Consider the following 51518-nt stretch of genomic DNA (forward strand, 5'->3'; position numbering starts at 1 on the left):
AAATTTATTAAATCATAAATTTAAGTGTATAAACAATTTGCATAACAATAACTTAACCTTAAAAAGTAAGATAACATTAATCTCATTTGAGATTAGAAGCCACATTCAAGAAGAAATCATGTTTAAGGCAAAAGGTTAGTATTAATAAATAAATAAAAAATTCTTTTGAATAGCGTTATTTTAAACAATTAAAATTGGTAAATAAAGTAGAAAAAAATACATTATTCCAATGATCATTGTAGACGGCAAAAATCTATGATTATGGAACAGACTGATCCTATGAGGTTGAGGCTACTAACGATCTGTTGAACCTGCACACATAAAGAAACAAGCATGAAGCTTATGTAGAACGCCAGTGTGGTGTCTATTGTAGACACTCCGACACTAAAGTTAGCAAGGCTGAAAGAGGCTATTTAGTGAGGGATAAGGGGAGGAAGAGAGTGTTAGTAAATCGATAAGCAGAGGCAGCCAAAAAATAAAAAATTTGTCCATTGATTTCTCTGATATCGCCAAGATTAGGGTTTGATACACACACACACACACACACACACACACACACACACACACACACACACACATACTTAAATTGAAATAGTAAAGATCCATACAAGGATTAGACTATACCAGCGTTTGGAGGCTCCATCACTATCTCCGAATGTGATTTGCTACCGATTCGAGAATAGAATCAAACTCACGTTGTCCATATGAAGACAGTACAACAATGACCAAGAATTAATTTTGCTAGAATTAATTCTTGGCTTTAAGGAATCAAGAAACTTGTAAGAAAGCGTAGAGAAAAGAAAGAGAGAAATTTCTCTTCAAAGACCTCCCACAGGCCACACAATGAAATTGTGTATAAAACCTAAGTTTGCTTTATTTATATAATGAGGCAAATTTCCATTCCACCCCCAAAGTTTAGCAACAACTGAAACTTACATAGAATCACATATTAGTCCCTATTTAATTATTTGGTTAAATATAAATATTAACTTCAATAATTAAATTTGTAATTTTGCTAAATTACTCCAATAATAAAATTGGACACAGTCTACAACCTCAGTAAATTTAATTACACAGCAAAATTACTAATATGCATATTTGTCTAAAAGACAAATATGCCTTTCTAAAATTTACCATCCTTAAACTGTCTTAAAGACAAATATGCCTTTCTAAAATTTACTATCCTTAAATTGTCTTCTAAGCGTGTGACTCATAGGCTCCTCATCATATCGACAGTGAGTAGTATTGCGATATGATGAGGAGCCTAAGGGTCACATACCTAGACCAAAATTGGCCCTTAGCAAGGCATTATGGTCATCCGATAGATTTGAATTTAGTGAAATAGTTACCTATCAACAATATGGTTACTGTGTAATCAAATCTTTTCATCATTTGTTATTTCATCGAGACTGAGGTACAGAAATATTGTCAACCTTAGTTACTCTCGATACCTTTGTATTCAGTTATTGGACTAATGACTGGAATAATAAATTGGATTGGGCAACAACTCAATCCCACTGTAGCCACAACTTTAGTGTCATTGTCATATACTGAATCGAGCCGTGAGATAACTTCTCTTGTACTTGGAAGCGATGAATCCTCTATCAATCTACCATAGTCTTGTTACACTCCTCGATGTAGTCAATCACTACCATATTAGAGCTGGGCATTTGGGACAGGGCCCAAAAGCCCAGCTCTAAAACCCAGTCCTAGGACCGATCCTTGAGAGGACCGGTCCTAGGAGGTTTGGGACCAGGCCTAAGGAGGAGGGCCCGAGCCCTCCACTGGGCCCTCCTCCAAGGCCCGGGCCCAAAAAAATTTGTATTTTTTCAATGTAGTCCCCTGCCAAATTACATAAAACCTCCTGTTAATTTTAAATAAATATAAATTACGAGGGCTAAAATAAAATTTTAAAAAATTTATAAAAAAAAAATCTTCCAGGTCTACAAAATTTATAAAATTTATAAATTTTACCCCTAAAAAAATACTAAAAACCCCCTATAAAATTTTGTTTTGCCCCCAAAATATAAAATAATTGAGGGGGAAAATAAAATTATCCAAGGCCCATGGGACCGGTCTTAGGACCGGTCTTGGGCCCATGGGACCAGTCCCGACCAGGCCTAAGGCTTGGTCCGGGTCTTGGTTTTTCTCATGGGCCTGGGACCGGTCCTAGGCCCATGAGTGACTGGTCCCAAACGAGCCCAGGCCTGGGCCCGCAAGGGACCGGTCCCTTGCCCACCTCTATACCATATTGATAGCTCTAAATAGAACTACGTTAGGCTAGTGTCAAACTATGTCAATCGGTGCACAAGGCGCTCTGGTGATCTCAAGTCTAAGGATCACATGCACCACCATTTGTTAAAGGATTTATTTCATAGACACTGGGGTTACCATCTACACTGAATCCTCTGGTGAGTCAATATAATGAACTTGCCTACAACAAGCACCCATGTGTTACACCAGATTATCGGGAAACAACCTTGAAAAGTGAGATCAGTCATTGCCTTTCGACAAGGTCGTTCAACACTATGATAGCCTTACCGTATTATCTGTGTCCTTGGTCAGAATAATATTAGGGCTACGGACATTTCTAGAATGGCCACCATTTGTGATCATAGGGTTCTCACTATCAAGATTTGAAACACTTGATACTCTTGTCACAATTCTATTATCCTAAGAACATATATCAATACATACCAATATGATTTACACGATATAAAATAAAATGTCTTTTATTGATTAATAAACATTATTACAAAGAGTAAATTCTACAATAATTGATTGGCTCTAGGGCAACTACTCTAACAGAGAAGAAGGGTTACCGGAATCTAATTGGAGATTAAAGCTATGGTGAAGGTGCTAGTTTTAGGAGCAAGAACTTTATGAGCTAATAAATGATATTGAATAATGGATGCTTAATGAGAGGCAAGACCTCTGCTTATACAGTAGACATAAGATCTTCGAATCCTAGTAGAACTTTAAGTCCATAATGGTAGAATTCCAGTAAATAAAAAATACTTGTTTTTCTTGCCTTCGTAGGAGTAAAAGTCCTAATTCATGCAAGATTCAAGATTCAAGATCTTAGATGAATTAGGATGTGGATAAAAATAGGGTTTAAGTAGAACTTTGGGTTCTTGGAGTGATCTTGGGTCGATGGGCCTATGTGCAAGAGGACTAGTGATAAGGCCCAATTGGAGGCAAGGCCTTAGTGTTTGGAGAATCCAACTAGTTAATTGTCTAGTTGGTGCAATGAGCTGAACCCTAATATGGATCTTGGCATAGGCCCAACAGGAATTGGGCCATAGCCTTGGGCCACATAATAGGTGTTTCATGTTTAGGCCTAATGGGGCCCAAGACGATTTTTTACCCATACAATCATTAATCTTTTTTACCATTATAACAATAGGATTGGCAATAATTTTTATTATTATAACAATAGCATAGACAATACAGGAGGAGCGAAATCATGAATCAATTTTAAGCACGCTAAAAAAAATATCAAGTATTCATAAAATATATGAATCTTTCTAATATGAGAAAATTATGTTAGTAAAAATATGCATACTTAATATAATGTTTTTTATTTTCAAAATGAAGGTGTTATGCCTAAAATAAAGGCTGACCTATGCTGACGTCATCAAGCCCCAATCAGTATTGATAGAAGCTTCTCACTATCCAGAACCTGCCACATCTCCAAAGGCAGAAGGAATAAAATTGTCAACAACCCAGCCGACTCAAATATTTGTCTATGAATGAATTTGGTTCGCACACCTATCCAAGCCCCATTTAATTTAAGGATATTCTTTGAGTTTTTAATGAATAGGAAGATGGGAGAGATTTGCATGGCAACAGGCCACTTGCAAAAGTGTAGTCATTACCTTGAGCACAACGGGTATATATAGGCAGCTATCCCTCACAAAATCAGGATCAAACACTTCTAAATTCAACAAAGAAAATAGCAAAGACACACTACTACAAAGAGACTGGCTTGACATTCTCTACGAACACTTAGAACACCAAGCACTTGTAATACCAGATCGTAGTTCGTGACCTCTTGTAATCTTGGCTAACGACTAGAAACATACTCATATAAAAGAATACAGTGGATGTAGGATTCGCTTTAAGTATCCGAACCACTATAAAAACCTTGCTGTCTCATTTACTATTTAGGTCTTTGCATACTACTATGAAAATAGTACCTTACCTATTTACTACAATCATCTCACATGTGACTTCTTAGCATTTTGCACATGTGAAGTCGTTGGTGTTAAAATCACGCGTCAACAGTTTGATGCTAGAAGGAGGAACGAGCTTGGAATGCTGAGCATCTACAATCTTATTATCAGTAAATTCCAAGTTCTTTTATAATTTTTACGATGTCTTGTACTTGTAAATTTTATCAATAAGATTATTCTTATTCTTCTTTAATAATTACTTGTGTCATTATATCAAGTCTTTATAATCTTGTTATTTACAATATTGTATAAGTTATGCGATCAGAGGAATTGTACTCATTTAGTGAAGTGCTTAAACTATAAAAGTGCTATCACAAATGATGAAAAAGTTTGTATATATATTAAAAAATATGTACATGAAGGAAGTTTAGAGACCTACAAAAAGTAAAGAGAAAAAAGTTTCTCTAGAGCGAGCAAAAGGGAGGACGATCACTTCTCTTGATCTTCGGGAACTCTGGCTTCTATCGCTCTAACCTCAGGATCGGTAGCTCGACCTTCAAGGTTCTCTTGTTCTCGATGATCCCCCACCTTGCGAAGTTCTTGGTCTTCTCTTTCTTCTTTAGCTTGAGCAAACTGCATCAACAAAAAAGCTTCTTGATACTCTTCAAGAAGAGAAGAGAGGTTCTATCTAAGTTGTCCTCCCGCAGTTTGTTTATAACCTGTAGCGACCATTCCCTAGCCTTCTTCTCTACCTCAATGTTGACTTGCTGCAATTGCTCAATCAATGAGGAGACTTGATCGCGAATGACCTTGAGCTCTTGGTCTTTCTCTCTAATCTTTTTCTCTATGGTCGCCCACATTTTGGCCCGAGATGCTTCAATCTCCTTCTCGTGGCTTATGCTCTCTTGTAGTTCCTTTTGTCTCTCTTGAAGATTTGTTTCTCTTGAGCTCAAATCCCTAGTGAGCCTCGCCATAGTCAACTTAAGCTCTTTGATAAAGTCTTCCTTTTTTTGAAGCTTTTGCTTATGAAATTCCACTGTTTTTAGAGCAGCTTCTCTTTATTCCAAGCGTGTATCTACCAAACGTTGAGTCTCCCTTGCAAATACATTTATTTCTGTAAAGGCCTGCCTCAACTTGATGAACTCCTCTTTCATTTCGTAAGTTTTCTCTCTGGAGGAGATTTTCGTCTTGTTATGGGCAATGTTTAAGGCAAGAATGGCATGCCAAAGAGAATGAATAAGAGTTAGTCATAAAAAGGAAAATTTTGATCAAGCTTATTGGAGATCACAAAGAGAGAAATGCTTTACCTGATTTTGTATCTAAAGTGTTGTGACCAAAAGATAAGAAGGCTTGGACTTCATGTACCTCTCGAAGGTCGTTTCTAGCCGACACTCTAACATAATGAAAAGTAGAAGTCGCAGGTGATTGGGGAACTTCCTGAAGAGGTCTAAGATGGACTCGTTGTGACCCTTCAGCTCGGAAGTATCATTGGCCTTGCCTTAAGCGGCCTCTCCATCTTTTTCTTAAGTTGCCTCTAGCACGTCCTTCGGAGGGGCCTTCGAAGTAGGGGCAGTTGTGGTAGGCACTAACTCAAGGTCGTCTGAAGAAGATTCAGACCTCTCTGCTATTATCTTCTTCCTCTTCTTCAAGGTCGTAGTCTTCTTCTTCATTGGGTGTTCTACCCTGGGTTGAGGAGCTTCAGCAATTTGCTTCTCTTTTGGGTGCTTTTCAGCACTAGTCTGAGTCCTTGCTACAAGGACATCAATCGAGGTCACTTCAACTCAAGACTCCTTGAACATTCTGGGGAAACTGATCCTCGCTGTTCTTTTAAATTTCTTTGGCTGCATGGCTGCATCATCAAAAAGCAAGTACAATCAGCGAACAACATTAAAAAAAGAGAACAAACAAAAGACTATGTCTTTGGCAAAAATGAAGCTTACAAGTTGAAGCGTCCAAGTATGCATCAACAGGAAAGAAACCGTGCTTCTTGAGATTCTCAGTCGTAACAAGCAACTTCAAGTCGTGACTATTCTCCTGAAGGCGACCAAAAGCTTAAATATGACTATGATCCTCTAACAGCCGTAAATTAGTCACTTTGTTTTTTGCACAAGAAAAGAGCTCGTTAGTCTACATTCAGATAAAAGAACAAGGAAAAAGACAAGGGACCTGAAAACAAAAAGGAAAACCGGTTCCTGAAATTTACAAAACCTGTCGTACTTAAAGAAAAAATATTTGGTTTCATAAGCTCTCGCGTTACTAGGATAACCAAATAATCCTCCCTCGATCGTTGATCGTTTGGAGAGGTAGTACGAGTCTTTATCTTTGCTCTTCTTTAGTGTGTAAGCATGCGAGCCCCAGCGCTATTGGATCTCCAAGGTCGTTTTCGTAGAACGAGATATACATTGCTACTGCCATGATATATCCGTTCAACATCAACTGGAAGGGTATGATCATGAATTGATCGAGTATCTACCTGATGAAGGGGTGGAATGGAATTAAAATCCCACACTTGAAGATCGCTTCAAAGATCATAGCCATCCCCTAAGGAGGATTCTAAGCCGTAAACTCTCTTTTTCTATATAAGTCCACTAAGATCGCATATTGGTTTGCGATCCTCTGCATTGTTTTTGCTGAGATCGTGGACCTAGCAAACTTCGGGTTTCCAAGTCCCTTGGAGGAGGTACCAAATTGGTATGTGCTTTCTCCACCAGACTTCCCCATTTCGGCTCTTAGTGTCTACTCACTCCGGTAACCACTTGGAAACTCCATTGATTCTATTGTCTATAAAGAGACGACAACCAAAGGGGATTCAAACCCCTAAAAATCTATCTCGAAGGACGACTCAGAAGAAGAAGAAGAAAGCTCAATGGTTTTTGCCATGGCCGACTTGCTACTAATCGTAAAAACTCCTAAAAAAGGCCTACCAGGACTGTTTACCCTAAGCTTCTAAGCCTTCAGGTGACTTTCTCGAGCACAAACTCAGAAATGCAACCCACCCTACCAAATACCCACAAACTGCCATGACTGTAAAAATAATTAAAAAAAATGATAAAATGAGTAAAAGAAAAGAAATTTCTGTACCTTAAAAGTTGCCAGAGATAGGTATTCTAAGGTAGGTTGAGTTCACATCAACTGGGTGAGAAGGTAGAGTTTTTGAGAGCAAGAAAATGAAGTTTTCTCTCTGGAAAAATTCAAAGTTCTCAGAAAATTAGGGTAGAATTAGGGTTTAAGGTGAAGAAGGTGACGATACAGTTACCTTTTATAAGCAAGGTTTGGGCGGGAGTTAATTCTTAACCGTAGATCACGGCCACGTATCATCGATCCACAGGAAGATTAACTCCCACGTCTTATCAGAAACCAATCGATGATAGCCTTTATCGAAAATTGCAATCGCCAGTGTAATTATCTCAACTACATTTAATGCGTCCAAAAGAATGTCGTTTTAGCATGGCTAGCATTTAATGTTTATGGCTGACATTTAATGCGCACAGTGACACCTTTGTTAGATAAAGAATACTTTATTGTTGTACCAGTTGTCAAATGCAAAAATAACATCTAAGTCATTCAAAAGAGGCATCTGTTTACAATGCCAAATGCGAACACCAAACAAGATCAATAAAAAAACTCCAGCCATGGGAAAATCTAAGTTTTCCCAGTCATGAATAATAACCAAAGTTCAAAACATTCCCCTATGTCTCGAGGCATGATCAAGCTTAGATAAACAAATCTTAATAAATGGTCACCTCATGTCGCATGCACAACTCTTAGGTCACAATTTATGGTCGACCGCCAGTTCACAAATCAAGATAAAGCCTCAAAGGTTGCATGAGGCGACCAATTTCAGTTCTCAGCAACTAGCATTAGGTCGTTTACAACAATGTGATTGCCCCTAACTCTCAGATCGGGTACATGTCTCCGAAATCAGCCAAGTCAATCACGACATAATCATGAAGTTCTCAAGATCCAACTCTTTGAATCTCAAAAACAAGGAAGCTTTTTATGCCTAAAATAAGGGCTAACCTATGTTAACATCATCAAGCACCAATCAGAATTTAGAAAGGCTTCTCACCGTCTAAAACAAGCCACCTCCAAAGGCAAAAGGAATATAGTTGTCAACAACCCAGTCGACTCAAATATTTGTCTATTAATGAATTTGGTTCGCACACTTACCAAGCCCCATTTAATTTAAGGACATTCTTTGATTTCTCAACGAATGGGAAGACAGTAGAGATTTGCATGGCACCAGGCCACTTGCAAAAGTGTAATCATTACCTTGAGCACAACGGGTATAAATAGGCAACTCTCCCTCACAAAATTGGAATTAGACACTCTTGAATTCAACAAAGAAAATAGCAAAGACACACTACTAGAAAGAGACTGGTTTGACATTCTCTAAGAATACTTAGAACACCAAGCACTTGTAATACCATATCGCAATTCGTGACCTCTTGTAATCTTGACTGACGACCAAGAACGTACTCATGTAAAAGAATACAGTGGATGTAGGATTCACTTTAAGTATCTGAACCATTATAAAAACCTTAATGTCTCCTTTACTATTTACGTTTTTGCATGCCACTGTGAAATCAATACCTTACCTATTTACTACAATTATCTCACGTGTGACTTCTTAGCATTTTGCATGTATGAAGTTTTTGGTGTAAAAATCACGCATCAACAGAAGGGAACACGTATGATGTATTGAATTTATTATAATCTTGTTGAGATGTGAAACAAATTTATTTTTAATTTTAAGAATTTAGAAAATAAAAAAGAAGATGTGATTAAAAAAAAAAAAAAGAGAGAAAAGATATAGAATGAATTATAACGAAAGGGAAATTTTTTTTTATAATATTTGAAAAAGGAAAAGTCAAGTCAACACCATAGGATAAGTAATTTGTGGGAAACAATAGCTTGTGAAAAAAAAGTTTGAAAAAGTTTTTTATGGAATTTGGAAGACAGCTCCTATTTGTAGGGGAAACTATGGACCCCTTCAACTTTAAAAAATTATCAATAGAACCCCATATTTAAAATAAATTAAGGGCTAAAATATGTTTACTATTTAAATTAAAGGAATTATATGGGATTTGAAAAAAATATAAAAAAAAAATTGTAAGTTTTCGTTTTAATTCATAAACATGTAAAATAAAATAAAGGGTTAAATTAGATGTTTTATAGGAAATTGTTGCTCAACACACAACAATATACTTCTAATGTCGAATTAGGATCAATTTGGACAAAAATAAAGCATTTGATCGAACTCTTTTTTAGCGTCTAGGTAATAGCTATGAATAGTTATCAACTCCCCAAAAAGGACAAAAGAATGAGACCTATTATAGGATATACAATGCATGACAAACGTATAATTATTATGTTTCAACCGGGTTATTCTATTCCGCCTCTTAGGAAAAAAAAAAAAAAATTTAAGAACTTAAATCAAAATATCTATATGGTAAGGCGATACATTTATAATATAGTATGTCGAAGTGGGGCTATTTGCACTTAGTAAAGCACACTTTACACTTATTTTCTTACTAAATAGATTCTTAACATTTTTAAAATTAAATTCTTCTTCCACAATTCTTATAATCTTAATTGATAATCAAAAGATGATGTATAATGGAATGAAAAATAAAATTGATTAAAAAAAATTATTTTTAGAATTGTATTAATATGTGTATAGACAAACATTATTTTGGGTGATTATAAGACCAGCTCATAGATTGAGGCAGATTTGCATTTGTGGTGTAGCTGATAATGTTTAACAGTTTTGGGCATTGAATAATAACTAAAACTTTAGTGGTTTCCATTAAGGAAAATAATACAGCCACCGACGGTAGTGCACCGAATTTGTGCACCGAATGACGTGACAAAATCCTGACCATTGATTAATTTTAACTTAATATCAATCAACGGTCATGATTTTACCATGTCATTCGGTGCACAAATTCGGTGCACTACCGTCGGTGGCTATAGCATTACTCTTCCATTAATATCTCATTTCCTTTGTATGAGAATTGAGAATGAGATTGTAAGGCTGTGTTTGTTTCACTATTATGAACACTACCCTACCCAATCCTACCAAAAATACATATTTGTTTCAATATTTTTAAAATTCAATCATATTGTATTCAACTCGAAACATTTAGATTTTTTCAACCACTTAGGTTTATTAATTTACCTAAACACCCTCAACAATAAAAGTTTATAAATTGACAAAAACACCAACCCCACCCACATATTCTTAGCAGTCAACCACCACAGCCAGAAGGTGGCTGGAATATGTCGGAATAGTGCACAACCAGTTGGATGTGGCCGGTTTACACCGATCTAGCTCGAAAAGCTAGATCTACAACCAAATATCTAGTCGTTAACAGCCAAATCTAGTCAGATCTGGTTATCAACGATGACCAAGATATGGTCGTTATCAACGACTAGATCTGGCCGTTTTCAACCAAATCCATGGTAGATCTGGTTAGAAAATACTAGATTGGAACACTACCGGCCAAATCCAGCCAATAGTGCACCATTCTGGCGACTTCCGACCACTGTCCAATGGTGGTGGTTGGCTATCGACATTTAATGGGTAGGTGGGAGTGTTTTTGTTAATTTTAAAATTTTTACTATAAAGGGTATTTAGCTAAATTAACAAATATAGGGGATTAAAAAAATAATCTAAATATTTTTAGAAAATGTTTTCCAAAAATTTACCAAACATATTTTCAAATTCAAATCTTATTCTTGTAATAACAATACAACTCAACTTTTTCAAAAATAATATTCTAAATACTTTAGCAAACACAACTGCATTTTCTTCGGTTCACAACACATAAGACCTTTTACTTTCTTTGACTGATCGGTTCAGAGTTCATCTTCAGAATTGCAAAGCTATAAGTTCTTCAATATTCTTGATTTCATTAAATCATGCTTTTGTTTTCTGTGTTGTTTTTTTTTTTTTTTTCTTACTGATTTTTTTAATATATTTAATTATTATCAGCATGTTTGGTTCATTATTTTTATTCCTATTCTGGATCAGATTATTAAAATAATGTTTGGTTCATTTTTTTCAAAACTCTATCCCCAAAACATGATCCTGACACAAGTTTGAATTGTCTGCATCTTCACAGCTTTCTCAGGTTTTGACCGTTTCAATTTTTTTTTTAATTCATTTTTCTGCGTTGCGTGAACCATTTTCTTCACCAATTTTCTTCACTTTTCGTGACTGCTTCACCATTTTCTGCGCTGCATCTGATTGAGAAAATTAAACAATTTTCTTCACTGCATTCTTCACCATTTTTCTTCACTTTTCGTCACTGCTTCACCATTTTCTGCACTGCATCTGACTGAGGTGTGGACCATTTTCTTCACTGCATCTTCACAGCCGTGAACCCACCTCACCTACTGCATCGCAACAATCGTGAACCCACCTTAGCTACTGCAGCTCCCCAGCTATGAACCCACCTCAGCTACTGCATCTTCACAACCGTGAACCCACCTCAGCTACTGCAGCTCCCCAGCCATCAACCCACCTCAACTACTGCATCTTCACAGCCGTGAACCCACCTCAGCTCCCCAGCCACCGTCAACCCACCTCAGCTCCCCACCGTGAACCCACCTCAGCTCCCCAACCACCGTGAACCCAGATCTGTCACTTCTCTTCTCACGTTCGCAAATCGCAAGCTGTGAAGCTGATTTCTCTCTCAATTCCATGCCATTGTTCTCCTTCTCATTCGGCTATTTTTATACAAAGTTCGTTGATTAATTTTCTTCGGCGAAAGTATTTTCCAGTTTTTTATTTCTATTTCTTTGACTTCGTGTGTAGAAATTGTTGTAATTGGTGGTATTGAACTTAATGGTCGTGGATGTTTGTGATAATAGAGTGATTAATGATGTGGTATGACGGTGCTGGTGGCGGATCGGTGGTAGTTTTGGTGGTTGTGGTGTGAATAAATTTGAATATTAGGGTTCAAATTGGGGGTTTTAAAATTTAGTCCTTCTGTCGCAATGTTTACTTGATAATGGCTCATATTTTTTACAAAATCTTTGAATTTTTTTTTTTTTTTTGGTTACTTTAATCGACTAATGTTGTTGGCAGATGATGGAAACTAAATAATCATTAAATGGTGAATGTGGTTCAATGTTAATGGGTTTGGATTTGAGATTGGGGGTTTAGTTTTGAAAATCAATGATTGATTCTGAAGATTTGTTGATTCAGGTTTTGATTCGAAGAAGAAGAATCAATCGAAGAAAGTGTGGTTGTACAAAGGAGTTGTAAACAATATAGGGTACCAACGGAACCAAACTAGTAGGTTCCTAAAAGCTTTGGTAAAGTAGTATTTTGCAAAGCTTTTTTTTGTTTTTATTCTATTCTACAGTTAATAAAGCTGAATTTTCGGACTTTGATTTTCCTAAGCTTGATGATAATTTTTGGTTTGTTCGGTAGGTTTTTAATATTTTAATTCAGATTTCACTAATTGATATATTTGTTCTGTAAATTCGACATCGTGATTTAATCGTAACAAGAAATTACGCTCATATGCACAGATGTCAGTATAATTTGTCTCGACATCGTAGGATTGATTACTACTTCCAGCAGAGGCGAAAGTTTCGACGTTTTTCCAGACTCAGAGTTCGTCATACACCCTGTTGTTCGACATTATCTTTATCTTCCCCTGCATTGACGTCTTCAAGCAGTGTCGGATCTAATTAGGTATAAGTTTATATTTGTTTAGTTGATTACATTAACATGTGAGTATTATATTTTGCAATGTGATTGGTGATTCGTATGGTGTCCCAATGTTGGTTGTCCCTGACCGTACCGTCCTTAGATGAGTGATTCTGTGGCCTGGTCCGCTGAAATGACCTACCGATTTCTGGTCCTGTTATCTGAGCAGGCCAAAACTTCACATGGTACTGCAATAAAAACAGCTGATTACCAAGAAATGTTGGGTGACATATCATCACTAGCTGGCAGGAGACTCAATGTCACACAATTAACCTCTAAGTTCTTTCAGCTGCGAAAAGTGTATCAAGCATGGTGGAAATTACTGCAACACACGGGGTTTGGGTGGGATCACGAGTCACAAAGTCCATCGTGTCCCGTTGAGGTGTGGCAAGAATATGTCAAGGTATATTTTTATATTTTTTAACTAATATTATTCAATGACACCGTAAATGTGTACATTTTTTTTAGACTGCTAAATATTAATATATTATTCTTTTAACTTACCAGCAAAACCTACTGGCGCAACAATTTTACCACAAGGGACTTCCTCACAAGGAGCTTTATGAAATAATATTTCAGAAGCAAACTGCCACTGGAAGATATGCATACACATCTACATCCCAACTGGTGGAGACCTCCAGTAATTCCAATCCCGGCGTGGTTCCCATGGATGATAGTGAGTTTGAACCTGATCCTGATCAGACGATAGGGGAAAAATGGTCAAACACATCTGGCCATGGAAGAGCTAGAAATAGGAGGCACAGACGCAGCCCAAGACAATCAATTGCGGATGCCATTTTCAGCTTGAGGGACGAGCTTGCGAAGAAGCAGACTATGGGATCGAGGGCTACCAATCGCAGTGCAGATGAGAGGGAAGAAGAGAACACCAGTGCTTCATCTGATCCTTTTTCCATGAGCAATTGTATTGACATCATGACAGCCATGCAAGTACCGACACAGTTTTACCTGCCGGTTGTCACGCACTTATATGAAAATCCAGGGTGGCGGGAGATATTCGTAAAACTCCCACTAGAGGAAAAGGCTAACTGGATTTATAACAACTTTCCCAAGAAGTAGATTACACTATATTTCATAAGTGTTTGGCAACAATTTTGTATGCGTTAGTAGGCAGTTGTCATTACAATTACAATTTATAACACTACTATATGAACATATTTATGTGATATTATATGTGTAAACACCGTTTTCAATTGTCATTACAATTAAAAATTGACTATTATATTTTGCTAAGTAGTACAACAACTGTTAATTGTTGATAAATGTTTTGCAAATGTGTAGGTATAAATGGCGTTGTCTAGCCATACATGAAGAAGACGACGTGCTACAGATGAGAGGGACGAAGAAGAAATAATGACAGATGTAGCCATTACACTTTGCGCTGCTGCCGCATTAGAAGCAAGTGGGCATCAACGACAACATACATCCGTATTAACTGGTCATCAGTACATGTTGAAAGTACTCAACGTTCATCCTGACAGGATCTATGACAAGTGCCGCATGGAGAAACACTGTTTTACATTGTTATGTGAAATTTTGTCTGATCAAGGCAAATTGCAACCAACCAGGACAACAAGTGTGGAAGAACAAGTTATGATATTTTTAACAATTGTTGGAAAAAAACGAGACAATCAGAACAATGATGGAGGATTTCCAACATTCGGGTGAGACGATCTCTAGACATGTTACCGCAGTTTGCAACGCTATATGTGATTTGAAGACAGAGTTTATCAGACCACCTGACTTCAATGATGTTTCATGGGAAATATCGGCCAACAGAAAATATTACTCTTTCTTTAAGGTACTGGTTCATTATGTTTGCTATTAGTAGATAGTTAAGTTTATTGTGTTATTAATTTTTATAGTAGGTTAATATGAGTAAAATTCAATTTTCATTATAGGACTGTATTGGAGCCATGGATGGCACACATGTATATGCTTCAGTTCCACGTGAATTTGCCGATAGGTACCAGAATCGCAAAGGATCGATGTCACAGAATGTAATGGCTGTATGCGACTTTAAGATGATGTTCACTATGTCATTACTGGATGGGAAGGATCTGCGCATGATTCAAGAGTTTTAAATTCAATTATTGATGATCCTAATTCTGGATTCCCACATCCTTCACCAGGTATAAGTATTTTCTTGACGTATTCTAGCGTATTACCTCCACTGGTGAGACCTTGTAATTCAAATAAAATGTCTGATATTATTATAGGGAAATACTATTTGGTTGATACGGGTTATCCAAATAGAGATGGGTTCCTCGCCCCTCATAGGCGAGTGGCTTACCATATTTCTGATTATCGCCGTAACCGAAGGGGGCCACAAGAGTTGTTTAACTACAGACATGCTTCACTCCGCAATGTTATCGAGAGAACCTTTGGTGTTTTGAAAAAACGGTTTCGTATTCTAAATGGAATGAACAATTACCCGTTGGACAAACAAGGGAAGATTGTTATGGCATGTTGTGTACTTCATAATTTTATCAGAATGTACAATATGGACGACCGTATCTTCGAATAAACCAATAATAGTACGGGTAATGAGCAAGTATATTGTGATCGTCAAAACGGGGCAGAATATGGGCGAAATGGAGAAGGACCGAGTCAACCGCAACAAGGTATTATAGACAACATGACGACTATACGGGATAACATAACGAATGCACTGTGGGCAGCACAGTGGACCATGTCGTAGTTGTTAATGGAGTATACGTGTAATAATGATTGTAAGGGTTGATAATTAGTACTTTTGTTATATATGTATTAATGTGATGTTTTTAAACAGTTGGATTAGTACTTGAAATTAATATTTTGTTTTTTAATATCTACGGGTGACAAAATTACCAATAAAATATTTAGTATTATTAAAATATTACTTGATAAGTTATATATATAATAATACATTATTTCAACAAAATTCAACAAAATATTATATTAATAAATCATTTATAAAAAAAAATATTAATCAAATATTCAACACAAATATCAAGGTCAAAATACTCAACCAAACACATATTCTATAAATCATATTCTCGTAATCATAATCCTATCCAACTATCCAATCCTATCCCTAAAATCATATCCAAAATAATGAACCAAACGCACCCTATATTATTCACCTTAATAAGGATTCATGGAAATTACCCTGTTGACTGATTAAAAATATCAAAAATACTTTTATACGTTTTAATTAATTTTATAAATACATAAAATTATTTTAAGAAATAGGAATATATATATATATATATATATATATATATATTAATATATTATATATATATTTTGTTTTTTTTAATTAGACAAATACGATAACATATATATATATATTTTTTTTTTTTTAATTAGACAAATACGATAACATAAACTTTCTTTGACGGATCGGATTAAAGTTCATCTTTAGGCGAAACCTGTAAGTTTTGTTGGCTTCCTTAAAATCTATAGCTTTTATTTTCTGATTTCATTTTAACTTTTAAGGGTTTGGCAAATCTAGTTGTTTTCTTTGAGAGAGAGAAAATTAGTGAAACTAATCATACAACTACATATAGGATCTTATGGAATTTAGCTCTGTTATGCCTGAAAAATATAGGGCTAACGCAAGACTTGGTCAGCACAAAAGGTTAGAGCTTGGGTAGGCCCGCAGCCAGTTAAAAGAAGCCACGTCGCGTGGTGACCTGAGCAGTCCGCTCCTGTCAGTAAAGTGGGTGTGTGCCAGACCAACCAGAAGCCATAGTAACTCCATGTGTCCGATCCCTGCACCAAATCGCATAAATCGCTCTGGAAGGTGGGCAATGTGACATAAAGAAGGATGTGCACGGATAATCCTACAAACTCACAGATTTAGTAATGATAACCTTAATCCATCCCACTATAAATTGAAAGCTCTTCTCTCATTTACGGGATTAGCTACTCTCTCTCTTAAAAATACATAAGCATTCTCCCTTGTACAATCATTTGTAAGTCAATCCGCCAACGCGACCTGACCCCTATCATTAATACAAAAATTAATGGATGTAGGATTCGCTTCCTTAGCATCCGAACCACTTTAAACACTGTTGTCCATTGCATTTACTCTCATTTTCATATTCACGTGTGTTCTCTACGTCTGCTCAGCATTTCACATGTGTATTTGGTTGGTGTCAAAATCACGCATCAACAAGCTCCAATATATTTTGATCTCTGTTTAATTTTACAGATCTACAGAAGATCAGAGTTTGGTAATACTCTTGGATGTATTTTTGTCGAAATATTTCTGGAAATTAAATTTATTTGTTATTTTTCCAAAATTTCAGTCTCTTGCTAATTAATTAAAGTCAATTGAAAGTTCATCATGAGCATCCAAAGTGTCTCTTCATATGGATCTTCTTAAAGGAAATAATGTACTAACAAAATATTTCCTACTTGAAAGAATATGTTAAGAGCAAAACCTTGAGCAAATATGTATGAAACAATAATCAAATTCACAAGAGACACAAGCAACTTTACATGGAAAAACCTCTTCGATGTGAAGAAATTAAAAAACCAGGGGATCGAATGATCCATTTAAATCCACTATAATAAAAAAGTGTTTACAACAGCCACAAATCACCAATAATATTCCACATAGAATTTAGAGCTTTATTACAACTCTAACAAAGTGAAATGCATAAAAGAGTTACGAAGCAAAGTACCCGAAATGCAGGCTGTATGACTCCAAACTCAGCCATTAAAATCGAAAACCAACCATCCAGATTGAAGAGTCAAACATCATCTGCGTTTTGACCAAAAATCAGGTTGATCAGACTAGAGATGACCTTCCGGTCGTCAGGTTGAAGAAGGACAGACGGACTGAAAATTCTGCAACTCATCTCTTTGATTTGGCTATCTTTCTAGAAGCAAAACTACACAAAAAGATGGCTATCACGAAACTGACTGTTGGATGTGAAGATCATGCCATCAACAACAACACTCTGAAATTTGGGCAAAACCGGAGCAAGATTCACCGTTAGATCGTCGCCCGAATAACCTGATGTGGCTGCTTCACTCTCACTTTGCAGATTTTTGTTGTTGTGAACCACGTTTTTTACTGTTCACCCACTCAAAAATCAACTAAAACAAGCTACACTTTTTTTTTTTTTTTTTTTTTGAAGGAAGTTTTAGCAGCGAAAGAATGTATTGACCGATTTTGATTGTTCGTAATCAGTCAGGAATTTACTTTAAGGACAGACTCTAAATATTTAAAAACATTTATGAAACTGTCTTTAAATGATGACAAAGCTAGACTAATCAGATGGCAGATTTGGTTTGCAAATTATAGAATCAAATTTGAATATATTTCTGGTAAATCTAACTTTGTTGCTGACTTTTTGTCCAGACATTTTGCAGAAGAATTGCAGGACAATGGCGGACAAGAAGGAAACTGGAAATCACTTCTCATGCTCCAAGTGTAAGCAACGAGGACACTTGAGAAGGAACTGCCCTTTGAAGGTTACTTCTACTTCAAAGGTTACTGCTAAAAAGGAGAAAACTGCGAATAAGCAGGTGACTTCTTCGTCTAAGCAGGTCACTACTGTAAAGCAGGTTGAAGGAAAGAATCGTGACTATGATTCTGATACTTCGGATAGAAGAAACCCCAAATTTTAACGATTGCAGAGTGAAACTTCTACGAAGGTAAATACTTCTGAAAAGAGGGTTACTCCTAAGAAGGAAACAACTCAGAAAAAGGCAATAGTTTGCTGGTCTTGTAAACAGGAAGGACATGAACGGGTTAATTGTCCACTGTCAAAGATCAAAAATTCTGAGGAATCATCGTCAGGCGCTACAAGCGTGGTGACACACACTCCACAAAAAAAGCGGTTAATTAACGTAGATATTTGTGAGAGGTTTAGCTTTCCAGAAGGTGTAAGATTAACTTCAACAAGTCAAACACTCTGGAAGAATCTGGAAACCCAAATTAGGATCGCAATGGCGACAGGACAAGGGGAAGTACAGCTACAAAGGTGTTTAGAAAAGCTAGCAAGAAGGTTAGCTTGGCTGGAAACTAACAAACTGTTTTATGAGGATGAGGAGTTCAAGGGAACTGCTTTACTCTACGAAGCAGGAATTCAAAAACTTGAGGTAATGAGAAAATGTCATTCGTTTGACATGTCAACACTCAAACTCGAGAATTTGAATGAATTAATAGTGAAATTGGGAAAAACTGACTTGACGGATGTGGTTCAAGGATTAGCGGTTTATCTTAATGGAGCTATAGAATTGTTCGTTCCATGGAAAATCTTTAGAAAAGGTTTCTGTAGAGATCTTTTGACTAAAGGATGGATCGATACAATACAAATTAACGTACAAGAAGCGATGGTGGATCCGAATATGTCAAATGCGGTTAAGCAAACGCTCTGTTTATTGAATCGGAAAGTTGACACATTTACTTGCATGATTACTTCCTCATTGCAAGAGAGCTATGATGTTCAACCTGTACAGATATGAGAATTTCATGTAGGAGAACCATGGTACCGAATTATGCTCGATAATAAGGTAAAAATGGGTTCTTATGCACTAGAAGAAATTCAAAAGAAAAAAGAGGAAGATTGGACCAGGTTGCATATTGCAAAATTGCTACTGGTTAAATCTAAACTGGAGGAGATTGTTAAAGCAAACGCTACTGTCCAAATCCAACATAGGATAGTGGTAGTTATACCAGACAGGTACGCAGTGATCTAGGATACTCTTTTTCAACATAATCAGGCCCAATTAAGAACGCTATGAGAAGGGTTCGATTTAGCCCATTTATCAAAGCAAACCTTGATGGAAGGAACTATTGATCTTCTAAGGTTGGTCTTAGCCCACGACCAGGAAGCCCAAGAAGATGAGACTCTAAAAGATTTTATTGATCTTATTAAAATAGATAACTTCAAATATTGATAAAAATCTAGAGGATGGAGATTTGGGCAACCGGAAACGTTCAACACGTAATACGCTGACGTGTATCCAACAAGCGGAAGCAATATATGGACAGCGAAGATTTTGCCGACGAAAATTAACGAAGCATATTTAAAGAAAATCTTGAATGTTGTGTCGTATTGTCTCATGTAACATGTGTACATTGTAATAATTTAGTTTTGTTTAAAACATAGGAAACATGTGGATCCCATGTCATTTTCCTTATTTTCTTTAAGATAAATGTTAGTTTTTTATTAGGCAAAAGTCATATCACATGTCTTTTGTGATTAACATGTTATTTTGTTTTTCTTCAGGATTCAAGTTTTTTGAAATCCGAACTTCTATATAAAGAGAAACGTTGTATATTTGTAATCAGAGAAAAATTAATAATACTTTCAGTTTGTGAAAAATTCAGTCTCTCAATCTCTTGTTTTACTTTTATTGCCTACTCGAAACAAATAAAAGGTTTACTCAAAACGATTGATACTCAGGTATGAATTAATCTATAAAACTGAATTTATGTGTTTTTCTCTCCAATTAATCAACTAGGTTAATTAGTTATTAATTATAATAATATTTGTAAGACTGGTTGTTATATATATATATATATATATATGCATCAATATTTAAATTAGACCTGTTAATGTAAGATTACTTGTTTCACACCGGTATAAACAGATGTACTTACTTCCCATCAAGCTGTGCGATTACACCCTCAAATGTGGCCCTTCTTCAAGGATCCTTTCTTGCATGCCTTCCAGCAATAGCATCATTTCATCTACAAATATAAAAGCAGGCGTCCGCCCAGATGATTCACATAAAATCATGATCACTTATTTGCAGAGTATCCTAAAACTGCAATANATGAACCGCCAGCAGTCTCTTCTTTTCAAAAGACACCTATTACATAAACATAATAACCCAATGATCAATACACTAACCAATTTTACTTCCATAAGTACCGCTGAGAAACTAATATAAGCAGGAACATACACTTTGTTCAATTTTCTGTTGCTCTTCCTCTGTGAGAAGCACACCCATACCCTCAAGCAATTGTTTATCTAAAACATCAACAATATCTTGCTGGTAGATCTTAGAATGTCCTTTCCTCACCTGCAACCATCAACCCAGACAACTCTTTCAATGATTGCTGCCAAATGCACAAATTTTACTCGAAACCGTGAGCAACACACTCACAAACTATGCTGCAAAAAGATGACAAAATTTATCTTTTAGTGTAGTCAAAACTCCAGCTGGGCTACAAATTCTTTTCAGATAAGTACATGTTTCACAGTTAAAAGCAATAAAGTTGAGGCCATAAAACACAAATGGGAGTTTAAGCAAACACAAGTGAGACATATGCCATAAAAAGATGTGTCTACACATGCACAGAGATGTGAATAAATAAGGGGATTAACTGAAAGGGAGACAACTTCTGAAATATATAAAATTTTGGTTATCCCAAAGAGTATAAAAATAAAGGACATGAAAGTAACCAAAAGATTGACTAGAGTAATAGGTGCTTTGGGACATAAAGCACCAGCGATAAATTATTTTGGACAAGATATGAACTTACCGACATTATTGCTGCTTCATTCACAAGATTTCTAATATCTGCCCCAGAAAAACCAACAGTTCGGAAGACAAGCTGTAAAGTGAAGAAAGAGGAGACAGCAATAAGCCCAAAACTGTCAGATGTATAATTCCGAGTGAAAACAACTGTAGGAGGTAAATTTATATTATTGCCTCAATGGTGACAATGGTGATGCCAACAGTGAATGTGATGATAGTCATATTTTTTTTAACAAGGCCTTAATGAGAAAAACTCAAAACCAAACGCTTCCAATATGGATAAATACTCTACTCTTGTTCTGTGCAATTGTCACAGCACTTAAAGCTCAACCATGTGGCATACATAATTGTGCCACGTGCAGCTATGCAACAGAAGATGTATGCATGTATGTATAAGTAACCACTCACCTGTTCAAAGTTAACATCTTCTGCAAATTGTTTTCCTGCACTGTGCACACCAAATATTTGCACCCGTTGTTTTGCATCAGGCAAACCAATGTATAAACGACGGTCAATACGACCAGGGCGGACAAACTCGAGGTCCAATTCATCTGGTCTATTGGTGGCACAAATGAATATCACAGCTTGTCTAAGTGAAAACCGATCAACACCAGTTTTCTCTTTCCTACATGTGATAGTGTTGAATATGAAAATCAGTTTACACAAGTGAGAAAGCACCAAAACCAATCACCTGGTACTACCAAAGAAATCATCATCAATTAGGGTTGACGTATACATTAAAAGAAAACTAAAAATCTGTTCAGTCTCCGTTATAATAGATAGAAACTGGAAGCTAACAAAGTGTTAACTTATCAGATAACAAGAAATTTGATTTTCTGATTATCGGAACCAAAATCATCCATATGGATGCAGGAACAAAATCAGGCGAAGCAAGAACACCACATAATCTAGGACCATCAAATCTAGCACATTTAATGTATTGTCGTTGACCTCAATAATCCTTTAGGTCAAAGCCACCTCATAGACCTCTTCTGGGCATCCATGAAGGTCTAGAACTAGGCTTTAATATCGCCTCTACAGTCACTACCATGAAAGCAAGCACAACTTTCCAACTTAAAGGTGAGAAGCATCAAATTCACATTTACAGGGTTGTCCAAAGGAACATGCATCAATATTTAAATTATATCTATTGTCAAGATGGTAAGATTACTGGCATTCAAACCAGTATAACTGATACACTTACTCCCCATCAAGCTGTGCAATTAGAGCCTCAAATGTGGCCCTTCTTCGAGGATCCTTTCTTGCATGCCTTCCAGCAATAGCATCAATTTCATCTACAAATATAAACGCAGGTGCCTGCACACAAAATTCATACAAAACTATGATCACTTATTTGCAGAGTTATCCTAAAACTGCAAAGTATATTTGATATAGGGAACAGTAATCAAAGAATCTAGGGTGAGCTTTCTGGTGGAGCTGACAAATCAAATATCAGCAACCTACAAACAAGAATTGCAGATTCAACATCACTTTTGACTCCATTTACTAACAAGTAGAAATATGATGATCAGAACATGACAATCCGAAAAAAGAGTTTATAATTCCTTAAACTTTTTCTCATCAAAATTTTCCTAATCCAAGTGAGTTATGATAAGAAATTATAGATAAAAGAATTTGGGTTCTTCAACTAATGACTGATGTAAATGCAATAGCTTACAAAAAACCAATTACTCTTTTGGGTTCTTCAACTAATGACTGATGTAAATGCAATAGCTTACAAAAAACCAATTACTCTTTCTCATTTAATCATAGAGAGAGTTTACACTACAACTTGCATGTCGCACAGAATAAGCAATCCAATGATTTCCGATGATTGATGTGAGCACAATAGCTCTACAAGATTATGATAACTGGTTTACAACCAACACGAACATTTAGTGAGTATCTTATCCACTCTCCAGTGATTTTTCTTTAGAAAACTGAAAAATTGAAAATGCTTACATTTCTCCTCGCTATAGAAAACATCTCATTGATCCTAGCTGCACCACTCTTTTCACTATCTGTGAACTCTGCACCAGAAGCAAAAACAAATGGCAGCCCACTTTCCTTTGCAAGTGTCCGTGCAAAAAGTGTTTTTCCTGTTCCGGGTGGTCCAGACAGAAGAACACCCTGACATAAAAAATATTAAGTATGATCATATTAGATCTCTATAATGGAACACCAAAAGAATTGCTTTTATCTTTAACAGAAATAGAAAAGATTACCCGAACAAACTGGACACCTCTTTCATAATACTCCATGGGGTTCCCCATATAAATCATCAACTCATCAAGCAGATCCCAAACATCACCCCCTAATACCACTTCTTTATACATAGATTTTGTTTCACCAACATCTCCAACTGGCTGGATGAGTACATGATGTTAGGAGAATGTGAAGACAATTATTACAGGAAGAGTAAGGAAGTTGGAGAATTAGAGCTTACCAGGATGAAATTTTCTGCATAAGCCATATCAAAAAGTTGATTATACTTTTTGTAAAGAAAACGATTAGAGGTGACATGGAGAAGCATCACAGACTCCCTTATCAGCCAGAGAATCAGCAGTCCAGGCAACAAAGCAATCAAAACTTTTAGAAAATAATGGATCTGCCGCTTCTGAAGGAGATCTACTTCAACTCCAGAACTTGAGATAATCTCAAACAAGAAAGGATCAAGGGGAATGTTAACCTACAAAAGAAATATAACATCAAGACGATATAAGGAAAGTATACTTGTGAAACTACTGTAACAAAAATGAGACGTTGAACGTACAACATATTCTAATGGAAAACCTTCTTTCATTGTTACATACAATCTTTTCAGGTCCTCTGTAAAAACAACAGCAGCAACCTGTAGAAAGAATTCATGAAACTGCATAAGGTAATTTAACCTTTATAAAATGATTTGATGATTCCAATTTTGTTCAAAAATATCAAAACTAAATAATTGAAAACCCAAAATCCATGCAATACAGAGCTGTAGGCATTTACCAACTTAGCTGCATGGGGAGAGAAAAGAAAACAAAGGGCAACAAAAAACTTTACCTCGGAGCTATCTAGCTTGTCAAGAAAATAAGTGTAAGGAAGTTTAGGACGATAGCGCCACCATCTCTTCGCTATCCATAGAGCCCTGGTTCCCTGTGTCTCTGTCACCTTCTCCACCACATCCTTGCGAAGACTTTTTTCAACCTCTTTCATATCAAATTCAACTACATATCTGGCATTTGAGGAATCTACTTCTTCAGATAACTTTTCCTTTTCCATGATCTCCTTCCATGCACGAAGTTTTTCACGCCAAGTACTTTTATTTGCTTGAACCTCACCTTCTTGACAAGTATATAACACGCACACACAAATTAATATTAGGAATCAAGAGTAATGTCTATCTTTTGGAAGGAAGATTTACAAATTGACTGACAATTTTAATATGAGCTTAATAATCATACAGTAATTTAAGTGATGTCTGCCTTTGCCGAGGGCACATTTACAATTAACTACAAATCATTCAAATTCTATGTACTGTCTCATCCAACATAAATTTTTTATCTACAAAGCCTTTTCCTGCATAGTTATCATATTTCAGATTACTTTCAAAACTGCCAGAAAATCAAAATCAGAAAGAAGTTTGTTTGAACCATAGTATTTCCAGTGCTAAATTAGCAACCAGAACCATAATACATGCATGAAATAAAAAATATAATGAGACCAGAAAAATGATTATACAACTTAATATCAAGACATAGGAAGCATAATTTTTTTACGTACATTCAGGCTGTCAAAAATAAACTAACCTGAAATGCCCAAGTCTTCAATTAACTTTTTCTTTTCTTCTGCACTCAATCTTTCATTGCTGTCAATAACCTTTTTCACTTTTTCCTGTGAAGGCTCTGGGTCATCAATCCAAGCATCTTCTCCAACATAAGATCTATCATGAATTAATGTCCCATCAGGCCCTTCAATATACTTCTTCAATTTTAGACCTTTAGGTGTTGTCTTCCTCCACATACTCTTCTTAAATCTACAACCACAGAACAGAATTTAATTCTCAAAGACTTCAATCGAGTCCCAAAACATGTCTCATCATAACATCAATTGGATGCAACTGCAATTAATGATCACTTACTTTCTGATATTAATAGGGGATGGCTCAGGAATCAATGCCTCCATGTAAGCCTCTGTTACCTCTTTTCTTTGACGATCAAGGTAAGGCGCACGAACAGCGACATATATTCTTTGACAAGAAATGATCACAACAAAAACATAGAGAATTAATGCACCAATCCTTTTAGGCTCCCAATTCTTGACATCCTGCATATAGTAAACAACTATAACAATGTCTTATAAATAGAAGTTAAAAAAAAAAGAAGAAGAAGATCATTCAAAATACTCATTTCTTTTTTTCTAATTCTACATTTTCCGCACACTATCTTAGCAACCAAACGCAAAATCAAGCAAAAGTGTCTCAATCTTAATCAACAAAATTACCAATGTTCATCTAATCAAACAAGTAGCAACTAGAAAAATTGAGAAAAAAGTTCATTTTTTCTTTAATTCTACACTTTCCCCGCTCCTTCTTATCAGCCAAACACAAATTTAGGCAAAAGGGTAGCAATCAAAATCAACAAGATTACCTTCCAACGCTCCCACCTATTCCAATCCACGAACTCAGGCACCAAAACAGTCCTGAACCGAGTGAACTCAGCCTCACCCTTCTTCACTCCGTTCTTAACTCGCCCCACCAACTCACCCACCTTCACATTAGCCTCCTCAAAGTCAAACCCGGTTTCCCTCTTGACCGACTGGCCAAAGTTGGACCAGAACCGCTCCGACCCGACCTCAATAGATCGAGCAATACTCGGCCAAGAAAACCCATCTGACCCATTCGGATTTGCAGAGGAATAAACTCTAAAGATGGGATTTTGGCGGGAAATTCTAGGCCTGTGCGTCTGGCGTTTTGGGAAAGGAACCGCTTTTGTGAGTGAATTTGAAGATGAAAGAAGTGGGTTCGGTTTGAAAGGGATTGAAATGTCCATTTTTTTATGAGAACGACAGAGAATTTTGAGAAAATGTCTCACTGTCTTAGCTGCACAAGCAGCTGCAGTTTTTTTGCTGTTGGGACTGGGGGTTTTGAGAGGTTTATCTGAATCTTAAAATGGGTCGGGTATTTTATGCACATGGGTCAACGTTTGTAACTTTTTTTTTTCTTTTTTTCAAACAAATTCAAATTCAAATTTTATATATATATATATAATCTAAGTTATAAGTTATATGATTATCATTTTAAAGAGGTAAAATTCCTTTATTTTGACACATCAATAACACTACGAACACCGAAAAAGTTGCACCGAAATTCTGTACCGGCCTACGTGTAACGCGCGTATGAATTTTTTTACAATTTTTTTCTAGTGAATGGTCGTCCATCAAATTTGGACGACCGTTCACTCACATGGACGCCCGTCCATATTATATGGACGAGCATCCATATACAAGGGACGGGCGTCCCCATTTAAAGGACACCCGTCCATAAATAAAATATAATAAAAAAATTTACGAAACATTATGGACGGCTGTTCATAGGTTGTGGACAGTCGTCCCTTAATTTTGGACGGGCGTCTGCAAATACGGGACGCCTGTCCAAACTTAATTTGTTTTAAAAAATTTGGACGCCCGTCCATAAATTGTGGACGGGCGTCCCTTAAGTTTGGACCGGCGTCCGTAACTAATGGACGCCTGTCCATTATGTATGGACGGCAGTCCACACTTAAGGGACGGCTGTCCATTATTCTTTCTCTCATATTCTATTCTAGTTCATTCTTCTTCTTCTTCTTGTTTTGTTTGAGTACAAGTTTTGGCCAAAATGAGAGCGCTAAGTAACCAAGATGATGATAAGATTACTAAGGAAAAGAAAGAAGAAGAGAAGAAGCTTAATAGAGTTTCGTTGCTAAAACTATTTACATTTGCAGATTTTTACGACAGTGTGTTAATGGCTTTGGAATCAATTGGTGCAATTATTCACGGGGTTTCAATTCCTGTTTTCTTTATATATTTCGAGAGGATGATCAATATTATTGGATTGGCTTATCTTGCCCCCAAAATAGCTTCTCACAAAATTGCGAAGGTATCCAAAATTCTTCAAGAAATTACTTCATCTTTAACTTTCTAACTTATTTTTGTTGCAGTACTCATTGGATTTTGTATATCTCAGTGTGGCAATTATGTTTTCATCATGGCTAGGTATCGACAAATTTTGTTTTCACCTCTATTTATCTTATTTAATTAAATTTTGATTGATATATTGAATGTTTATATGTCATATAGAGGTGGCTTGTTGGATGTACACCGGAGAGTGGTAGGCAGCGAAAATGAGGATTGCATATTTAAGGTCAATGTTTCTGAAACTGATAATAGGTGATGCAAGGAGAACCAAGCTCTTGCCTAATCAATTTTGATGGAATTGTACGTAGATTTTGACAGATGGTATAGTTGTAATGGTTCTAAAGTTTCATGATTTTCTGAATGGAAATGACATGAAGCAATTGCCGCCACCACTGCTGCTGCTGAAATTGGCTCTAATGAGTATACTCTCATCACCATGATAGGTATCTTAAGGGAGAATGGACTGTTTTATATGATTTCAGTTGAAGTGAAAAGTGGAGGGAGATGAGCGCGTTCCGTAAAGAATTAAGTTGCATAGTCTGAAGGCAATCGAATATCGTCTAGGTGAGAAAATCACACTAAAAGTTTGTTCATTCGCTGTTCTTTTATTTCTTCTCTTTTCTCTGCACTAACCCAACAAACTCTTAAGTGAAACTCAAAACAAAGACAACCCCAACTGGGTATTTTCCCTTTTCTATTCCATCTTTGAAAATTTAAAATTCATCCGATCTCTTCCATCTTTACTATCTTAACAACACTACTCCTTAACTCAGTCACAATGGCAACCCAAGAAGTGGAGAAGAAATCACAAGACACAATGAAGGTGAAAGTCACCGGAAAAACCCACGTCAAGGCCGGCAAGATAATAGGAAGAAGAGAATGCCAATTGATCACCTTCGATCTTCCATATCTAGCTTTTTACTACAACCAGAAGCTGCTTCTTTATAAGGGTAACGAAGAGTTCGACGCCATGGTTGAGAAACTTAAGGACGGGTTGAAGGTTGTTCTGGAATAGTTTCATCAGCTGGCTGGGAAACTTGGGAAAGATGAAGAGGGAGTTTTTAGAGTGGAGTATGACGATGAAATGGAGGGCGTTGAACTGAGTGAAGCGTGGCTGAAGAGATCGGAGTGAAAATGTCAAGAAAATTCCAGTTTCTTGACATTTTCATGAATTTTAAATTTGTTGTTTACACAAGGGACGGTCGTCCCTTAAGTGTGGACTGCCGTCCATACATAATGGACGAGCGTCCATTAGTTACGGACGCTCGTCCAAACTTAAAGGACGCCCGTCCACAATTTATGGACGGGCGTCCAAATTTTTTATTTTATTTTTTAAAACAAATTAAGTTTGGACGGCCGTCCATTCTTTACGGACGCTCGTCCAAACTTAATGGACGGGCGTCCTGTATTTGCGGACGCCCGTCCAAAATTAAGGGACTGCCGTCCACAACCTATGAACGGCCGTCCATAATGTTTTACAAAATTTTTTATTATATTTTATTTATGGACGGGCGTCCTTTAAATGGGGACGCCCGTCCATATAATATGGACGGGCGTCCTTATATGGACGGGCGTCCATGTGAGTGAACGGCCGTCCAAATTTGATGGACAGCCGTTCACTAGAAAAAAATTGTAAAAAAATTCAGACGCGCGTTACACGTAGGCCGGTACAGAATTTCGGTGCAACTTTTTCGGTGCCCGTAGTGTTATTGATGATTATATTGGTTTTTTACATTTGGCATAGATTTTTTAGGCTATTTGAATCGTAGGTAGGATTCTATAATTGTTACAAGGGCGTCTGGTTGGTGGTTAAGTGGGGTTAATGGGGTTAAGTTATCTTATATTACTTAATTACCATGTTTGGTTGTCAAGTAATATAAAATACCGGTAATCTTCAAATACCAATAGTGGTTACTATTGGTAATATTGGAGGTAATCTGATTACTTCCATTTTCTTAGGTATTCTAAGATTACTAGGGAGCGTTTGGTTTAGGGAATTTTAGATTATTGGAAAGATAGATTACCTTGAAGATTATTGGGAGTCTTTAAGAAAATGTGTTTGGTTAATTGGTGGGTATGTTATATTAATATGTTTAGTTGTGAGGAATAAATTGGTAGGTATGTTATTTAAATTACTGAATTGTCCTCTAATTAAATATTATTATATTATTATTTTTTAATATTGATTATTATTTGGATTATTGTAACCCCTCTACATTTAAAAACTTAGCAAAAACAACCTCATAATAAAAGTTTAAAAAATCAACAAAGCACCCCCACCAACCCAACCGCTGTCTACCGTCCGTCAACCGGTAACCTAACGGTGCACGGAAGGCAGGAAATGGTCTCCGTGAGCCGTATGACCATTTTCGGCCAGATCTAAAATGGCCAAACGTGACAAATTTGGCTATTAACGACCAGATCCGTTGATCTGGCAGTCAATAGCCATCGATCTGGCCGTTGACTGCTAGATCAGGCACAATCTGGCCAGAAATAGCCATATCGGTGCATGGCGGCCATTTTCGGCCTTCCGTGCACCATTCCAGTAGCGACGGCGGCTGGCTATGGCGGTGGTTGCCAACAACAGGTAGGTAGGGGTGGTGGTAGGGGTGGGCTGTAATTTGTTTTGAATTTAAGGGTAATTTTGTCCAAAATGTTAATTAATTGGGGTGAAATAGTAAAAGTCATATTCATATAAATAAATTCAAAAATAAGGGCATTATTATCCTAAAATTTTATTAATAAGGGATAGAATTGTAACAAAAAAAGATAACCCTAGTAATCTTAGAATACCTAAGAAAATTGAGGTAATCAGATTACCTCCAATATTACTAATAGTAACCACTATTGGTATTTGAAGATTACCAGTATATTACATTACTTGACAACCAAATATGGTAATAAAGTAATATAAGATGACTTAACCCTAGTAATCCTAGATAACCCCCAACCAAATGCCCCCCAAGGTTATCTTTTTTTGTTACAATTCTATCCCTTATAAATAAAATTTTAGAACAATAATGCCCTTATTTTTAAATTTATTTACATAAATATAGTTTTTACTATTTCACCCCAATTAATTAATTTTTTGGACAAAATTACCCTTAAATTCAAAACAAATTGCAGCCCACCCAAGCCACCACCCCCACTCACCTACCGCCAGCAACCATCGCCGCGGTCGTCGAAACGGCCCACTGAAGGCCGAAAATAGCCGCCGTGCATCGATATGGCCATATCTGGCCGTTAAAGACCAGATCCAACATTGACAGCCAGATCCGTTACGTCTAGCCATACGGCAAACGGAGGCCATTTCCTGCTTTCTGTGCACCGTTAGGTTGCCGACGGCCTGCGGTGGTTGCCAGCAGCGGCTGGGTTGGCGGGGGTTCTTTGTTGATTTTTCAAACTTTTATTATGAGGTTGTTTTTGCTAAGTTTTTAAATACAGGGGGGTTATATAGTCCAAATATTAAAAAATAATATAATAATAATATTTAATTAGAGGACAATTCAGTAATTTAAATAACATATCCGCCAATTTATTCTTCTCAACCAAACATATTAATATACCATACCCACTAATTAAACAAACATATTTTCCTAAAGATTCTCAGTAATCTTCACGGTGATCTAACTTTTCAGTAATCCAATATTCCCAGTAATCTAATATTCTCAATAATCTAAAATTTTATTAAGGGGTCCTCAGCTTAAGGATGTCTCGCGGCTTGATAACAATGGCTTGGAGAAATCAAACAGGTCTGCATCGCATATTTAACATTCTGTGTAAACAAAATAAAAGCAGATAATTAAGCGGCTGTAAATTTTCTGCTATGTTAAAAGTTAAATATGATACCCTTTGGCAAACAGTCTGGGTCAAAAAATTAAGCAGCAACTTGAAGATGGTCAATTTGTCGATGCCACAAATTCATGGAGTGAACTTGAAGAAGTGATTAGTGCTAGCAGCAGCTCCGTGATACTGTATTAAAAAAAAAAAAAAAATGGTTTTGTTAATGAAATAAATGACGACTGAATTGTGTTTTTATACACTGAATTGTTTTGCTTCAGGCTTTTTACAATTTTTTACTGGATTCGGGTATGGACCCGATATCACTAACAAATTTTCACACTGAAGTTTGATTTACTGCTAACTTTTGCATTTAGTAATTGCTTGTTTGGTTGATTCAATGGATATATGTAAAACCAAAGGTTTAGCATTTTTTCAAGACAGTAAAAATCTACATATTCGAGTTCTTAAACACTTTAGGCACTTTGAAAGCTATGTGTTGGAGTCATAACCTTCAGAATGCGGTTTGGGTGAGATAAATTGATTGACACTTGATTAAGTCAATCTGTAATAAATTTTAAGAAATGCAGGAAATGTAAAATGCCCCTCGAAGTACAGCAGAACACTTTTGAAGGCATAATGAATTAAGTATTTTGGAACATGGCGTCTGCCAAAACCACTGGATTGTGTTCTCTAACATTAGTGAGAATTTAGATCACATTTTCAGTGCAATTTTTTTGTTTACTTTTGCAAGTTTAGATTATTGTCAATTTTTTCTGGTAACTTAAATTTCTGGTTCCACTTTACCTTCTTTCCCTTTATTTATTTATTTTGTGGTTTGCAGAGGAGATTTTGCTAAATGACTTCGATGTTGTGACATATCGAGTTCTGGCATACTTTCTTTTGGGTTTAGTCAGGAAATACTCCAAAAAAGTTGAATATCTGTTTGATGCATGCAATGATGTATTGACTAAGATTAATGACTTTGTGGTTGGTGAAAAAAGTAAGTCACGGAAGGGAAAATTGAGTTTACCGTATTATGCTATTACTGTACCAAACAGGCTTGAACTTGATGCTTTTGATATGGAGATTCTTGCAATAAGAAGGTACTTCATCAGAAAAAATTGCAATAAGAAGGTAATCAAGATACTGCAATAAGAAGGTACTCAAGATACCTGAGTTACTTGAAATCTGCTACTACTCCTGATGGAGATGGTGATCTTGATAGCTTGATAGAATGGCGAAATTAAAAAGAAGCTCAAGATTATTCCTAAAAATGTGACATAAGTCTTCTTCTACCTCTTTTCAAATAAAAAATCGAAGTGAATGGTTTGATATTTTATTTTACTCAAGATTTTGTTTATACTTTTGACAGATGAGGAGGGCAATCGGATTACGTATTCACACAGCTTCAAGGTGATTTTACGAGACCCAGGATTAATGAGGTACATTAGAAATTTCAAAAAAACTTAGTATTGGCATATTTTTCATGATTTAATTGACATAAATAACTTAATTTATACTTTGAAGGAATCATTCTGTCCGGAAATGTATGATTCCTTTGTCACCACTCAAATGTGTTTGAAAGCTCAACTATAACTCATTTCATTTGGTTTAATATTGAAGTCAAACATTCCATACTATCTTCTCATAAATAAAATGCATGGTTGCCCAACACATCCTTATCATTTTGGGTGCATTTGTGATATGGGTTTTTGTTTTATTTTCATAAGATATTCTAAATTTTACATTAATCATCTTTTATCTTACAGGTGGATGAACTACTTGCAAAAGGGGTGAATGTCACCATATACAATGGACAAGTAAGCCATTTTTATATTTATAATCAAGCAGGGCCGTCTCAAGAACATTTGTGACCCTAGACAAGAGTTGCTTTAAGGGTCTTCTAATAATATAAGTATATATTAAAAAATTATTTCAAATTTATTTTTCTTGTCTTTTGAGATGCGAAATCACTAATTAAATTTTTATATTCAAGTTTAGAAACCAAATCTTTTTCAATTGATAATATAGCTAAATTACCTAATCTTTCTTGTGACATAGTTGAATGCAAATAAGATTTTATTAACTTTAATTTTAAAAAACCTCTTTCTGCTGAAGCTACAGTAACAAGAATAGTTAACAGTATTATATAAGCTACCCATGCATTTGGAAAAGAATTTACCTTTTTTTATAAAATCTAGTATTTCAAGTGGTGTTTTAATTTTCACGTTTATAATTTCTTTTAAAACTTTTAATTCTGAATATAAATCTAAACCATCAATATAAGAGAGCATGTCATGTTTTAAAAAGTTTTAAAAATTTAAACAATGTTTCTGCAAACTATCATCATCAAGCAATTTTAACTTTTCTATATTATAAATGAAACCAAAATTATTACTATATATTTCAAATTGTTCAAACCTACTTTGAAGTGAGGAAATGGCATGATCAACTAAATATGTGAAATAATTTATTCTAAAAGATTCTTCAGCAGATAATTTCATCTCTTCGTTTTCATTCTCATCAAATTGTTTTTTCTCTTTATTATACGTTTTTTATGAAATTTTCGTTCTATATTCATTTGCTTAGCAATCTCTTTAGTAGAAATCATAGAAGATGTAAATCCATTTTCTCTATATTTTTTAAAAAATGAAACAAGACCTTTCAACTGATCTATTGCAACAACAATGTCCATATTTTTAGATTATAAATATTTACTAACCACATTAACAGCAAATAACATTTCATACCAAATATTCATGCCTAATAGAAATTCAAAATTTTCAATCTCATACGTTACTAAAGAAATAGCTTCACTTTTTGTTTTAGGATCTTCACTAGTTTCTACTTATTGATATAAAGCATCTCTTATTTGTGGAGTTTGAAATTTTATTGCTTTAACACTTTCAACACGACTTTCCCAACGTGTTTGTGATAATGGCTTCAGTGTCAAATTAGAAACATGATCTTGCAAAATTTTCCATCGTTTTGTAGAAGAAGAAAATAATGAGTATATACGTAGTGTCACTCCAAAAAATATAATAGCATTAGCACATGAATTAGTCATATCACAAAGAACTAAATTAAGACTATGACAACCACATGGTGTATAAAATGCTCTAGAATTTATATATAATAATCTTTTTTGCACACCTTGATGTTTACCTTTCATATTGGACCCATTATCATATCCTTATCCTCTCACATTATTTACATCAAGTTCAAGATTTTTTAATATACTTGTGAGAACATTAAAAAGGTCTTGACCAGAAATACCATCCACTTTTATAAAATCTATAAAATACTCTTCTATTTTTATTGGACTTATTGAAATATCTACACATCTTAATATAAGTGACATTTGTTCTTGATGACTTGTATCTAGGGTACAATCAAGTATAACTGAAAAATATTTTGATTCTTTGATTTTTTTTTAATAATGGTATTTCTTATTTCTAATGCTAAAATATTTATCAACTCATTTTGTATATTATGACCAAGATAATGAGTATGAATTTCTCCATTTTGAATACGTCTAAGGTGTTCTTGCATTATTGGATCAAACTCAGCAATCATTTCAATTAAACTCAAAAAAATTTCCATTATTTTCTTGATAAATCTTCTCATTTGTACTACTAAATGCCAAATTATTTTTTGAAAGATTTTTTACGACCGTTATAATTCTTAATAGTACATTCTTCCAATGCTTTTTCTCTTTATTTACTCTCTTGTAAATATTTATCAATTGTTTTGTTTTTAAGCAATCTCATCTCAACATCAACCCAAATGTTCATATTTATAGCATGTTCATTGCTTATTTCATGACTTTTAAGCGTGGCACTAAGATTTTTCCAATCTCCACACCCTTCATTTGCTGATTGAATTGTATTTGCTTTTAAACTAAATAATTTACAACAAAAACAAAATATTTTATTTAATTCTTTTGAATATATTAGCCATTTTCTATCATGTTTTTCTCCATTTGATAATTTTCGAATGTAATGAATTGTAGAAAAGCGTCTAGAATTTTCATCTCTTAGAAAATCTAAAACTTGTCTAATTAGACCTTTTTCAACTAATAAATCACATAAATTTGTGTCTAAATTATTCTAGTGTATCGGGTCATAAATATTTTTAATAGTTGTTGCATCTTCATCATTAATATTTTCATTTTTGTCGAATGGAATTTCTTCTTCTAAATTTTCATGAGACTCTTCACTCGTATTTGATGAATTTGAATTGTTATCTTTAAAAATTTCTTCACAATTTTCAAATGATTTTTCATTTAAATCTTCATTTGGTTTTTCTAACATTTAGTATTTTGTATTAATAACAAATTTATCAAGTGCACCTTTTTGGGATTGAATTAGTTCTTCTATTCTTTTTTTTTTTTTTTTTTTCGTTTTTCAAATCCAAATTCACACTTCCTAGTAGACATCTATATTCAAAGAATAAATAATTTAGAGCTCTTAATATTATTTTGCTAAAATAAAAATAATTATAAAAATTAAGAAGGAATTTTAGCACCTAATTTATGCTCTTGATTTTGCTTTTTGCTATGCTAATACTAAAAAATCTTATATTATTACCCTGCATAAAAATAATAATGTAAATCACTTGATCAAATATAAAGTAAAATCAGTTAACAATGCTAAGAATAAAATGATTTAAAACTCTAAATATTACCTTGCATAACAATAATAATATAAATCACATTCACTTTATAAATTCACGTACTAAAGATGAGAAAGGAGAGACAATAGATGAGAAAGGAGAGACAAGAGAGTAAAATAGATGAGAAAGGAGAGACGAGAGTAAACTGAGGTAGAATAATAAGAGTAAAAGATGAGAAAACCTTGAATGAAATGAGGTTTATATAAGAGATGGTTATTCCAATTTGGGGGAGAGAGGAGATGTGATTTGATATTTGAGAGTTGGAGAGTTGCGTGAAAGTGTTTCAATTTACAATGGAAAAGTGAGCCACCATTTGTGTTTTAAGTTTAAGAGATACGCATGGCTGATTGGATGGATGGGGGAATAGATGGGACTTGAGAAATTATAATTATATTAAAAAACTCTTACAAAAATCATTTTGGGTAGAGGTAGGCATAGGCAAGTAAATGGTGGGATTGATGAAAATTGAAAAAATTATAAATATATTAAAAAGTACTTTAAAATATAATTTTGGGACTCCCTTTTAACACCCTTTTTTGGGGTCCTAGGCAGGTGCCTTATCTGCCTAGGGGTTAAGCCGGGCCTGTAATCAAGAGTCCTTTTCAGCATAAACATAAAACCTTAGAAAATGGGTTGCCAATATTCCTGTGGACCACCCAATTATCAAATCATTTTCATTTTTTTTTGGTTTAACTGGTATTTTGATTATGACATGATTTTCTGGTTAATTGTAGCTGGATGTAATTTGTACAATAAAGAGAACTGAAGCATGAAATTTATTAAATATAACATATTTATCCACCTCTTAGGTATTCTCTCACTCTATTCAATTTCTTTATTGGATTATTGTGTATATTTAATTGATGTGACCGGTGATTAATGGATCTCATTTGATGTCAATTTTTGAGATAGATCTCAAAGTTGCTTTGGGATCGGTGTGTACAGTGACAAAGAAATCATCAACTAAATAGTTGTTTAGAAGGTTTTATGCTTCTTCTGACAAGTGGTAGATGAGTATCAGAAAAATTTTGGTGATTCATGGAAAGACTGTACAGGCAGACAACTCTCAACCATGGCCCTATCTGAATGAAGCTTTGACGTCAAACATCAGTAAGAGAGCATTTGAATGTTTTTGTAGGTTTACCCTGGATTCTAGATCCAACCAAACCCTCAAGAATGTTCAGGGTTAATAAAAAGTTGAAAAGAAAAAGAAAAGAGAAATATCACACTTTGGGCAAAAATACATCCAGTTCCGATAGATAATGTGCGAATTGTCAATGATGTATTGAATATTTGAATTTGTTTCTTCAGTTTGTATGTTGTGCTTACATAAATAAAATTGAATTGTCCTAGAGCGAGTAAATTGGTATGCATAATACTTCATAAACAACATTATATTATCGACAAATAACAATACTTGAAATGCAATTCTATAAACAAACGTGCACAAATATATGTCAGCTAAAAGGGAAATGAAGAAAACCCTAAATACATAGTAACCCAATTTTCAAGCAAAGCGGCTGGACCTTTGGTTCAACATTAATTGTCCAGTTTACAAAACATTACAGTTTAATATTAACCCTAAATAAATAGTAACCCAATTTTCAAGCAAAACAGTAGGACTGTTGGTTCAACATTAATTGTCCCGTTCACAAAACATTACAATTTAATAACACTTAAATTGATTAAATAAGTATACATTCATATGTAATATTTATATGAAAATACTATTATTAATTTCTTTATTATTTATTACTTTAATTATTAATTGAACATTAAATTAAATACTATCACAAATTATTTCTAATTTATTATTTTACTCAGTCTTAGGATAGTATTTATATTGTATAATTTTAAAATTATGTTAGTATATTCTGTAATTTATAACTAACATAATTAGGAGATTCAATAGATCATTTCCGACCTATACAATGTATATACCTATATAGTAGACATCAACCAATTGAAACATCCAATTATTTAAACAAATATGGTGTCAAAACCAATTTCATAAGCAACCCGCACGACGCGGGCTTTTTAACTATTAAATTAATAATTTGGGATAATAAGTGACGAGTTTTTTTACCATAATATATTATTTAAGATGAAAATTTTAATATAATATGCTACATTACTCTTATTAACAATAAACTGAAGAAAAAAAGATAAATTAAATAGAAAATCTTCCCAAATAAAAGTAACAAATTTTAGAGAAGTTTAGATGAATTTTGGTAAATATTTAAAACCCCGTAAATTTACATAGATGTAAATTGTCATAAGTTTAATTAAATACTTTTGTCTTTTTTTTTTTTTTTTTAATTATTGAAAGAGTTTATAATAAGTTGGAAGAGATTTGAAGAAAGTTTATGATAAATTTTTAATTATGAAAATAAGCATAGAATTAGAAAGTGAATAAAAGAATTTATAATAACATGCTTGGAGATTCACTTCTGATATGGGATTCATATGCGTTTGACATTTTAGATCAGATTTACCATGATACCATTTATTACAAGTTACGAGTTTTATACCTAAAATGCTATTAGACGGAGGGATTTTCCCTTTATAAACTCGAGCTCCCTAATAATTTTTTACGTGGGATTTGTAACACTAGGAATTAATTAAATCCTATACACTGCAGGTCTATATATTTAGTTTGTTTAATTCCAAAATCATGAGTTGATGAACACATCATCCAACGAATGGGAAATTGAAGGCGAATAACATTGATGTGATTTTATTCTGCCTACTTGAAGAACTATTTTTAATTATTTTCATTAAACACATATTTTAATTACGATTTTTTAAAATAAAAATATTACCTTATTTTAAATTTTAATTAGAAAATAAATATCTTAAATAAAGATTATCTTTTTGTTGTGTGTGATTTTTTCCCCAAGCTTGAGCTATTGTGAGGATATAGCTCGACTCAGAACCAGTTCAGCAACGATGTTTGGTCGACCTAGCATAAGCTCGTCAAGCTGTAGCTCAACCCAACATAAGCTAGTTGCGAATAATCCGAGTAATCATTCAATCAATTCTCAGAGTATCTCAGATCCCAGATATTGCGGAAAAGATTAGATTAACAACAATTTCTACGTAATCCCAGCACCCAATCGCGAGAATATCAGAATTACATTTTAGATCAATTGTAATCCATTTGTTTTCACTATTTCCTTCCTACAAATCTTGTATATAAACCTCCTCAAATTATGAAAAGGGGTTACAAAATCTTTGTAGGATTTACATTGTAAGCTCTTACCGCAAATACAAAATAGTAGTCGTAAGCTTTAGAGTTTACCTCACCGAACCACTTTAAAAACTCTCATTATATTTTACTTTATTGCATCTTGATACCTTCATCACTGATTATCTTTAATCACACTCACATCAATTTTGGTTTAATCACACTCATATCCATTTTGATTCCGACAGGATCAATCGAATTTCTCTTGTTGATGCAGATTTATGTATCTAACACCTTTCTAATTAGGAAACGAAATAGATTTTAATTTTAATAAGGAAACCAACTCTATAAATTGTTACTCTTCTCTTATTATTCAGTAATACGGAAACCAATGGATTGCTTGCCATTTTGTTTTAGGTTCGATCCCACCGACGAGGAGATAATTTTTTATCTCTATAACAAAGTCCATGGTCTTCAGCTTCCTTCCAACGCTGTGATTCACTGTGATGTTTACCATGAAACTCACGTTTGGAAGAAGCTTTTGGAAGAGAGAAGAGAGGACAGGCTTTATGTTCTTACGAAGCTTAAGAAGATTGGACGTTCGAAGATTGGGAGGGTTACGGAATCCGGAACATGGAGATCGTAACATGATAAGGATGTGTATATGAGTGTTGATGGCGGTGAGAAGAAACAGCAAGTAGGCTACAAGAAGAGCTTCACGTTTGTGCCGAAAAAGAAGAAGAATGAAGAAAAGGGTAAATGGGTGATGCACGAGTATCGTCTCCATGAAAGTTTAGTTCCTGCTAATACTAATCCTTTCGATCACTACGTGCTCTGCCAAATCAAGGAGAAGGTGAAGGGGGAAGAGCTAATGAAGAATATCAATGGCAGAAACTTCTTGGCTAATAATAATACTTCAGTGGTGCCATCTGATCAATCAAACTCCACTTTTGATGAAGAACTGGAGGCGGTACTCATGGCAGATGACCAGCTATTTACGATGGATCAATGCACTGATGAATGCTGATGATTGCATGGAAAGATTAGGGTTTCTTATAATTCGATTCTTAGTGTTTACGATGGACGACTGAGTGAATGGGAGGTGTGATCAAAACATTATGGAAGACTCCAAAACATCATTGACTTATCAGCATGATGCCGTTAGTAATGTAGCAATGCAATGGAATCACCATTTTTATGCGCCATTGAAGCAGTAACCCAACAATGCTCAGTTTATGATTAATGAGATTGTTTTATTTCATAATTTCTAATGAAAATTAAACTTGTTTGTTTGTCAAATTAAATCTATATATCAATGACTTGAAGTAATCAATTAGTTAACAAAATAAAACCAAAACATAAGGAAACAGAAAAATAACGAATTTTCTAGTATAATAATTAACACTACATTGGATGTCTACTTATAGGAATCAAATGAATAACATTGATGTGCTTGTATTCTGCCTCCCAGAACCCGAAAAACATAAGGCAGAAAGGTCAGTTAAAATTCAACTTAAGAGGATACACTCAGGTCCCTATTATTTAATTATCTAATAAGAGCCCTAGGTAATTAAAATTGTTTTGCTAGTTTAATTTGATAGAAATAAGGAAACTCAGGCGATAAAACCTAAATCAATATTAAGGAAACAAAGATATAGTAGGATTACTTGCTATTCACGCCACTGCTTCTATATATAAATCTCTCTCCCTTTCTCTTACTGCCTTCTATCTTTTAGTTTAATAATAATGGAGATTCCACTGTGTTATCGTTTTTATCCAACTGATGAAGAAATCATTCTTCATTATCTTTATAACAAAACTCATGGCTTCCCACTCTCTTCATCATCTGCTATGATTGAGTGCGATCTCTACGATGAAACTGATGCGTGGAAGAATTTCTTTAAAGCTACGATAGAGACTACTCTTTACTTTTTCACAAAGCTTAGAAAGAAATCGGAGAAAGGTTCCAGAGTTAAACGTGCTACAGGAAGCAGAACATGGAGAACTCAGGGTGATGAAGATTTGTACAACGGTGGTGACAGAAGACAACGCATTGGATACAAACGGAGTCTTACGTTTATCCCCAAGAAGACTGAAGAAAAGGGAAAATGGGTGATGAAGGAATATCTGCTTCATGACAGCCTATTGAGGAACAAGAAGAGTGATTTGGTTGTCTGCCGAATGAAGAAGAAAGTCATCGAAGAAGAAACAATGAGAAGTGAGTTGACGAGTAATAATAATTGTTATAACCACTCACAGAAATAATCAACCAAATAACAATAGATCAAGAACAAGAATCACAATAAAACACACACAAGAACAACCAGATTTATCGTGGTTCACTTGCTCTATATTTGAGCAAGCTACGTCCACGTTGAACTCGAAAATCACACGAGCTCGCTGCACTAAACCACTGTCAAGATTACAGATTACACACAGCAATACAAATCCCTCAAAAACCCCTTCTTCAACCCGTAACTCATCCTAGATATTACACCTTTCGAATCCCTATAAACAACGTATACAATACACTCAGAATGACCTGACCTAGTCACTCAATCAACAAGTTACAAGATTCACTCAACCCAAATTGAAAAACCCTAAAGACTCAAAATGGTGTTTAAGGAAGAAGAGAGAGATTTGCCAAAATGAATGAATATGTAAACTGCCAAATAACTCTGCTTTTATATGGTTAACATTAGGGTTAAATTCCAGCCGTTAGATCTTCTTTTCATCAACGCTCAGGATTGTTTCTTCAGTTTGGATCAAAACGATGTCGTTCCATTTAAGTGCTAATACGACAGCGTTTCAAGCCATCATCCAACAATCTCCACCTTGATGGGTTGAAAAACAGCTCCTGTGCTAATGCAGCTTGCCTTTAGTGAGTCCTTCATAGTTCTCTTGCTACTCTTGCTTACTGAATGGATAGTAGGTTCAAGCAATGCTTGAACTTAGCAATTGTAACAATCTTCGTACCCATGTCTACTGGATTGTGCTTAGTAGGAACCTTATTGAGTGCTATCTCCTCCCTAGTGATCAGATCTCTCACAAAGTGATAGCGAACATCTATGTGTTTGGTTCGCTCATGGTACACTGGATTCTTACTCAGATGTATTGCACTTTGACTGTATGAAAAAATGGTTGGCTTCAGTTCAGACAAGTTTGCTTCACTCAGGATCCCTTTGAGCCACATTGCCTATTTAAATACATCAGCTACAGCCACATATTCAGCCTCGGTTGTTGATAGTGCAACTATAGGCTGTAATTGGGACTTCCAACTGATGCAGTTGCCCCCCCAAGGTAAAGTAATATGCAGTGGTTGACTTCCTAGTGTCACTGTCACTTGTAAAATCAGAGTCGACAAAACCATCCAGCTCAAGTGAGGCAGATCTTTTACAGTATTCTAGTCCCACATTTAAAGATCCACTAACATATTTTAGTACCCACTTCAAGGTTGTCCAATATTACATACCAGGATTGGACATGAATCTACTCAGCAATGATATCACAAATGATAGGTCAGGCTTAGTACTAATCATAGCATACATCAAGGATCCAATCACATTAGCATAGGGTATGGTCTCCATTCTAATTAACTCAACATCAGTGTTAGGGCATTGAGCCTTGCTTAATGTGAAGTGGTTTGCTAAACGCATTGAGACAGTTTTGGACCCTGACATTCCAAATTTCTCTACAAACTTATGCAGGTATGAACACTGGTGAATTTTTAGTTTGCGTTTACTTCTGTTTCTATCAATTTGCATGCCTAAAATCTTCCTAGCATCCCCTAGGTCTTTCATTTCAAATTCAACATTCAGTTTATTCTTTAACTCACAGATCAGAGGCTTTGATTTTCTTATTAGTAACATATCATCTACATACAGTAGTAAGTAAATAGGTATTTCATCTAAAACAACAAAGTAGAAACAATTGTCATACTTACTCCTAGTGAATCCTATACCTACTATAAGGGTGTCAAACCTCTTATACCATTGCCTAGGGGATTGCTTTAGACCATATAAGGATTTCAGCAGTAGGCAGGCATGATTGGGGGCTCTTTTATCTATGAAACCTAAGGGTTGGCTCATGTAGATCTCTTCCTCAAGATCTCCATGTAGAAATATAGTTGTGACATCTAATTGTTCAAGTTTTAGATCCTGGTGAGCTACTATGGACAGCATAAGCCTTATGATTTTGTACTTAACTACTGGGGAAAAGACTTCATTGAAGTCTATTCCCTCTCTTTGGGTGAAACCCTTGGCTACAAGTCTAGCCTTATACCTAAGGGGATCCTTATCAGTGATACCTTCCTTTAGTTTGAATAGCCACTTGCATTGTACAAGTTTCTGATCCTTGGGCTTTGGTACAAGCTTCCAGGTTCTGTTCACCTCCAAGGACTTCATTTCAGCTTCCATAGCAGCCTTCCATTGCTCCCTTTCTTTTGTCTGCATGGCTTCCTTATAAGTTTCTGGTTCTCTTCTTTGTACTTCAGTACCTGCAAGAAGGGCAGTGTATATTAGGTCAGCATAGGAATATCTCATGGGTGCCCTTACCTGTCTTCTGGTTCTGTCTCTTGCAAGCTGGTAGTCTTGCAAGTGTTCAGGTTGGATCTTAGTGTCATCTGCTGTTTCTATCTCATCCTCATGTTCTGGATCAGTTTGTCCAGTTTCTCCTCCATGTTCAGTAACAGCTTCAGTTTCTTGGCTGGTTTGAGTTTGGGTAGGAAGCTCCACCTCAATTGGTGTAACTTCAGGTTGGGTGAAAAGATCATCTGTATTTGAAATGGGGTCAGTTTTGGTTCTAGTTTCCTTACAAGGAAATACTCCCTCATTGAATATCACATCTCTGCTCACAATGATTCTAACCCCTAGAGTATCTCTATCCCAGAGTCTATAACCTTTGGTCCCTTCTTGATACCCCAAGAATATGCACTTGGTTGACCTTGGTTCTAATTTTCCTCCCGTGGTGTGTGCCTAAGCTACACACCCAAAAACTCTCAAGTGGCTTAAAGCTAGGACTCTACCAGTCCACATTTCCTTAGTGCTTTTTAAGTTTATTGTAGTCGATGGGCTTCTATTTACCAGTTATGCTACTGTTGTAAGAGCTTTTCCCCAAAAAGAGGTGGGGAATTTGGAGGTTATTAACAGGCACCTAACCTTATCAAGGAGGGTTTTATTCATTCGTTCGCCACTCCATTCTGTTGTAAGGTATAGGGTACTGTCCTATGTCTTAAAACCCTTTGCTTACAACAAAACTTGTCAAATTATTGATTACAGAATTCCAGCCCATTGTCTGTTCTAAGAACCTTCACCCTTTTTCCCATTTGGTTCTCTACTAAGGTTTTCCAGTCCTTAAACCTAGCTAGAGCCTGATCTTTGGATTTCATAAGTACACCTACACCTCGCGGCTGTAGTCATCCACCAGAGACCTAAAGTAGCTATTCCCTCTATAAGATTTCATTTTTCCAGGTCCCCAAAGGTTAGAGTGTATGTATTCTAGTGGTCTAGTAGCTAGGTGTATCCTTTTGGTGAAACTATTTCTATGCTGTTTCCCTAAAACACAATTCTCACAGAATTCAAGGGATATGGTCTTGTCTTTGCCAAAGTGCCCTTTATTCTTCAGAATGTCCATGCCTCTTTGACTCATGTGGCATAATCTAAGGTGCCACTTTTCTGTATTAGACAAGTTAGTAGAAGTAATCACAGAATTAAAGCAGTTTTGGGAATGATTCCCACAAAGAATATAAAGGCCATTTCTTTTCTCTCCTTTCAGTATCAAGTTGTTATCTCTATATATGTTCAAGCATCCATGTTCTGCTTTATAACAACATCCTGATTCATCTAAGGTGCCAAGGGATATCAAATTTCTTTTAAGTTCTGGTATGTATCTAACCCTAGTTAGTTTTACCACTTTTCCAATGTTAACCCTTAGAGTCACTGTGCCTATCCCTCTTACTCTGCATGCATTATTGTTTCCCATGTAAACAGTTTCATTTTCAACATTTTCAAATTCCTGGAACCAGTCTCTCCTAGGACTCATGTGAAAGGAACAGCCTAAGTCCAGCACCCACTCTTCACCAGTGTCATTCATTGACACACTAAGTACTTTAGGTTCCTCTACCAGGTTTCTAGTAGTGGCTAGGTTATTCTCAGTATTCCCTTGTTTTTGCTTTTTAATCCACTCAAAACAATTCTTTTTAATATGCCCAGTTTTATTACAAAAGAAACATTTTCTGGACTCTCCTCTATGCTTGTTACTGCCCTTCCATTTTTTCTTATTCTAGCCCCCTGATTATTCTGTTTTCCCTTGCCAGTTTGACTAGGTTCTGGTCTACTCTTAACAAACAGATTTGTGCCATTCCGTTTCTGGGTTTTCAATTCTAATTCTCTAGCCCTAAGTCCTGTTGTTATTAGGTCAAGATTTGGTATAGTACCTGAGTACTAGGGGTGTTCAAAAGAACCGGTTGGAACCGGAACCGACGGGTACCTTGGGTTTGGTTCCGGTTCCTACCCAGAACCAATCGTCAACGGGTAGGTTCCGGTTCCAAATTTTTGGAACCGTTACTGTGCAGTTCCGGTTCCGGTTCCTGTAGTTAGTAACCAGAACCAGAACCAGGAACCGAAGCTAATATAAAATAAAATTAAAGATTAGGGGGGTTAATAAAAACTTTTATAAAAAAATTAATGTGAATACATTTAAATTTATATTTCATAACATTTAAAGTAAGTTGGTTTGAGTTTTGAGAATCTACCTTTAAAGTAATGGAGTTTGTAATTTTGAATTTATAATTTGTAATTTTATTTTTGTTAACAAGTGTCAGGTGGGGGGGTATTTGTAAGTTTTTAAGGGTTTTTTTGCCATTTTTAAAACTTTTGGGTGATCATATAAGTTTATAGGGTACCCAGAACCGGAACCGGAACCGTTGTTACAGGTTCTGGTTTTGGGTATCTAGGAACCGGAACCATCGGTTCCGGTTCTGGTTCCAAATTTTAAGAAACCATCGGTTCCGGTTCCTTCAAAATATATAGGGTACCCGGAACCGAACACCCCTACCAAGTACTGTAGGGCATTCTTGACTACCTAGTTGTCATCAGTCAAGGAATTCAATAGAATCATGGCAGGCTGGTTTCTCCTAAAGCTTGATCTGTCTCTTTTAAGACCAAGGTCATTTTCAAAAACTCGTCTAGGTTTTCATCTATACTTTTAGCACTATCCATTTTATAAGAGAATAAAGCCTCTTTTGAAAAAGCTAGGTTGGGGGCTGATTGCAAAGCATACATGGTAGTGAGTTTACCCCAGAGTTCAATCGGTGATTCAATTCCATCTACCTTCCGGAGGACGCTGTCGGACAGGTTTATGATTATCAGATTGTATGCCTCCTCATTGATCTCCTCTTTCTTTTTCAACTTCTCCTCTGGCCATTTTTCGGAGTCCTCTTCCAGTGCGATGACAACCTTGTTGTAAGAAAGCAATGCTTTCATCTTTTTCTTCCAACTCCCAAAATCGATCTTCCCATCATATTGGGAGATCTCCATATGAGTGGTACTCATTACAATATAATGAAAATAAAGAAAACAACAAAGAATCTAAGAAGGTACGCAGCGTTGTTACACCAAAATTTGCCAATTACTGCCAGACAGTTTTTAAGGCGGTTATTGGTTTCCAGCCTATATACCTTTTAGAACTTAACCAAGATTTGACGCTCTAGATCCTATTGGAGACTAGAAGGAATTACAGTTTCGAAAAGCCCCAATTTCTAGAAACCCTAATTTTACGAAACCCTAATTTTATGAAACCCTAATTTCATGAAACCCTAATTTCCTAACAAAAAACCCTAATCTCCAAGAAATGGCTCTGATACCACTGTTATAACCACTCACAGAAAGAATCAACCAAATAACAATAGATCAAGAACAAGAATCACAATAAAACACACACAAGAACAACCAGATTTACCGTGGTTCACTTGCTCTATATTTGAGCAAGCTACGTCCATATTGAACTCGGGAATCACACGAGCTCGCTGCACTAAATCACTGTCAAGATTACAGATTATACACAGCAACACAAATCCCTAAAAAACCCCTTCTTCAACCTGTAACTCACCCTAGAGATTACACCCTCCGAATCCCTATAAACAGCGTATACAATACACCCAGAATGACCTGACCCAGTCACTCAATCAACAAGTTACAAGATTCACTCAACCCAAATTGAAAAACCCTAAAGACTCAAAATGGTGTTTAACGAAGAAGAGAGAGATTTGCCAAAATGAATGAATTCGTAAACTGCCAAATAACTCTGCTTTTATATGGTTGACATTAGGGTTAAATTCTAGCCGTTAGATATTCTTTTCATCAATGCTTAGGATTGTTTCTTCAGTTTGGATCAAAACGACGTCGTTCCATTTAAATGCTAATACGACAGCGTTTCAAGCCATCATCCAACAATAATAGTGGTAATTTCATGGGGGGTGAGCTGATTAGTTTCTGGGTTCCACCAAGGGATGAATATAGGGAGTACTAGAAGTAGAAAAAAATGATTATATTGGGAGTAATCAAAACCAAGAGCGCTACTGCTACCCATATGATTTTGGTGGTAATTATAATGTTAATAGTGAGAATCCTGTGAGTGGTGAACTAAAGGTTAAACCAGATGGGCTTCAAGAAGTTGGGATGATGGAAGCATTAGAAGGAAAAGAAAGTGATTATATTGATAACAGTAGTCTAGGGTTTATAATGAATGATTTGGAGGGGACGGATAAGGCAGGCAGAATATCGGAAGACTTAGATGCAGCATATCGGGGTTGGAAAAATCAAATCAGTAGCCAGGAGTGCTACACATCTCATTATGAGCATCGTGCTATGGGAGGATTACAAATAGAAGAAACTGGTTATATGATTGATTCCAATCAAGGGGTTACATTGGAAGAAATAGATATGGCTGGAAGTAATAATCAGAATGAACACATGCATGATGAGAGCATTAGAAGAAGCAGATGATTATATTGATAACAATCTGGGGTTTAGGATGGACGACTGGGTGAATTGGAGCTGTGATCAAAACATTATGGAAGACTCCAACACAATATTGACTCATCAGCATGGTGCTGTTGGTAATGTAGCAATGCAATGGAATCAATAATGAAGAAGACTAGAATCACCATTCATATGCACCGCTGAAGCTGCAACCAAACAGTGTACTCAGTCGTAGTTAATGAGATTGTTTTATTGATACTTTCTGTACATGAACAAGAGAGAATTATTAAGTATTTTAATTTAGAATTTCTAATGAAAATTAAACTTCTTTGTTTGTCATGTTTATATTTCAAATTCAATCTATATATCAATGACTTGAAGCAATTAGCAGGTTAGGATTTCAGACAAACATGGTGTTTACCAAATAATAATATTGCGCAAAGGGTAATACTACGTACACTTATAACCCATGATGCTTAAACTTAAACTTTGTTGCATCATCTATAATGGTGGCACCGTCACATCCTACATTTTCTCGCGAATGAGCCTGGATTCAATTTATAAGCTTTGGTCACACTTAACTAAATCTTCATCTTCTTCTTGGCAGTCTTTCATGTGGTATAAAATGCTATTACCATGATGCTTGGGAGGCTAAACGTATTGAAACTAGAAGACTCTGCTTAGTTTCAAAAATTGCTGCTTTATAGGTGTTTTGCATTAACATATAGTTATGTTGGACAGGTTCGTAAATGGAAGAAGTGGGAGTTGTATACTCAAACCCCTGACTATGAGTTCTCAAATGGTATATTTTCCTTGAGAAATCGAAAATCGTTTAATTGATTAATTATCTTTTTGGGTTCCTGAACCCAAATGCCCCAAGTTACATCCGAATACCTAGATTTGCGTATCATCTTCGAAGCTAAATCAGGTGTATGTTAATATGTAGATCCTTCAAGATTCAGACTTACTCATGAGACATCTTTTGTCAGAGCACACACCAGTATTTGGCCAAGAACTCCTCTCTAAATTTACATTGTAAGTATTTAACCAGAAAATGGAAATCTTGTTAGTTCAATTCAAATTAGGGATTCCAACATGTGATTTTTTTTCAGAAAACAAACCTCACAAAAAGCAGTCTTAGTCTATTATGAACTTTTTCTTTCAGCATCATGTTTTCTCCAGAAATTGAGTGCATCTCTGATTTGCCTGAGCTTCTGGTGAAGCTTCCCAAGCCCGCTTCTCTGATTCCAGAACAGTTACTTTGTCATCTGCGGGTATTAAAACAACAGTTGAGTTAAAAGTTCAATCAAGAGTTCATCCAAAAAATGGGACAGATTCTTTAGATAGGATGCGCCGATGCGACACACAGTGTCCCCTAGCATTTGATATGATAACCATGACCATGATGGTAATGCATCATGATCAAACTATCATGATAATGCATCTTGATAGCATTTGGTTCTATCATATTATGAATAGTATTGGAGTAAATCAAAATGAAGACATTTATTATTAATTTTGAATGCATCAAACTATTTTATAAGTTTTTTGGACAGTACAAAATAACAAAGCAAAAAAATTTAGTACTTATCTTCATCAAACTCTTTCAATTACATAAATTTTGTCTCTATTGTTGAAAATATAATTAGGGTTTATTAAATTAGGGAAGAATTTAGTACTTACGTGATCTTGATCAAACTCTATCAATTTCTTAAATTTCATCTCCATTGTTTCAAAATATAATTAGGGTTTATGATTGTAAGAGGAAATAAAATTTTTAGATCCATGTAATTTTTTTTTAATGTCTTATTTAATAATTTTAATAAAGGATAAAATTGTAATTAAAAAATTTCATAATAACTTAGATCTAAAGAGATAAAATATGGGACCAATAGCATCACTCTTATAATAGCATGATTATATGAATTATATAAAATAACATGTTTATAAATTACATTAATTGTCATATATATATATAGTAAAACTTTTCTATAGTAATACTCTATCTAGGAATAAACTCTACATAGTCATAACAAATTGTTTATTTAAAGTTGTTTGAGACAATGATTTATGCTTTAGAATTGTTATCACATGAAACCAAAATATTTTAAGTTTCTCAAGTATGTTTAGAACTTCATGACACAAAACTTTTTATATTTCCCTACTATCATCCTTATGATTATTTTTTTTCTCTTCTTGTCTAATTGCAGTAATGATTTCTTCTTCAGTTAAAGAATATACGATTTGTTACTGATTTGGATGATCGAGGAAGAAATTAATATCCATTCGATTAGTATAATGAAGTTGTCGAATTGATCACTCAGTTCTGCAATGACTATTTTATTCTCTCCATCCACTTCATTTGTAACTTGCAATTCATTGACATCGGGGGTCCTAATTTTTCAGTGCTTAAAATCATTGACAATTGTTTGTGGCTTCACATCAATTGACCATGCATCAACTGTATTTACAGTTTCATTAATGATACTTATCTTTGTTGGTTCCAAGACATAATCTTCTATCCGTTTCAAAAGTAGACAATTGAAGCGTTGAATTGAAATTATAATACTTTATTACTAAAACATGACTTATAAAATAAGAAATCAAAACAATAATTTTTGTAACGACATTTCTATTAAATTATAACATCCTCTTAATAAAGAAATTAATTGATCATACCATTATTATTATAGAGAGGTTATATATATATGTTGCCAATTATATTTACTTTGTCTAATAAACACCGGATGTTGAATTAATTTTAAATTGAAAATAGAAGCGCGAAATTTTTAGAGAATTCGTCATCACCCTAAAAGAAATTCTTTAATGGGTCAAATAACAATATTGATGTGCTTGTATTCTGCCTTCTTCAAGAACTGTTTTTAATTATTCACTTTAACTGCATATTTCAATTCAATTACAATCTTTTTACTATAAAAATGTTACCTTATTTTAATTAGGAATGACAAATATTATCTTTCTCTATATGGATTTTAATTACACCTTCTCTATACTAGATTAATATTACGTACTCTATTTTCATTGGGAAACAATTAGGAATGACACATATTATTTTCAACTATATATTATAAGAAAAATTGTTATACCATAGTTTAAATATTAAACTATATGAATTTGGAAACAAATACATTTTAATTAAAACCTCTACGACCCGAACCTAATAGACTGAGCAATACTCGGCAAAGAAAATGCATCTGACCCATTTTGATTTGCAGAGAAATAATATAGTTGTATACCAAAATCTAATGATTTTTTAATTTACATAACCAAATGTGAAATTAAAATTTTAAACTATGTAAATCAAAATATGA

At 35.1% G+C, this 51518-nt stretch overlaps 2 protein-coding genes across 2 annotated transcripts; one reads left to right on the top strand and one right to left on the bottom strand.

Moving 5' to 3' along the window:
- Positions 1-20685: 20685 nt before the first annotated feature.
- On the bottom strand, positions 20686-26519 carry LOC116124414 (ATP-dependent zinc metalloprotease FTSH 12, chloroplastic-like). Its single transcript, XM_031410135.1, has 13 exons — positions 26040-26519; positions 25532-25716; positions 25200-25426; positions 24454-24731; positions 24182-24259; positions 23855-24097; positions 23634-23774; positions 23371-23538; positions 22613-22725; positions 21817-22033; positions 21413-21484; positions 20830-20949; positions 20686-20736 (listed from the first exon to the last, which is right to left on the bottom strand). The coding sequence occupies exons 1-13, from the start codon at positions 26439-26441 to the stop codon at positions 20686-20688; spliced, it is 2295 nt and encodes a 764-aa protein (XP_031265995.1). The 5' UTR covers positions 26442-26519.
- Positions 26520-40954: 14435 nt separating this feature from the next.
- LOC116124415 (NAC domain-containing protein JA2-like) lies at positions 40955-41473 on the top strand. Its single transcript, XM_031410136.1, has one exon. The coding sequence runs from the start codon at positions 40955-40957 to the stop codon at positions 41471-41473; it is 519 nt and encodes a 172-aa protein (XP_031265996.1).
- The last annotated feature ends 10045 nt before the right edge of the window (positions 41474-51518 follow it).

Source organism: Pistacia vera, unplaced genomic scaffold (genome assembly GCF_008641045.1).
Source record: "Pistacia vera cultivar Batoury unplaced genomic scaffold, PisVer_v2 Contig152, whole genome shotgun sequence".
NCBI lineage: Eukaryota > Viridiplantae > Streptophyta > Magnoliopsida > Sapindales > Anacardiaceae > Pistacia > Pistacia vera.

Coding starts and splice junctions, on each gene's coding strand:
- LOC116124415 (XM_031410136.1), top strand. CDS start 40,955: ATGGAGATTCCACTGTGTTATCGTTTTTATCCAACTGATGAAGAAATC.